The sequence below is a fragment of the Hirundo rustica genome, chromosome Z (genome assembly GCF_015227805.2).
Source record: "Hirundo rustica isolate bHirRus1 chromosome Z, bHirRus1.pri.v3, whole genome shotgun sequence".
NCBI classification, from domain to species: domain Eukaryota; kingdom Metazoa; phylum Chordata; class Aves; order Passeriformes; family Hirundinidae; genus Hirundo; species Hirundo rustica.
The window spans coordinates 82591918-82664006 of NC_053488.1; the positions used below are offsets into that span (position 1 = coordinate 82591918).

General features: G+C 44.1%; 1 protein-coding gene across 3 annotated transcripts; it reads right to left on the reverse strand.

The window, feature by feature from the left end:
• Positions 1 to 27166: 27166 nt before the first annotated feature.
• Positions 27167 to 50057, reverse strand: MELK (maternal embryonic leucine zipper kinase). Of its 3 annotated transcripts, none has more exons than XM_040090164.2 (17): positions 49900 to 50057; positions 49591 to 49692; positions 49216 to 49301; positions 48673 to 48789; positions 48001 to 48144; positions 46448 to 46516; positions 45256 to 45348; positions 44113 to 44211; positions 41122 to 41190; positions 40504 to 40602; positions 39478 to 39564; positions 38051 to 38179; positions 34511 to 34736; positions 32834 to 32927; positions 32231 to 32399; positions 28585 to 28688; positions 27167 to 27530 (listed from the first exon to the last, which is right to left on the reverse strand). In XM_040090164.2, exons 2-17 carry the CDS (start codon positions 49652 to 49654, stop codon positions 27353 to 27355), a joined length of 1827 nt encoding a protein of 608 aa, XP_039946098.1. In that variant the 5' UTR covers positions 49655 to 49692; positions 49900 to 50057; the 3' UTR covers positions 27167 to 27352. The 3 variants fall into 3 exon arrangements, with proteins under 3 accessions (XP_039946098.1, XP_039946099.1, XP_039946100.1); XM_040090165.2 differs by having other exon boundaries at positions 49785 to 50057; XM_040090166.2 differs by lacking the exon at positions 48001 to 48144 and having other exon boundaries at positions 27173 to 27530.
• Between the last annotated feature and the right edge of the window lie 22032 nt (positions 50058 to 72089).

Sequence of the window (72089 nt, forward strand, 5' to 3'; positions counted from 1 at the left end):
ATCTTGCTGTTGCCACTTCATTTAGTCCGAAGTACTGTTAAGCTGATATGTGATACTGTTTTACCAGATTTATATTGCTATATTAGTCAACTTCATTACTTAAACATGTACTCAAACGACCACCCAGTTCTAGTAAAGGATACCCTTGCATATAATACAGGGGATCGGAACAAGAACAAACCCGAATATGTTGCTTTCTATTTTTGCAGAGACTGTGACAAGCTTCTTTACAGCCATCAGACAGAAATGGCAGGCCACTCTGTTCTTGTCATCAGCCCACTGCATTGCATCACAAACCTCTGAAAAAGCCTGGTGATGTTGCTTTCCAGAGGAGTTCAAACAGAAAAATATTTTTGGTGTAAATGCAAATATTATGCAGTCACATTAAAAATTGTTTCCTTGATTAAAAGGTGGTTCTAGCCACTAGAAGAGAAAAGGACAATACCACTGCATGTTCCTGGCAGGTTCTGAAGCAGAGGAGTCATTAATCCTGTTTAAATTTGCTAGAATCATAAACACATACAGGCATAAAATATAATCACTTGTGTTTTCCTTTAAAGATCCAGGAACCAGTGTTGGAAATGATCATTCACAAATCACTGAGCAACCACTTTTAGCATATATAGGACTTCTGATCTTTTAAAAAATTAACAACATCAGACATTCCATTTATGATCAAACAGAAACTGTGTGAAATTATGTAGGTTTTGCATTTACTTTACAGAAAAATCAGGTTTCATTCTAAGGAAAACAATGTGGTTTTTTTTCCAAGCTATGTAGTATTTTCTAGACAAATGTGTAATTTTTTCTTAATTTTGCTCAGCTTGATGATTCTATTGAGTCTACAGCACTTGGACTGGCAAGAGGTCACCTCTTTTCATTCAAAGCTCACACCCCATCCTCTTTGCTGCTCAGAATGGGCCTCAGTTTGCTGCCCTGGCACTGCCCACCCTGCCCACCCAGCCTGCTCTTCCCACCCAGCACACTGTGTAGCGCGTGGTTTCGAGGTGCACAGCAAGCGACCGTGGTTGGCAGAAGAGAGGCTCAGGGAGCTTCTCTACCCCAAGACAGCCTGGTACTGGGTGTCCCAGAACCTGGGGGAGCTTTTTCACCTCAGTGCTCACATGCACCTGCTGTGCTGCAGTCTTCCACACCAGTAGGACCTCCCAGAGTCCTCATCCCGTGCCATGCAGAGCAGCCATACTGCAGTCATGCTAGCCACACAACACTCAGGCTATTTTAAACATATCTGTGTGCCCCCCACCAGGTTGTTGCAAGGTGAGAAGGCAAGAAAAAGAAACAAAATGTTTAACTGTGCCTCTACAAGGGCTTCCCAGGGAATCTGAGCATGGTCTAACCTGTACACCCCAGTGGTGTCTTTCACGCAGGAGGAAGGTTCCTAGTGTGGTTTTAACTGTGCTTTCTCCTCCACAAAGTGGGAATGCCCAGGATCCCTGGCCCCTAGCTGGGGTGGCAGCCAGTGTGAGGGGCCACAGCACAGTGCTCCCCAGAGGTGCTGCAGTCAGAAAGCACATACCAGTCCCCTCCGACAGGTAACTGATTGGATTAGGAGTCCTGTCTGACAGCTTGTCTGCTCAGCTGCACGGGCTCATCAACCTCTCTGTCCTGCCTGCTAATAAACTCAGCTCGTGGGACCATTCTGCTTGATGAGCTCTCCTTGGGGAGTTTTTAAGGCTTTGCTCTGTGAAAACTACTTGGAGTCTATTAAAATTGCAGCTCTGCTGTTGTCATGTTGTCCCAGAGAGTCATGGGAGGTGCCTGTCACCCAGGTGGAGGTGACTATTACATATTCAAGTGAAAAAACAACCCCTGCTTTGGGAAGAGAGGCATCCCCACCAGCAAACAGAATGAAAGGTGCTTATCTGACACTTTAGGGGTGAGCCTGAGGAAAGGAGACACAACAGTGTGTCACTGTACCCTCGCTCTGCTGCTGAAAACACCTGTGATGCCTTTGTTGAAGGGTTTAAACAAGGGGGCAACTGTTGTCCCTGGGCTCTAGGTCATCAGCCCAATGCTGCTGCTTCTGCTCCTCACCTGCGGGTGCTGCCAGCTGGCTCTCCGGGCTGCAGGAACTCAGTGACGGGCACCTGTTGGGGAAACTACCTACTCCACGACTTTGGAATTTATCCGTGATGGAGTTCTCCCTTTCAGGATGGGATTCTGCTTCAGTACATCTACATATACCAGCAATCATTTCATAAAGGACACTGCCTGAATAAATCAGAAGACAGCAACTGTGGGATCTATAATATCTATAGAGGACATATTAAAAAATCACAATTTAAATTCTCTTCTTGGATTCACCTTTAGAGAGCTAAGGGGAGGCAGCCTGAGAAGAGCTGAATGCAGAAAAACAAATTTGAGTCTTCCAGGCTGTAAATCTGCTGTGGGTTTTGCCTCAGCCATCACAATGAAAGGACCATAAACTCCAATATTCCTTATTGTTTAAGATAAAAAAAGCTAATGAATGCCGAGTCTCAGGCTTAGTTGATGCAAAATATTACAGTGAGATTTCAAGTTTTGTTTTCATTGGGCAGCCAGCAGGGGCTGAATCTGTGTTAGGCTTGGGACAACCTTTCAGCATCCTGGTATCAACAAGGCATCAGAAACTTTTTGGCTGTTAAAATGTCCCAAACATTCATGATGCACTTGAAAAAAACTCAAAAGGAATGAAATTAAGTTCAGAAGGAATGAATCTAATGCCAGATTAGATTAGATTATATAAATAATTTTAAATTATGGACAAGCAGTCTTGGCAGCTACAGAGATGTGCCCTTCCCTTTGCAAAGGCCTGTCTATTTCTTTCCTAACAGAGCCACACCAATAAAACTTTCCCCTAATGCATTCACATCTGGAGTGTTGGGTTCATGTCTGGAAGCTGTCCCTGTGTGTGCTCTCACCCACAGACCTTGCAGTTTTGTAGCGCTGTCTTGGAGTGATTCATAATGATAAGGTATCCCCCAAATCATCTGATTCCTGAAAATTGTTACTGTGCCTTGAAGACCCAGCAATTGGTAATCTTGGCAGGGGAAGGTGGCTTTCACTAACTTGGTGGTGTTTTTAAAAACCCATCCACCCAGGCTCTGCCTCCCTCATGGCTCAGGGCAGGGTGTATTGGTTTTGCTGGCAGTCTGCTTGGTGCACAAGCAAAGGGGTTTTTTGTTTGGTTGGTTTTGGGGGTGTTTGTTTGTTTGTTTGTTTTGGTTGGTTGGTTTTTTTGTGGGGGTGGTGGTTTTGCTTTGGTTCTGGTTTTGTATTTGGTTTTGTATTTGGATTTATTTGGTGGGTTTTTTTTGTCCATGGCTTGAAAAAAACTGTGGATCTTTGGGGGCTGCTCGAGGGAGACTTCTGCAGCTGCCTGTTCAGGAGGTGGCATCACCATTAAGTGCATTGAGCTGGGAGGAGGACACCAGGAGTGACCTCAGCATAGCTGCCCTGCTCTGACTACTGCTGCCAGGAATAAGACAGGGGGAAACAGAGAACAATAAATATAGGGCATTTTATCTGCTTACCACTTTGCAATTCTCCTCTTCAAATACTTCAGACACTTAGAGAAGAATACTTCTTCTCAGAGAAGAAATGCAAAAGCCAAGTACTGACTGTCATTGTATTATTCCAAGTTTTTACCAGTTCAGAGTGACAAACTCAGGTCTTGCAGCTCAGGAGCAAGGCCTCTGTGTACACTCTGCACAGCTCTGCCTAAATTTAAAATTCAGGATCCTTTGCTTCTTGGATCCTTTAGCTGCCTTTTTGCTGTGACAATTGTGACCATCAAGAGAATGTGCTACACCACTAATGTTATTTCAGCTTTAAAATTAACACGTCTGTTGTATAATTTCTACTCATCCTTACACATAGCTCTCTAAGGTAAATTTCAATGGGGAAAAATTGGAGTCTTCCCTTATTTCCCATGTGCCATATTTTCACACTGGCATAAGAAGAAAACATAATAGTGGAAGAGGTCATGCTTTAATTCAAAATCTTAAGTGAGGTGTAAATAAACTGTCCACAGTTTGGCCTGTTCTCTGCATTTACCTTATGTTCAATGTAAAACACATTTAAAAAACGAGTATGAATTTCCATCTTTTGGGATGTGGAAAACAGCATGATTCTCTAAGTCCACAGTACTTTGGCCATGAGGATATCTTGGTGGGACTGTGTCTCTCAAAGTGTACGTGCAGCAGTTTCAGCTGGTGAGCAGCAGTGGCCATTAAAATGATGGCATGTGCAAATTGATCACAATATTTAGAAAAGAGCATTCAGCTGATCAGTTGCAGCATTTTGATTTTGCTCTAATTGTCTTTCTAAGAAGATTGAAAGCGACTACAAAGTCAAATTACTGCATGGCAGTAGAGCTGGTTGTACCTGTACTGTTATGTTTTGATAACTCTTTCAAGGGAATTATCTCTTGGAGATTTCTGTTGTGACATACTAATTTCTTTGCTGTGGTACCTATCCATGGCAGAGGGGATTGGAGTAAGTGACATTTAAAGGTCCCTTCCAACCCAGGCCATTCTATGGTTCCACATACCACCCCTATTACTTGGTAGAAGGTCAATCCAGTTAGTATTCCACCCCCAGATCTCCTGTGAATTTTGGTAAAAAAGCAAAGCAAATCCAGATATTTTGTTACATTCCAGAATGAGTTTGGCATTGGGAAGGGTAACCTGGTGGCAGCAAAACCTGCACCAATACTGAGGTCTACTCATGGTCCAAGATCTGTTTTGGGATCAAAACAACCCTATACACCTCAGATCCATGAAGCCCTCCTAGCCTGGTACGGGAAAAAGTGTGCACCTGGAGTTGAGGTTCACAGGATACACTTTATGTTGACTCTCATTATTCAAAGGAGGGGAGGGGAGGGGAGGGGACAGCCCAAGTCACTGTTCAAGACATAGTTTCTGAGGTTAGTCCCTCAATATGAATAACCACAAGTGTTCCACCCCTTGATACGAAACTGATCATGAACAGCTCTTTAACCCTTTGCTGTTCACACACACCCTTTCATTCAGTCACCCAGCAAACAGCTCTTGGAGGGGCACCCCATCCTCTAGAATGCTCTGGAGCAAGTCCAGACTGGTCCTATAGCTGGGAAGAAGGTTCCTTGGTGCTCAGATTGTGTGCTCTGTTCATCTGTGGTGACAAATCCTTGTCCAGCCAGACTACTGTGACAGGAGTGAAGCTGATGGACGCGATCTGGGTGCACTGGGGAGACTGCAGTTAGTGCAGGTTGCTGCACTTGATCTCATGTGATGTTGATGGGCAAAAGTCTTGCAGTAGACATGGACACTGGGCAAATTGCTTCAAGGGAACAAAACCAGTGACTGGCACTGGGGCTGCCAGCCTCTCTCTGCTCTGGTTCCCAAGCAACCCTGTTCCCTATCCCCCTCCTGGTCCAGCTCCAGATCAGAGACAGTAGCAGTGAGCCACCCTCAACCTAACATATGAAGCAGGGATTCCAAGCATCTGAGGCTCATTCCAAGACTCCCAGAGCCTGGTGGAGTCCCTGCCTGGTTTTCTGGCAAGGACCCTCCATGCTGGGAAGCTGTCGGCCGCTGGGGAGCCACCTACCGCCTGCCGGCCTGGCATTTTTATCATGCACAGTAAGAGCAGACATAATCAATTCCCCAGTTGGCACTTTGCACTGAATACACGCTTTTTCAGTCTGATAGCAGGACTAAATTAGTTATTTAGCAATGAGACCCTAATTTAAAGTGAGCAACTGCCCTGACAAGGATCATTGTTCAAGGCTGTCCCCCCTTTGCTTTCCGATGAGAGGCCCACCAATGCATGGAAGGGGATAAATAGACAATTAGAAAATAGATACATTTTGTTAGTTCTACAAAGCTCCCTGGTGCTGTCAGGCTCACAATAAAGGGGGCTCTGGTAAATTGGTGGGCAATGAAAGCCAGCTGTACAGTCATCACTCCTATAGACACAAAGCCATATGTGGCCATTTAGAGAACATCCCTGAAAATAGATGGAGCCAATAAGACCAGGGAGAACTAAAAATACTTGACAAAGTTGCCTGCTCTTCATTTAACAAGAATAAAATATCTAATGGTGTGTAATAGAAGCCATCAATCACGCCTGGGTAAAGAACAGGTTTAATACTCTACTTTTAACTATTAAGTTTTTATTAATCTGTAATTAGTCAGCAATTAATATCTACTGTGTGCAGTATGGTGATGTTGTGCAAAGGCATGGGCCCAGCAGCACAGCTGCAAAGATATCCAGGCTCAAACACAGTAGGGGCAGGAGACACAGGCATGATAAAGAAGACTGAAGGTGAGAAACTGCCTCTTCAAAGATAATGAGATATCTGTGAGCACTTCCTAGCAAATATTTCATTTAGGCTTGCAAGCAAGATGACATTTCTTCTTTCTACTTATTTACTTTTATTCTTTCTAGGCAAGGACACATGAATAGGCATTCGGGAAAGTTCTTCAACTACCTGCTTACTACTGATAAATATTTGTAGTGCTTTTCCTGGAGATAAGGATTAAGAAGTTGAAAACTCCCGACAAGTCCTCAGCTCTGCAAAGTGGGACTGTGGTGTGGAGCTCAGCACTGAATCTGGGCAACAACACATGGAAGTCAGGCATGAGATAGAGCCAAGTCACACCACACATTTGCCTTCATGGCGCCTGTAGCACATGCACACCACTGCTGAGTTATCACAGCTGTTGTAAGAAACTACTTCATGTAAGCAATCAGCCAACCAAATGCCAAGTTTCATCAAAATAAACTCAAATGATTTTGCCTCGTGTTACCACTGCTATAAAACAGGACAAAGCTGCTTCAGTGCTTGGAAACTGGTATTTAATAATCATGGAGCCATGGCCCCCTCACGAGATAAAAACATGCATCAGCAAGTCAGATGGTACCGGCTGTGCACGAGTGCTCAGACTCCACCCTGTAGTGCTGGGGTCTTTGCCTGCACTTAGCGATGGCATGTGCTGCAAGGTAACTGTCTACTCTCCTGCCTATTTTTAGTTGCTTCCACGGGACAAGAATTGTAATTTATTTTGCAGAACAGCAAATGTCACATCCTATGAGTACGTTGTTGTACAAAATGCCATATAGTAACTGGAGAAAAGTGACCTTCCATAATGGAAGTGTCCTATAGAACTAATAGAAAATGATAACCAATAGCTTTTACCAGATAATTATATCCCTCTTCTAGAACAGTTTTAAAAGCCAAGGACATCTTTATCCATAACACTCACTATGCACTTCAGGCTTGTTAGGTGTGTGCTTTTTCTTTCTTTTCTCTCTCTTTTTTTTTTTTTTTTTTTGTCTTTCTATTCCATTCCATTAAAACCAAATTAATTTAATCTCTGTCTAAAAAAAATTCACGTCGATATTGTCAGGGATTCAGACACAAGTCTTAACCTTTTGACTATGATTGACCAGCTCCTCCTTTCTGCGTGTACCACAAGCTTAGAAGATTGCAGTCTTCCAAATCTAGCTTAATTGATCTTAAATCTATTATGTTTTATTTTCATGAGGATTGCTGACGGGGTAACAAATACAAAATTCTTTATATGAGTCTACAACCACGCATGAATGCAGATTTGATATGACCTCTACCAGTGTAAGTTGCCATCCTGAACTGAAGCCTCTTTTGTAAGGGCTTTTTGGTCTGCTTTTAAAAGATTTCAGCAGCTGCATGTGATAATGGTAACTGAAGTGCACACCTCCTGATGCATAGTTATCTGTGTCAAAGCAGAATCATCATTTAGTTTCTGGGAACCTACAGAATACTTCTAGGAAAAAATCCCCATGGCTTAGGACACATCCACCATTCAGTGCTAATACAGCTACCCGAAACAGGAAACAAGCCTCCATTTACCAGCAGAATGAGGACAGAAAAATGAGCAAATTCACAGTATTGGGAAGAAATGGGAATTCTTGTTTTCACAAGCTCAGCCAGAGGATAAAAACAATTTTACACCTAGACCTCCCTGAAAATGTTAGAACAACCTCCAAATATGGGTCAGAATAACTGTACACAATTGTACAGGTCAGCAGTCCCATTTTTCCAGTATAAATATCTATCTGCCCAGGAACACCAGACATGGAGCAGCATGGGTTCTGCTGCAGATTTTCATATTTTTCATGATACTTAGTAATACTTTGCTTTGAGAGGGAAAAAACACTGATTTCATAGAGCTACCAAATATTGCCCACATATACTTTCTGTCAGCAGACTCAGGTACCTACATCTGCATCAGGGTTTTTCCATCACCTTCGAAATTCCTCATGCTTTCTTCTCTGGTAGAAAATAGCTAAGGTTTCTATAAACTCATCTTTCCATAAAAATTTAGGACAGAATCCCAGAATGCTGGGAGTTGGAAAGGACACTGGAGATCATCCACTCCAACTACTTGCTCAAGCAGGACCACCAGGACTGTGCCCAGTTGGGTTTTAGACATCTCCAGAGATGGAGACTCCACTGGGATGATGCTCAGTCACCTTCACAGTGAAGGATTTGCTGATATTCAGAAGGAATCTCCTGTGCTTACATGAGTGCCCATGGTCTCTGTCGCTCTGTCACTAGGTGCCACTGAAGAGAGCCTGGCTTCCTCATCATCATTCCTTCCATCACTTAATTATGCACTGAGCCTGCTCCTCTGCAAGCTGAATAGACCCAACCCTCTAAGCTTGTCCTCATAGGAGAGATTCTTCAATCCCTTCATTGCCTTTGTGGCTGTGAGAGGCCCAGCACTGGACTCGACTCAGTACTCCAGATGTGTCTCAGCAGCACTGAGTTTAAAGGACGGCTCACCTCCCTCAGACTTCTGGAGACACTCTTGCCCTGGATGCTATTGCCTTCTTTGCTGATTCACGGTCAACTCTGTGTTCACCAGAACACCTAATGTTATTAGTGCCATCTGATTTCCAGCTGGGTTTTGGGGTCATCCCTCCCCATGGGCAGCACTTAGCTTTTCACTTTTTTAAACTTCATTAAGTTCTTCTCTGGCTTGCTAGTTCTAGTCAGAAAAAAACCAAAAAAAAAACCCCAAAACACCAACCAACCAAACAAACAAAAAAACCCAACACAACCTCCCAAGAGAAGGATTTCATTACTGGGGTTGCATTGCATTTGTAGTTGTCAGCTAAGCAGCGACACTCTTGGCTGAGGCGTCACGCTATGAGGATGGAACAAGAAGTCTCGATTTGCACACTCAGAAAAGCGTACTGAATGTGTCTGGACAGTGTACAGTCAGCAGTTCAATGCAGCCCCTTGCAGGGCTTGTTGTAATATACAGTCCATGTGTATGTGCCCTGTCCTCCATTGGTGCCAAACAATAACTGTAAGGGGAAGGAGCATTTTTCAATCCTAAGACACCCGGAAGGGTTCCAGATCTTTGTCTTTCCCAACAACTGACATGTCCGGAGAAGTGGGCTATCCCAAACAGAACTTATCTACCTATCAATAGATTGGACCTCAGATCCTCTCTGCCCTGCATGCACTTCCTAGAACCAAAAGACCTCTGCAAGCTATTTGCATGGGCACAAACAGCAACAACATCTCTCACACCTTGGAGGCAGTGTAAGTCAACTGGACAGGAGCAGACAGAGCATGCAAAGATGCTTGTTTTCTCTTGATAAATGTTCAAAACTTCAGGAAAAATGCGAATCACTCATAACTTCAAAAGTGACAACAGCCTGGCTGAGTCCCTTCAACAGAGGGCTCAATGCTGAGATTGTAGGAGCTGCCTCCAAAGTGATATCCAGAGCTCTGGTTGCAGAAAATAGAACACAGTGCTTGCAATCCATGGGGACAGCTTTGGCACACTGCTGGAAAATGGAGTTACATAATTATTTACACGGCATATCCTTAAAGATCCTTTCTATGATTAAATTAAATGTTTCATTACATGAAAATCAGCAAAGACGATGTATTTGCGAGAGTTTTTTTGTTTTGTTTACAATTGATAGGAGAAATAAAAAGCAATTGCTTTTCAGGATGAGCTTATGCTCATTTGTATGATTATGACTTTTTGATTAACCTTTTTTTTTTTCCTTTCTGTTCTGTACATAGTAAGCAGAATCATCTCCTCTTGTAACTTTATCATTTTAATAAACCTTGCCAGCAGCAACCCAGAACCATTGTGACCTGCCCATGACCACCTGAGCCCTACTTAATTGATTTAATGAATTTACCTTACACAATCCTTGAAAAGAAGTTTAATCAAATCTGTTTGATATACCAAAAACTCAATAGCCACTCTAGTTACATCTTGGTGGAGGAGGCGAGTGTGTGTTTGTGTGTGTGTCTGTGTGCGCATGTGTTGTAAAAGTTCTTGGGTTTGTCTTTTTAAGAAGAAATTATCTTTTTCTCTATAACCTGTGCTAAGTGAAACCATACACATGAAGAATAGATTAACGTCCCTCAGAAAACAGTAAGAGCAGCCATGCAAGCCTGATCAGTCTGTCTGATTGTGTTGGGATCATCCCAGTATGGAATGCCCATGGAGGAGTACAGTAAGATAACCATTATTTTATTAAGGTTTTAATAAAATACTCTTCCACTAAATAATGATTACAGTTCATGAGAGTCAGCACCTCAGTTTTAGCAAGATTTCCAACTCAGAAACATGAAAGAGGGGCAGTCCTTGAGTTCATAAAGTAGTTGGGGGGGGGGGGTGGGGGGGCGGGGAGGGGAAAAAAAAAAAAAAAAAACACCACCAGGAAAAGAGAAAGACTTGGCTATACAGTTTATAAACTGGTCAAAATTGCAAAGCCACAGCATATTGAAAAAAGCTACACACAGAGTGACACAGAACTTGAAAACAAGCCAAGTGACCAAGACACCATGCCCAGCAGGTTGTGATGTGTTGGTTCCTGTCACAGCAGCACCTCCAAGAAGGTGAACTGCTGCCCACTACATCCTCATCAAAGCCATCTCCAGAGCTGACACAGGTTGCAAGGCTCTCTGCTGCAGAGCAGGCATCCTTTAAATGTTATGGTGTTATTACTTTCTTTTTTTTTTTTCAATCACCCCCTGTAGTTACATTGAAATGACCTCTCTCCTCCTGCTACTGCACAAGCTCCTTTCTAAGGGAGATCTCTGGAAGTCAAGATATGTGTTTTGCTTCAGGTTGAACAAAGCATCTGCCCTGACCCTGAAAACAAAGTCATGGAGAATGATTTGTGGTGACTCTTGGCTGACTTTTCATGAGGAAAGGAGATCAACAAACTAAGCACCCAGATCAGGTGTACAGAGCATTACCTGGCCAGGGCAGGCTTGGTCCCTAAGAGTTCACAGGGAAAACCCTGCTGAGGAGTGAGTGCTTCACACCAGAGGAGTGCAGCAACCTGCACAGCCCTTTACCACAGCTTGCCATGTTGATTTGTCACTTCCCATTCCACTAGGGGCCCAGTGATGAGCATGCAGGTAATGCTTACTATTCCCTGACTCATCAAGGACAAGGGTAAATCAAAGTTAATCAGAGAATCACAGAATGGTTTATGTTGAAAAGAACATTAAAGATCATTTTGTTCCAATGTTTCCGTCTTGGGCAGGGACAACTTCTATTAGATCAACTTGCTCCTAGTTCCATGCAATCTGGTCTTGACTGCTTCTAGGGATGGGGCATCCATGAGCTTAAGCCCTGTTCCCAAAGCCTTATGGAAGTTCAACTGGTTGTAATCCATACTATCCATGTGGCTGGATGGCTGTGGACTCACAGTATTAGGACACAAGGATTCTAGCGTTTGGGGTACAGAAATACTCACTCTGCACCTTAAGTGTGTTTGCAGTTCTCCAGATTTGAAATTCACACATCCATAAAGCCCTTGCAATTTGGATGTGCTGCTTTGTGATGAGGTTGGCCCAAAGCGCTATCGCTGCCAGAGGGGTGGCTGGCCCCTTTGCAGTGCTCTGCTTCAGGCTCAGCTCCTTCTGCAGCTTCTCCTTAGCCTCAGGTACTTTCCTCACCAAGGCTCTCCCCAGCACAAGACTTTTCCTTGCAAGCTGGTGCCTGCCAAGGGGGAGAGCAGAGGGTTGTGCATGAACAGATAAACAGGAGCTTGCTCTCAGCTGCAGCACACTGCCTTCTTCTGCCTTTCCCAAAATGCTTTCCAGCCCCTGATGGGGGAGAAAGCCCCCAACACCTCTCTGTACCATGAGCTCCCAGCAGGACATGGGAGGAATGTCCCCCCTACCACCCCTGGGTTCTAGCATCCTACTCTGGACCTGTGCCTCACTGCTGCCCTTTGGAGCTCTGCATCTGAGATTGTTCATCTGACTCCTGTTCTGCAGCAGGTTGGGATCCTCAGTGTCTTGTCAGGTCCCCTCTTAGTGCAATGACCTTTCCTTTCTATCCATACACAACCCAAAATCACCTGTCACAGGACAATTTCTGTAAAACTGAGGATGTCTGTGTAGTGGTGCTGTGGCTGAGCAGCCGAGGGAAGGCTCTCAGCCATGCATGAGAAGTGGGACACAGTTAATTTTGGGATGATTATGATTAAATGTATTCCTAATATAGTATTTAAGTATTGCTGATATCTACATAAAACTATCTTAAAAAGTATCTAAATAACAACTCAATAATAACTCCTCTCTTGCAATGGATTACAGTATCATTGAGTCACAGTCTCTCCTGTTGAGTCACAAGCCTTGGTGAGACCCTTTCTTTGTCCGAACTTTCCATAAAAGACTAGGTCTACTTAGTCTCAGATCTGGTCATGGTCTGTGTCTAAGGGATTATAAGCAGGTTCAGCTAGAAACAGTTGGCCTTTCAGAATTCACACATCACAGGTGTACTGTCACCCTGGTTTTTCTGAGTTTTTTAAAGCCTTTTGATTGTTCATAAGATGGAGTCAGACCTTTTAGCTACTGTACAATATTAGGAGCAGTTTCTGCCTTTTCTCACACATGTAACATAAACAAATCCTTTGTTTTTCATTCTCTGTCCTTTGTTTGCTAACCTGAAAACAATTGTAACTGACAGCTGGTCTGGCCATTCGGCTGTGAGGTGATAACTCCAGAAGCCAATCCACAGCCAGACCACAAATGTATAAAAAGTAAGAAATAAACAGGCAGAGGGGCTCTCGGCCTTGGCTCAGCCTTGGGCTCTCTCGGAGGAACATCTCTGCCCTGCAAACCTCTCGTCTCCGTGTGATTGCTTTGCATATCCTGAGCACAGTGTACTGTTGGTTTTTCTTTACAGATTTTTTTCTGTAGGTATGTAGTGAATGGGATGTTATCTAAGCAGCCCAGATCCCAATGTTAAAACTCTCTTTTATCCCACAACTTAAATAAAATCAAAAATCTATTGCTATGCAATTAATTAAAAATAGATGAGTTCCTAACTGCTGATCTTTTATTTAAAAGAAAACCTGTATTATCCTGAACACTTGCATGAGGAGGCTGTAAAGAATTGCTGCATAGTAATATAGAGAGAGTTTAGAAGATGAGTGCAAATCTCCATGTTTCAAAATGAAGATGCTGCTACCAACAGCAGGAAGCCACTTTACTGTTTCCCACTTGGGAATTCTGTTTTATCCTGGCTAAATTTCCCTTTGCCAGCATTCGAGGTCAACACATCCAGCAACTCAGTTACATTTTCCCAGTTGGCTTGTGAAGCTGAAACCCTGCAAATAAACACTGGAGAAAGGCTGAATATGTTCCTCTGCTTCCTCCTTTCCCAGATAGCTTTGCGTTTTCAAAACAAATGTGTCTGATTTCAAATTGCAAATGAAAATTTGATTTTCACAATTTCTGGCACCATTTTATAAGGTAAATCTGAATCATTTCTCTTATTGGGAAAAAGTTTATTGCTTTTTCTTCTTAAGGTCAACTTTCCCTAATCATGTCAGTCTCTGTGCTTGCTTCCTGTACTGCTCCTCAGCCTCATGAAACCCCTGAAAAATTCCCTGGTGTTTCCTGAGCACCATGAGTGTACTGTCTTGTGGGGACCCTCTCTGAGTTCAAACATCGGGAATCCTTTCTCTGGCCAGATTTTTGCAGGAATATCCAGCTCCTGCACTCCAGGGAAAGGCCTGGTAGAGGTCAAGAGACGTTCCAGCCCTGGAGGTCCCAAACCTGCTACTGTACCTCAGCTTGTCAGTTCCACTGGCATTCATAAAATCACAGAATCACTGAACAGTTAAGGGATATTATAGGTCATTTTGTCCTAATCCCCTGAAATCAACATCTCTCCCACACATTTGAGTAAGATCCCTCCCGATGTGGAATAGACAGGGGTTCACACATAGTTTTGTAAGCATGGTGGCACATATCACAAAATAAAGCTTTTGAAGATGTCCTTGATCCTTGCAGGGACAATGGATTAGATGGTCATTAAAGGTCCCTTCCAATTTTTTTTTTTTTTTTTTTTTTTTAAATTCTATGAATATTGCTTGGCATCAGCAATGTGACATGGAAATTTTCTCCTGTAGGAGATCTTGGGGTATTTTTTTTTCTTTATAGAGTTTCTCATGACTCATAGTTCTTCCTTGGGATTGTGATGTATTCTGAAGGTTCAAACTCATCTTGCTGTTGAAGTCAACAGTTTGTCCAATACAGATTTTTCTCTTTTTACTAGCAGAAAAAGGGGGAATTTTGTCCTAGAAAGAATGGCCATTATCTCTCATTTTTTGTACTGTCTTCAGGAAAAGTGGCAATCACTTCAGAAGACTCAAGCCTGGACAAGGGGAGTGGACAGGAATGGGAGACTGAGAAAACTGAAATCTGTGAGAAGCAGCCAAGGACCCGGAGATATTTTGGGATGTAATGAGCACCTGGGGAAGGCAGGCCAAGAGCATCCTTCACAGGAAGGCTTTGAGTGAGAGACAAAGGGCTGTCACAAACTGAGGAGGTACAGGAGTTCTGGAAGAAAGGAGGAACTGGTGGAAAAGGCAGGGAGGAGGAGAAGGTGATACTGATAAGAAGAACCACAAGGCTGTCAGGCAGGCTATGAGGAAGGAAAATCTGCAATTGGAAAATAGTAATACTGAGAGTAGAGAAAGGCCTCAGTCTGCATCTCCAGGTCTGTGACCAATGACAACAGCTAACACCCCAAGAGCTAATGCTAAGGACAGGGATTGGCAGCTGTATGTCTTGGATGGGCTTTGAAAGATGAGGTAAGACTTCATGACAGCTTTACGGGAAGATCTTGGACTGGGACAGCTGCCAGCTCCCAGGAGCTAAGAGCTGCCCCTGGTTCTGTCCAGCCCAAAAGAAATAAGAATGTTGCTGATGCAACATACAAACTACCCCATTTCTTTTCAAGATGTTGGGTAAAGGGTTGTTTTATTGTGATTTTGACTCAAGGCAGTAGGAAGGGCTAAAGAAGCTTGTTATGATTATTGCTTCTGTGCTGCAGGAACACTATGAATTCTGCCCATTACTCCCAGTAGGATATTTTCCCTCTTCCCTTTCCTTCCTCATAGAGAGAGAAATTATTGTCATCTCAAGACACAAACACAGTTTATTTTCCCAACATTTGATTAGTCATATCATTTCCACCTTTTATATCTATCATTTAAGTTTAATCATGAAGTTGTTAACCATAAAAAAAAACTATTAAATGGATATAGTACATTCAAAAAAATTAGTATTTCAGAATGAGCACTTAAAAAGAAAATTTATGCATAGAAACAATGGAGAATTACAATTAAGAGCTCTAGGGATTGGAGAGTGATTTGTCCAGCCATTACACAGTCATTTCAATTTAAATTAAAATTGCAACTATTTTCTAGTCTACTAAAAATATGTGGTGTCACATTAAGAGTTTTAATGGAGCTTTCTCTAGGGAATGTAGCAAAGCTAGTTAGTAGCACATAAATAACTAAATATTGGAAACTGAATAAATTCTTTGACAAAACACTAATATGATAAAACCAAAAAACGGCAGTAGATGAGTTTATTTTCTCTAGTGAAGCATAGCCCTCATATTAAACAACAACAAAAAAAAAACAGTTCACAGGGTGTCTAAGTCTACATGGTTTAACCAGAGTTGACTGATAAAAATAAATAAATGTCTGCCAGATATATTTTTCTAATCTGACAAGTGCCTGTGTGAATGATGCTGCATACTTTGTTAACAAACTACAACAGTGCTACCAAAATGTACAGTCATCCCTCCTTCACCTAGAATATGCAAAATAAGTCAGTATGGTCTATCCAATATCCCTGATGTAGGGAAAGTTGGCTTACTCTCTAAGTTTTCAGATTTTAGCTTAGTGATTGAGCTTCAAGTTTAAACCACTGCAAAACATGTTTACAGAAACAGAGGTTTTTACTGAGTTGCTTTAATCAAGTCTACCTAAACACTAAGATCTGACTGATCAAAATGTACCATTCATCAAGTCAGACAGCCTTCAGGTGAGCCTGGATGGCTTTTACAATTCAGAAGGTACTCGGGATCTGGGAGCACCAGCTGCTGTGCTGGATATGCTAGGCAGTTTTCATAAAAAAAAGGAAAATGTGTTTTGCCTGCTTCGTTCACCAGCTCTGTACCTGGATTCCACAGGCACATTAAGAACTTGGAGCTCACCCATTCTGACTCCCAGTGCTGCAGGTAGGACATCAGCTGTGGGGGAAATGCTGTCCCTCAACTTGCTGCTCTGAGCACTGCAGCTACCTTCACTCCTAAAGGGAAGAATCTCCTTCCTGCTCCTGTGCTCAGAAATGTAAAGGAACACATCCTTTCTGTAAGTGCCTCTATACCTCTCAGCCCCAGCTTGAGACTTGGCAGTGGGGTGTTTCTTCTTGCACCAAAATTAACCGATCAGTTAACTGCTGTGCAGTTCCATGCACTGCCTGCACCTGCAGAAGGGTGGGATGTGCCATGTGGGATGGATGGCAACTGTCAGATGTGAATGTAAAGAGGTGTTCTGAGGCCATGGGAAACATCTCCCAAACATTAAGCAGACTTTAGGGCCAGGAGGGATTAATGCAAAACTTTTTTGAAGCCTATTTGCTATTACAGCTCTCAGACACCTGGAACTTAAAGTTCTAGAGGCCAGCAGCTACTACCAAATATATTATAATGAATACATAATATTCATTATATGTATGAATATATAATATAAAAACTAAAATTTTATCATCCACCTCTCCAAATAAAAATTGGCTGCATTTAGAAGAGCTGCATTGGAAGAGCTTTCCATATGGCATTCCCAGTTGTTTTTTCAACTTGCTGTTTTCATAAATCACATATGTATTGTATTTTCCTTAGTTATTAGTTAGTATTGTAATTCCCTTAGTTAGTATATTGACTTTAATTTAGTAAAACAAAAGGTAAGCAATCAGACTAATAGCCTCAACCCTGACCAAGCCTGGATAACCAAGAGTGGTTTTCCTTTGCATTGCATCTACACCAAAACTTGGTCTATGGGCTCAATGATTAGCTTATCTTCAATATGCAAATATATTTTGATTCTCCCTTCTCAAAATTTAATTCTGTTTTTGTCTACTCAAATTATGCAGATGTTTCCATCTTAAAGCAAACCAGCTGCAATTTCTCATTTGAGTTCCTCTGACCCTTGCACCTGAACTCTTCTGCAAAGCCACCCAGCTAGACAAGCTCTGAAGAAAAGATACAAAAAAAAGCAACAAGAGTGACAATCTCTATGAAATATATCTTTCTTGGTATAATTTAAAGCAGTCTTTAAAAAGGATCAGCGCATCAAGCTTTGAATAGAAAAATAATTTAAACATGGTGAGTTGTAGGGGTAAAGCAGGAAAGGTTCCCTGTTGTCTGCTCCTCAAAATAAAATCAACACGCCACACAGTTTGTTAGGATATCAAAATTACTCCAATCCTCCTTTGTGAACTGGTTTTCCTAGTAATCTGTAACAAAAAGGCAAAAGGTACTTCATACTGCAATAGATAGTAAATGTGATTTCCAGAAGAACAGAAGTTACTCCATAAATTACTGAGACAAGGGAGTAAAAAAGATGAAAGATTGTCTGCTGAAGAGGGTAGAACTTCTAGTACGTTCTTCAATAATTGGCCTGGGACTACTCTAATGTTGTTAATGGCCTAGACACAAACTGTAGAAGGCACTACAGAAAATTGCATAGTAAGTAAGAGATCACAGAATTACAGTATCATTAAGGTTAGAAAAGACCTCTAAGATCAAATAAATAAAAGGGTTAATGCAGCATCACTGTGTTTACCACTAAACCATGTCCCCCCAGTGCCATATCCACACACCTTTGGAACACTTCCAGGGATGGTGACTTCACAACTGTCCCAGACTACCTGTGCCAGGGCTTGACAACCCCATCAGTGAAGAAATCTTCTCTAATATCCATCCAAAATTCCTCTGTGGCCACCTGAGGCCATTTCCTCTGATCATGCACTTAGTTGACTGTGAGAATAGCCCAGCCCCCACCTTTCTATAACCTTCTGTCTGGGAGTTGTAGAAAACAAGAAGGTCCCCACAAAGCCTCTTTTTCTCCAGGCTGAACCCCTCCAGCTCCCTCAGCTGCTCCTCCTCAGATTTCTGCTCCAGACTTCTTCCCAGCTCCATCGCCCTTTTCTGGACACAATCCCACAGATCACAGAATATTCTAAGTTGGAAGGGATCCACTAACATGATCAAAGTCCAACTCCTGGTCCTGCACAGGACAGTCCCAAGAATCACACCATATGCCCCATAGCGTTGTCCGAATGCTTCTTGAACTCTGTCGGTTTTGGTGCTATGATCACTTTCCTGGGGAGCCTGTAAACTGAACCATCAGTAAACTTACTTTTGAGTCCTGCATCCAAGTTGTTTATGAAGATGTTGAAGAGAGCTGGGCCAAGGATGGAACCCTGCAGAGCCACCAGTGGCCGGTTGCCAGACTGAAGTTGTACCACTCACTTTGTGCCTGACCCACGTCAGTGCATGATATGTTTATCCAGCTGTGGGCTGAGTTGTCTAGGAGGACCCTGTGAGAGGCAGTACGTCACCACCTGATTATCAGAGAGAGATGCCTCTACCCAAATTAAGGTGCAAGCAACACCAGTCAATAGTATGGATTTTATTTAACTGTAAATGTGAGATAGAGTGAGAGATAAAAGAAAAAAAAATAGAAAAGAGAGCAGGAAGAAAGAGGGAGAGAAAGAGAGGGAGAGAAAGAGACAGATGAAGTACAAAGTTAGCCACCATCCCTCTAGATCCAGATGGCATCCCGTCAGTCCCCTTCACCCTGGGCTCTTAGTAGTAGGGGTCCTGAGGTTGCTGAAAACTTCTCACCATTTATACATTTTAGCAACAAAGAAATTAATGCTCATTGATTACACAGTTCTCTTATTCTATTGGTTAAATGATTCTTTCTCTTCTAATGCTAATTAGTTCCATGCTCAGTCTTTCTCTTCTTTTACTTCAGTGGGTTTCTTGTCTTTAATCAGTGGGCTATGGTATCCTTCTGCAAGACCTGTCAGAGCTGATTTACGCTGTGGCTGCTGAGTGCACTCTCCTTGTGGAAATAGTCTCCCAAAAACTTGTTTACCTTTCCTCACAGCTGAGATAAGTGGACAATAGTATCACCTTTGTCTTATCTCAAGTTCCCATTAGGTGGCTTAACTCACAGTCCAATTCCAGGAATCTAGGAGGCATATTCAGGGTGGGGTAGAAAGGTGGAGGGGGAATGGTGGGAAGGGGAATGGGGGGAGTGAGTTTTGGTGGTCACAGATGAGCAGCTGCACAGATCACTACATAGACAGAGTCTTCAGCGATTTTAGTGTTTGAGGAAATTGTGATCTTGAAGTCTCTTTATCCAGTATCAAAAGCTTTACTGGAATCCAAAAAGATTATTTCTACTGGCTTCCCTTGGTTATCTAGGTGGGTTACCTTGTAAAGGAAAGGAATCAGATTTAATCAGCAGAACTTAGCTCTCATGAAACCACGCTGGCTATGACTTATGCCCACATGTTTTTCAATACCTCCCAGAATAATCTTCTCCATAACCTTATCAGGCATGCAGGGTCATCCTTCTTGTGCTTTCTGACAGCTTCCACTCAGCTGGGACCTCTCCAGATTTCCAAGACTGTTCAGCTATCAAGAGAAGCCTCACAACGACATCAGCCAGCTCTTTGAGTATTCTCAGATGAATCCCACCAGGCCCCATAGATTTATAGGGATCCAGCTGGCGCAGCAGATCCCTGCAACTTCAGGATCAACCCTGAGTTTGTCATTCTCAAGCCACGGTCATTCAGCTCAGGGCACTGGGACTCCCTTAGCCCATGCTGAAGAGAGGTAAGGAAAACAATAAATGAAGGTCCCTGTCTTGTCAAACTCCCTATTTGTGAGGTGACCACCCTCATTCTGGAATGGGCCAATGTACTTTCTGTACTGTTTTTTGCTGATGTATTTTAAAACCCGTTTTTATCATCCACCACCGTTCTGGCAAGTTTCAACTCCAGTTAAGCTTTGGCTGCAAAAACTTTCTCCCTGAAGAGCACCATCTCTGTGTTCCTGCCATGTTCCACCCAACCTTCTCCAGCTGGGCATACACCTCATTTTTCTGCTTTACCTCCAAAGTAAGATCCCTGCTCAGCCAAGCCAGCCTTTCTGTCTCATCTGTTTGACTTTCAACATTTTGGAATTGCCTCTTCCTGTGCTCTTAGGAGGTGATGCCTAAAGGTGACACACCTAATGGATCCCAGCACCTTTGGAAGATTTATCCCAGGGATCTTGATCATTATTTCCCTGAGCAGTCTGTTCTACTCATGTCCAAAGGTGAGAATTTTCTGACGCTTTTCCTCCTAGCTGCAGAGATTTTAAACTGAATCACTTTGTATCTGCTGTAGCAAAGATAGCCACCAATCGTGTCATTCATGCAACCCTCTCTGTTAACAAGCAGCAAATCAAGGAGGGCATTTTCCCTAATCAGCTCTCCTAGTACTTGTATATGAAATTGTCATCCAGGTGTTTTAGTAATCTTCTGGCCTGGATTGTACCAAATGTGTGATGCTCTCAGTTGTTCTCTGACATGCTGAAGTATCCCAGAAAGACAAGAGCAGTTGTATAGACCCAACATTATTCTGATGACATCAGCCCCAAAGCCCAGTATTGATCTGATGGATCTGCCTGTTCCTTTGAATATTGTTTCTTTGAATATTATTCCTTGGTACTGGAAGGATTGCGGAAAACAGTGTCTGTGGTCCTGATCCTTCAATCAATCATCCCTAGGTCCTGAAATTCCTTTTACCCTCAGACTTCTCTTTATTGTCTCATCACTGCTGACTTGAAGAACCAGTAACAGATAATAATCAGAGAGCCTTAGTAGACTGGAGAGTTTTCCAGTAATGTCCCTTACTTGATCTCTGGTAAACAGTAGACTTATCTGTAAATTGAGTCTGGGCTCCATATTGAACCCTCTGGTCCCCTTAGAAGGGAATCATGAGGACTATTCTTTCCCTCTTAATGAATAAGGGTGTGATGCAGAGGTAGATTTTATTGCCATAGTTGGCCCCACTCCATCCCAGAAGTACCTCCATCCACCTCATCAGCTGACTGTCTTTCTGGTTCCAGGCCTTCCTACCTGTAGTAAAAAGTGCCAGTCCTACTGGTCATTATCATGTTTTCAGGATGAGAAGCTTTTCTCCTAGAACTGGTGGAGACCAGCTTCCAGCTCTCCTATTCAGTAGACTATTGACTAGCTATGTGACAGCATTCTGAATCCATCCGGCTCTCTACTACAACAAAGTTCAAGACTCTTTAGACTGTAGCACCTCTGAGAATTCATCAGTCTCCTGACATGCTCTTGAATACTGCGTATTCACTTCCCCTCGTTGTTTCTTCATTGGGTGATGCAGCACATGGACAACAGCTGAAAAAGGAATGATTGCTAGCCTCAGCCTCACAGAGAGGCATCCAGCACTCCTGATAACTCGAGATCTGGAGAGCTGTGTGTAGGCCTCTGACATGGCCAATGCAGTGACGTCAGCAGCTACAGGGGCATGCCAAAACTCCAGCAGCTCTGTGGCATGCCAAAACTATACCTGAGAGAGAATACACCATTAAGACTGGTGCTGAAAGTTTCTTTGTGTCCTTCACCAACTGCTCTGTCTGTTTTCTGCCTCTGTTGGCTGGTCCAAGAGAGCTGGAAAGCAGCCCTTCCAGCTTATCCCATCCATAGAGACAGACATGGTACGTCCCCCTTTGCTCACTCCTATTCTCGTGGTTCTGGGTCCTTTGCATTCCCTAGAGCTATTTAAATCTCCCTTGCTGCTTCTGGCACTGCCCCCTCCTTGCTGGCTGGCTGCCAAGGGCTTCCAGGTCTGGATGGGGCTGGTTGCTGCTTGGGTAGCCCCGAGCTCAGAAACCCCCCTGTACAGCTGAATCCAGCTCTCACACCTAGACTTACCTCAGTAGCCACTGATGCGGCCTCATCAATAGACAAGTATCCTTCTTGTCATGATGGACCCAAAATGGAAGATGATTGTATAAGAACAGAAAGGAGGAACTGAGAACATGTACAGTGGAAAGAACATGAATATCCATAGGACAAAGTACTAGGAGCAGTAGTTCTGGTAGAAGAAGAACAAAGAGTGTGGCTATTGCATGAAATCCATACAGGGACTTAGAAGATGAGGGACCACCTGCTTTTAAAAGAAGACAAACCAAGATGAACTGGGATGATAAAATGGAGAGTCAAGATAAGGTCGCAAAGTTTGGTGAATTCAGTCTTACAAATCATACATTGGTAAATTGTAATTACTCATATACTTGGATAAATGGTAGCATTTATCTATGAGCATAATGGTAACGTCAAGACAATGTTCATGGATAGTTGTCATGATTTCATCACAGCTGACAACTCAGCCCCACACAACCACTTGCTCACTTCATCTCAGTGAGATAGGGGAAAGAAATGGAAGGGTAAAAGTTAAAAGCCTTGGCTTGAGATCAAGACAGTTTAATAGGTAAAGAAAAAGCAGACAAGCCAAGTAAATCAAGGAATTAATTCCCCACTTTCCATAGGCAGGAAGGTGCTCAGCCAAACCCATGACAGCAAGACTCCTTCATGGTAACCATGACTCAAGATAACAATGCTGTCCCTTCCTTCTTCCTTCTTCCCTGTGCTGGTTTTGCATGGCCTGATCTTTGGTAGCAGGGGGTCCACAGAGGTGGCCTCTGTGAGAAGCTGCTAGAAACATCCACCATGTCTGGCAGAAACAATCCCTGATGGTTCTGAGGATGGACATGCTGCTGGCCAAGGCTGGGCTAATTATGTATGATGGTAATGCCTCTGATAACACAGAAGAAATAAAAAACAACGATGGTGGCACTGCATTAATTCCAGCTAGAGAAGAGATGAGAACACAAGAGAGAAATGACATGGAGACACCAAGGTCAGTGGAGGAGGGGGAGGAGGTACTCCAGGCACTGGAGCCAACATTCCTTTGCAGACCATGGTGATGACCGTGGTGAAGCAGCTGTGCCCCTACAGCCCATGAAGGATCCATGTGGGACGCAGAGATCCACCCACAGCCCATGGGGATCCACAGGGAATGTAGCGATCCACCCACATACCATGGGAATCCACGGGGGATGCAGAGATCCACCCACAGCCCATGGGGATCCACGGGGGATGCAGAGATCCACCCACAGCCCATGGGGATCCACGGGGGATGCAGAGATCCACCCACAGAACATGGGGATCCACAGGGGATCCAGAGATCCACCCACATACCATGGGGATCCATGGGGGATGCAGAGATCCACCCACAGAACATGGGGATCCACGGGGGATGCAGAGATCCACCCACAGCCCATGGGGATCCACGGGGGATGCAGAGATCCACCCACAGCCCATGGGGATCCATGGGGGATGCAGAGATCCACCCACAGCCCCTGGGGGAGGTGCCTGTGCCAGAGCAGGTAGATCCCCAGAGGAGGCTCTGATCCAGTGGGAGACCCAGTGGAGAGAGGGGGACCCTGCTTCCAAACTGGAGCAGCCTGTCCTTGGAGGACTGCATCCCATGGAAGTATCCCTCACCGCAGCAGTTTTGGGAGGACTGCTGCTTGTGAGATTGGAACCACAGTGGAGAAGTTCTCAGAGAATTGCTTCCCATGGGAAGGGACAGCATGGTCTCACAGGGGAATGACTTCTCTCCCTGAGTCAAGCAAAAGAAAACCTTGTGTGACAAACTGACCAAAACCCCCATCCCGTCTTCACTGTCCATGGGAAGGAGGGAAATGTTAGGGGGAAAAAGGTATTTTTAAGGGCTTATTTCATTTCTCATTTTCCTCCTCTGATTTTGTTAGTAATAAATTCACTTAATATTTCTAATAATTTAATAATATTCACTTAATATTTCTAAACTGAGCCTGTTTTGCCCTTGGAGTGTTTTCTCCTGGTCCTTATCCTAACTCATGAATCCTTCATTGAATTTTCTCTCCTCTGCCCAGCTGCAGCAGGGCAGGGTGAGTGAGTGGCTTTCATGGATGTCTGGCGTTTGGCCAGCGTTACACCACAACATCCCCACAGGGTTAAATGCTGATGATGGCACCCTGTGGCTGGAGACATCCCTTGGGTCAGCTGGGTCTGGCTATCCTGGCTGTGCCCCCTCCCAAATCCTTTTACCCCCTGGACTGCTCCCTGTCAGAGCACGAGAGGCTGAAAAGCCCTTAAGCAAACCCTTGACAATTAAGCACTGTCCAGAAACAGCTAAAATGTCTGTGTGTTGCCAGTACTATCCTCCTCCTAAACCCAAAGCATTGTACCAGCTCCTGGGAAGACATTAACTTGATCCACCCCAAACCAGGACAATAATGAACATAAATTGAGTCTAGATTCCAAAAGAAATTCCAGGGGATTGATGTTAGCACAGGTCCCTAGGAATTGCAAAGCAAGCATACTTTCAAGACTGACAGACACCCATGACCTTATACAACCTGGCTGAGTGAACACAGGCAAGCAAGAGAAACCTTCTGGCCCTGTGTCTGTCTGTGCAAAGGCTTCCACAAGCTCGGCACACAACTCATGTTTCTCGTCTACATAGCTCCTTTATCTGTTAATCCTTGTTTTCATCTTTGAGTTCCATCTGAGGTCAGGTAGAAATAGCTTCCCAGCAATGTTATTAAAAAAAATTAGTGATATAGTAGTAGCAGTTTGTTTTTTTTAAAAAAGGCATTCCTGTTTCTTGCCTCTTTTCTAATTCCTATCACCAAATGTTATGCATTACAGCAAGGACTAGTAAAAGAGTCAGGATTGTAGCCTATGAAGAAGAACCTTATTTCACACATCAGAGCTTGTAAGACAATGTGAATCAAAACATTGATCTTTAGCTTTAAAAGAATGAACAAGACATCCTAATTACTTCTTGTCTGTTCACAGTATCAGTTTTGTCACCATAGGGAGAAAGAATATAGTTAAACACAGAGCATGTGCTTTTAAGCAGTGTCAGTTTGGGTATTCCAGGATACTTCTGTAGTCATTCAAGAATTTAAAACTCAAGGAATGTAAAGGGAAGTAAATGTTTCAATTCTTCAGCCCCTGAGATTCAGGACTGTGACTTGTGATTTAAAACATGTCATGCTATTCCATTAGCGAAACTGTCATCAATATTCCTCCTTCTATCAATCCTTCCATCTTCTACCCTTACTTCATTCTGATCAAATTCCAGGCAGAAGCCAAATTCTTCAGGAGAAGTTTGTATTAAAACAAGAAAGCAAGGAAAACCAGAGATCACATGATACTGCAGCACTCCAGATACACATCAGCTACAACCCTTGGGTGCTCCACTGACTGTTTTAGCTGATTCCAACTGATATCTGATATTTAGCAGACTTAAATTTCAGCATGCAGAAAGCAAACAGGAGGTTTGTTTTGTTGTCTTTCTGTCACAGACTAGAATCGTAAAATGTGTCAAGTTGAAGAGAATCATAACCATCAAGTCCTACTCTTCTTGTAGGACTGTCTGTCAGATTTGCATCCCTTTATTTTAATTTCCGACTTTCCCACTTTTCCTTAGTATCCCATTTGACAAGGCCCTTGTGAACACAGTTTCTCACTAGAAACATTTCAAGGAGCAGCAGCTCCCTCTTTGCTCTCCTTCTTTCCCAATGTTTCTACTTTTTCTTGAAATACACTAAAAATATTCCTGTTCCTTTACCTGTCTACAAAGCACAACTGGACAACCCAGCATTGGAAACAAAATTGATGGATGCTTCTATCTTAATACAGACAAAATAACCCTCCAGTTCCTGAGGTAATGGTCACACAGAACAAGCAGACAGCTTTCACTAGCAGACAGATCTCATGTCTGTCACTTCCAACAAGCTTCCAGCAATGCTCAGCTCTCTCACCCACCCAACCCTGGGGCAGATGTGCCTCAGGCTTTAGTTAAGGGACAATAATGTGGGGCTTATTACATGCAGCATATGGCAGTCAACTCCTGTTTAAGAAAAAGCTTCAGCACACACTGTCAGCTTGTCTAGGTATTACTGAGTGTCATTGCATAGAGAAAGGCTTCAACGTGTGTCTTCCCACCACTGCTGATAGGGATTAGCCTGGTGTGGTTTTGGCTCCAGCACAACTAAAGGCAAACAAGCACTCCACACAACACCCAGCACAAGCATAGGGAGATATGCATCTGTTTTTAAGGTATGATAGCAACCTCCCAACCTACTCTTATATGTTCTTGCTTTGTTATGCATATTCCAAGTTTTATTTCTGGTGCTTCAGTTCTCTAAAAGATGTCACTGAATTCCTTGTTGACAGTTGGGTGACAAATGCCTTCTTTATTCAGAAGAGTTCAAAGGTGGTGGTGTTCTTCAGAGATTCTCCTATCATCACATTAACACAAGAGCATTGCAAAGTGCACAGGCTTGTTAAGCATCACTGAGGCTTCATAATGAGATAGCGCAATGCTTTATATGGGATCAGTTTAAATCCTAGCACTCTTGACTTCACATTTATTGAAGCCCATCCTATTTTGTAAAACACTGAGCATATAGTGTAACTCTGGGAACCACAGCTGTGACTTAGTTAATGATCTCAATAAATCCTACTTAAGCAGAGACAGGAAGAGAATTATGCAAATGACTATTACAGTGCACCGTGCACTTGATAACTGAAGACATCCCACAATAAGCTTTAGCACATAAAACCAGTACTTTTTAAACTCAGATATGTGAAAAGTATGTAAGTAAGGGAATGGCTTACAGAATTTCACTCCAGAAAAGTTGCAGTCGTACAACATTTATTACAAACCTAATATTAAAGGAAGCATACAGAAGGAATATGTACAAAGAGGGATGGTTAAAAACTCAAGATGACAGATTTTTCACATATAGCTGTGACTGTGAGAAAGAATTACTTCTCTGAAAAGACTTTTCTAAAACATCGTGATAAAAGACTCTGCCACTCACACTTGGCAGCTAGATAAGATGTCTTCTATCAGCCTCTTGTATACCCAGGCATCACCTTTAAGCCGTTGTCGCCGGATACCCAGTGCTTCAGGCTTAGTGAGCTGACATACTTCTAACTCAAACTCCATAGTTACTTTACCAAAATCTGACCGTGTTTGACATTTCAGGGTATAACTGTAAAATAGAAGGGAAAACAGAATAATTATTGAATTATTGAATTTTAAACAATGGAAGCGCTTTAAATAAAATATCCCATTGCTGTTCAGAACATTGCAAAACAGTCCACAATTTAGTCACCTGAGCTTTGTAAATACTGTCGTTTCTGGGCACCATATTATGCTCTAGGACCAACATGCAGCACCCTGCCACAAGAACCCCTGCTAGCCAAAGGCCCCCATCCTCAGAGCTGGAATGATGTTAAGTTCCTATTTTTTCCTATAAAAACACTCTCCTCTCTGTTGGTTGCAGCTCAGCTGGTGTGGAAATAGGAAAAACTGAATGCAGAGTTTGAATGATTACAATGGGAGCAGGTGCTGCTGTGCAATCCAGCATCCTTCCAGATCATGAGTTTGGAAATGCATCAGAGGCTGATGTATACTCTGATGTTCTACCAATACCCATCACTGGAATACTCAAGAATTTGAGAAAATGCATATTGAAAAGTGAGCACAATGGTTATTTCATGCATTGAGAGCTCAGGAAATAGTCTTCCAGTTTTGACCAAAGTAAGAACCACTCTAACCAATCAGTATCTTAGTGTAGCTAGTAAACAATACAAATTCAAATAATCCACAAAAAGGTGTGTGGCTTCTACACACTTTTTAAAGTATACTGACCTCTTGCCTAAAGGTTAACATCTTTTAACTGCCAAGAATGAGAGTTAAAAGGTATCCACATTATTTTCCAAAATTGTCCCATTTGGTCATATGACTATACATAAAACAACTTTTGATATTTAAAATTTCACATGAGACAGGCTGATGTGAATTTTTCCTAAGCGTTACCCTACTACTATTGGCTTATACCTGTTGGTGAAAAGAGCTCTGCTAGAACACACTTAACAATTTTACACTGTGTGGGCAGGTTTTATTGCACACATCCATTTAGTGCTTTGTACAATTTTTATAAAGATTATTTTACAATGGGGTCAAGAAACTAAGTTTAAATACTTGGCTTTTTAAGGACTGGGCTAGCAACCATTTAGATAAATACAAGTTGATACACTTACCCCTTCTGAACATATTCCACATGCTTCTTTGAAAGAACAATGATTATTTCATTCAACAGTTCATCTGGATTCAGCAGATGAGTGGTGGTAATATTACAGTGGGCCTGAAAGTAGTCAGCTTGTTAAAACAATTCAAGGAATAAAAAAATAAAATCCTCTCTCCTAAAACTGAAGGCACTGCAAAAAGTTTTCACTAAGGAAATTTCAGAACAGCTAATCATGGTGACAAATGCTTCAACATCCCAAAACTATCACCCTGCAGTATGGTCCAGAGCTGGGAAATGGCATAAAGCTGAGAGAGAGTCCTTCTGAAAACAAGGAACAGGCATAGTACCATGCAACTTTTCATGTATAAAGAAAAGAGGTTACTTACTACTTTTAAATTTACTGTTACAGGGGGTTTTAACCACATCTAGTACTTCATTTAACACTCTTGTGAACCAAATGACCTCTTGAACAACTAGCAGATGCACTGAAATCTTGGGAAGAAGCGTATGACTATTGTAACGTACCAACATGTCTTATCTGGCTTCTAAAGTCAGAAACAGCCAAGAGAAGAAAAGACTGAAAAAACACTTGAAAATTAAAATAGGAGGAGGATGCAAAATCAGTAGAAGAGTGCTTCTCGTGGTCTTTATATGGATTTAAATGTATGCAATTCTCTGACATAACTGCTGTAACACTGTCTTGCCATACTGTAACCTGCTGTCTCTAGACATTCCTCAGGAATTTCGCATCTACTATAGGCAAGAGAAACTGAGGCAGGAGGCTAAAGGCATGTAAAGAATATCTAGCTTCCAGTTGCTCAGGTTCCTGGACTATTTGCACAGTCTAGACTCCTGCCTGATCAGCTGGTCAGGTTTGTAGCCCAGCATCTTGTCATGAATGTGCATGACCTACAGACAGCTCTCAGCGTGTACTAGGTATCCCAGCAGCCAGTCAGCTCAAGGGACACATCACAGGCATCTACACAACTGCTTATGCCTCGGTAAAAAACATGCCCTCTTTTATGGCAATTGTATTTTTCAAACATGTTGTCTACAGATCCAATCACAAATTTTTTCTTTTATAACTTCCGAAGTATGTAAGTTGCATTTGAGTGATGTATACAGAATCACTTAGGGTTGAAAGGGACTCTGGAGATCGTGCAATCCAATCCCCTTGCCAAGGCAGGGTCCCCTAAAGCAGGTTTCACAGGAATGTCTCCAGAGACAGAAATTCCATGACCATCCTGGGCAGCCTGTGTCAGTGCACTGCCACCCTCAATGTAAAGTTCTTCCTCATGTTGAACTTGTGGTTTATTTTACGGCCACTGCTCCTCATCCTATCACTGGGCACCACTGAAGAGTCTGGCACCATCCTTTGACACCCCTTTGAGGTATTTATATGGATTGAAGAGATCCCCTCTCAGTCTTCTCTCCTTTAGACTAAACAGGCTCAGACCTCACCGTCTCCCCGTAAGAGATGCTCCAGCCTCTTAATCACCTTTATGGCTTCCCCTGGACCCTCTACAGCAACTCCTTGTCTTTCTTGAACTCTGGAGCCCAGAACTGAACACAGCATTCCAGATATGGCCTCACCTGGGCAGGGCAGAGGGGCAGGATCCCCTCCCTGACCTGTTGGCCATACCCTTCCTAATGGACTCCAGGATCCCAATAGGCCTCCTGGCCCTCAGGACAGTCTGTCAGTTCATAATCAACTTGTCATCCACCAGCATCCCTACGTCCTTCTCCACAGAGCTGGTCTCTTTTAGGTCACTCCTAATCTGTTCTGGTACTTGGGCTTATTCCTCCCCAGGTGCAGGACCTGTAGTTGACCTTGGTGAAGCTCCTTAGGTTTCTCTCTGCCCAACTTTCCAGCCTATCAAGTTCCCACATAAATAACTATCATAGCCTCCAAGTGGATCAGCCAGATCCCCAGCTTAAAGACAGAGGCAAAGAAGGCATTTGCTAAATCTGCCTTCTGTGTCTTTCATTACATCTGATTCAACAGCATCCTCATGTATTCCCTAATCTGATTTTTGCTGCTGAGGTACCTGTACAATACCTTCTTGTTTTTATTGATATCCCTTGCCAAGCTCAATTTCAAGTGGACCTTAACCTTTCTAGTTGCATTCCTCCATATTCTGACAATGTTCCTAGTCTTCCTACATGGCCTGTCATTTTTTTCCATATCTCCTAAAATTCTTTCTTACATTTGAGGTTTGCTAGAGGCTCCCTGCTCATTCACGCAGACTTCCTGTTCCCTGTGCCTAACTTGTTTATCACAGCGATATGCTGAATTTGAGCTTAAAGGAAGTGATGCCTGAATACTGCCCTCTTGCACTCCCTTCTCTTCTTGACCCCCATCCCATGGAATTCCTCTAAGAAGATCTTTGAAGAAGTTGAAGTTAACTCTCTAGAAGTTTAGGGTTCTAGTCCTGTTACCACTCTGCTTCGACTACACAGATCCCATGTTCCATTATCTCATGGTCACTAGGGGGCTGCCAAAGATTCTCTTGCCCGCTTTAGACAGGCAGATCTATCCCACCTCTGCTTAACAGGCTACAATCATTGAAGTACAACCTGTTGTTATAAAAGGCAAAACCTTCTCAATGGCACCAGCCAAGAACCCAGATGTTGACCTGCACTATACATTTGCTTCTGGTTGTCTCCTTTTCTCTAACTATGAGAAGATGACTTGGGTACCAATGTTTTTACCTGCCTCACCAGGTGTTAATACTCTTCCTTGATCCTGTCTGTTGTTTGGCTTACAGCATCATTTGTTACTCATATAGTAGCAGATAGCAGTAGGTAGCTGTCCAAGCTCTTGACAAGTTAGGGTACCCTCTCAGCAACACCATGGAACCCAGCTGGCAGGCAGCAAACTTCTTGTAACTCTTTATCAGGCCAGCAGATGGGTGTCTCTGTGCCCTTTATAACAGAGTCACCCACAGCAAGTACTCAATGTTTCTTTTTATGGTAACCTTGCCTGTGGACATGCAAAACCTTTAAAGCATCATAGATGTTTTTGGTCTGAATATTGGAGTGTGGAAGCTGAATTGGAGCACTGTGGGTCATGAGGGCTCAAGGTGTCTCCTGCTCAGTGGTATCCATTGTAGGTGGATGGTTCTGAAGCCACAAATACGTCCATTTCAGCCCCTCAGTTCAGCACAACCTGCTGTAATTCAGCCGCCTGTCACAACAGGCCATCAACCTGTGCACACTTTCTGCCTTTTCTCCAGCAGAAAGAAGTCAGGTTTTTAGTGAGGGATCTCTGTACAAATAACATGACTAAAAGCTGGCTAGTAGGGCTCCTTTAAAACCATGCTGCTTCCTCCACATTTGGTTTAGAGGGGCTATAAGCAGCAATGGCCAAACTCCTCCCTGGATCTGTCGCCTGAACCCAGACTAACAGATAACTGAATGTGGTAAGTGGAGCACTGTCTTGTTATCAGTGATATTTTAAGAGCACTTTCCTGTAGCATTCAAACAAGACAGGTCACAGAAGCTTTCACAAAACTTTCTGAAAATTTCACAAAATTTCTGAAGCTACTGGATATTTTCAATCATAATTACTGTAAGATAAAAATTAATACATAATTAAAATAATTACTTAATATTATAATAATACTTGTTCTTATGTAAGACTTTTGCAGCAACCATACCTTAAGTTTCCTTGGACAGTCTCTAGTGCATCGTTTTTTCTTGTTTGGTGTAAGCATTGTGATCACTTTATCTAGGCCTCTTTCAAGACTTCCAAATATTTTGGCTTTTCTCTTCTTTTGGCTGCTATCCACATGTGCAAGGTTGAGATCTAATTCCACTGACAGACACCTGTTACATGAACAAATTAATCTGTAATTTTTTCCTCAACGTTAAAAAACTAATTATTTCAAAGATGTCACTAAAATATTACAAGACATGACTGAAGGAAGAAAATTAAATCAAGCGCAATGTATTATAGGAGTTTCTGTTTGAAAGTTTGCTGAAGTTTAAATCCAGAGATGTATGTAGAAACTGCAGTCCTTTGGAGACCTGCAATAAGAAACACCTACATTACAAAAAATAGATGATATTGAGTTACATAGTTTTAAAACTTTTCTCTGACTTCATTGTTTTCTAATGACTGTAAAAAGAGGTTTTAGAAAGGTTTTTACCAAGAGAATAAGAACAGCAGCTTGCTGTTGTAACAGGGCTTCACAGGCACCACATGGATTAACGTAGTCCTGCCCTAAATCAGGAATGTACACAAATAACTGGACACTTACCTTCTTTCAGGAAGAATCTCAGCTGCTGCCAATTCATCTGCATTTGTTGCGTTAGTGGGTTTCTTCACTGGGGTGACTGCAGTGAACTGACTCTCTGAAAGAAAACGTCCAAGCCAAAACGGGTATGTCTTTGCATAAAAGGATTTTCTTTTCTTCAGTGATGACTTCTCATTATTAATAACTTAGTTCTAACACCAGACCCCCTCCTCAATCTCAGGTCTATATTTTGGGAATTATAAAATACCTTTTGAATACTACCTCTACTCTGCAAATTAAAACTGTGACTGATATCCCCAGGGCTCTACAAGTCAAACATTAAGAGTAACCATTGTAGTTCAGTACTAGAAATTTGAGGATTAGGATTGCTTTCTTGCTCTGCCACTGGTCCATGAATAAATACTGAGCAATCCACTGCATCGCGGAGTTGTATTCTTCAGTGATCCATTTCCCTTATATGAAGGGTGTAAGTTTATACAGTCATGCTTAATACACAATGTACATGCCACACAACAGTCTAAAAAGTCAGTGTCTGCCAGCTCTCTACAGAACTGCACCTGGCTCCAGACAAGTAACCTCAAAATTTCTGGTGGATACTTCCTTTCTATTTTTCCTATTTCAAATCAAAGATCTTTCAATGCATCAAAGAATTGGCTTTCTTTAATCTGCAGAAATGTCACTAAATAAATGAGCTAGAAGTATTTCTGCATTTCCCATTTTGGATAGTATCTCTGTTTTTACACATACACAGACAACAGATGTTACAAGTTACCATATACAATCTTAGTTGTTGTATTTTGTATTATTTTGTATTGCTATTCTTTATGAATGAGCTCATTAAATAGCAGTATGTTCAAAATCCCTTATTCTTCGAATCAGTCTGCAAAGACTTACTGTTCCTGAACAATTCTCCTTAGCACCTGAAATGAAAGAGTCTCCTATTGCAAGGAACCTTTGGCATTTGGAGGACAGAGTTCGCATTTACAGTATCAACACCAAAACTTTTATGGTAATCATTGAAAGAAATGGTAACATACATATGAGCTATGTACATTACTAGACAGGCTGATGACAGAAAATTCTGGTAACTCAGAAAAGCTGACATAATTTAGACAGATTTCTGTGGTCTAATGCATAGCTGCAAAACCTACATGCTGTTAACAGAAGCATTTTCACTGCCACACTGGACTGCCCCTGTGAAAAAGCTGATATGCAGCCATAAGAAATCCAAAAGTTAGATTTATCTTAGAAGCAGCAATTAAAGCAGATTTAACTAAAAGTATGCTTTTATTTTTATTCAAGGTAGTCACAAAGGAAAAACAGAGGGTTGAGGAAACTGCAATCTCAACCTTCATGGAAAAGTGGAACCAGGTACAAGCTTTAAAAACACAGTGCTTGGCTCCATTTTTGGGTGTACCAAAAAGGTCTCACACATGATAATTTTGAGCAGCAGCTACTCTTGTTAATAACACACAAGTAGCATGCCCTAATGGATGGTTAAAACTCTTGCAGCACTACATCAGAGGTACTAGAAGAACCTGGGTGGTGCACAGGGCAAAAAAATGTAAGCGTTCCAGAAACAGATGTATTGGATGAAGAAATACTGTGCTCATATTTGAGTTTCAGTGATTCCCAACCAACGTACATGTTCTAAGTTTTCATTAGTTACATTCTACATACCTTTGAAAGCAGGTGCCCTAAGGGGAACAGCTTGTTCCTGCGTCTCAATCTGACTCTTTGCAAAAGGAGTCATAGGAGCAGGAAGTGCAAAGGGTATTTCATCTCCTGAAGCTGACACTGTCTCAACATTCTCTTTGTTTTTATGCTTCTTTGATGCCACTTTTCTTGTCACTGGAGTTGACAATGTGAATTCTGTTTCCTCCAGTTGGGCATCAGGCCTCGAATGCTATAAGAGATGTAACGAAAAAAGTCATCCTTTGCTGTAATCAGATCATATTCAGGAACATTACAGACAAGGAAATTCTGAAGCAGGCTAAAAATCCCATACAATGCTTGAGTATCGATCAATAGTTAAAAACTCTTCAATACTTCTGATTCCCTCTACAACTTGCTCATAGTATTTGCAAGTAATTTGCCACTTCTTCCCCAGCTCTTCTTAATTCTTTAGCTTGCACATTTAAAGCTATTCCTCACCAGCTCACCTAATCAAAGCTAGGAATTTCCATTTGGCTTAATTGTAAAATTTTAATTGCATCATTTGATTTTCTTGTCCAATATAGAGAGGTTGCACTTCTTCAGAGACTTGTCCAGCTCTAGCCTAAGTCTGAGACCTTTTTTGTTGCATCTTTTTTTTTCCTGTTGGCTTTAAAATCCTTATTTACTCATTTTATAGATGATCAAAACTCAAATTTTAGTCAAATTACAGCTAGAGGAAGGCACAATGAATGTTCAGATATATATTAAAAACACTTCTTTACTCCATTTGTAACTCCGCTAGGCTAGGGTCTACCAAGCATTTACATATCAAATAATTTTTATGTACAATGAAAATAAGATCTTTTGGATTAAGAACACTGTATAAAACACCTGCTTTGTTCCATAACTATTTATACCATATTTTTCTAACAGAGATTCTTCAAACAGTAGAAGAATTTTTATTGTAAATTCCATGAATACAAATGCCCATGGCACTTCTCTGCACTCTGGCATATCTTCACACATCACAGTTTTTTCAGACTGGAAAGAAATATTCAGTTGAGATTCCACTGCACACTTAAAAATAAGATTTCATCAGAAAAGACTGCCATTAAAGTCAAAATCTAATTTTTTTCTAAGTTCCTAATAATGGAAGTTCCCATGACAGCAACCTGTGTTTTATAGTATGACTTTAATGTTGTTGTTGTAGATTTGTCATTTGTATCAAAAGCAGATGTGAAACTATTCTCAAAGCACCACTGCCAAATCATCTTTCTTGACTGGTGTCATGAAGAGAAGCAAAAATAGCCACCTTTGAAGTCAAGGCTTGGACCACAACCTCTTTTCACCAAAAGTCCTAGTAATAATCTGGAAAGAATCCAGGAGAATGAAGTAATGTTTAGAAGAGGGCTGGATAAAGGTAAACACATATATCCAAGCCATATGACTACTGAATCCACTAATCCACACTAATTGGAACTAGTATTTGGACCCCTTCTGCCCCGCCCCCCCCCAAGTAGTCAGTTATTAAATCAAGGCATTTGTAACTTCAGCCAAGGTTGCTCACCTTCATGGTTCACACCACACACCAGCAGACATATATCAAAGCATCCATAGTCTCTAACACCTTTTGTTACATTCAGGAAACCCTTTCCAAGGACTTATTTCATACCATTACAGTGAAACTGTACACAGTCATTTTAAATTGTCAGTCTTCGGCTGAAATGGACACCGTTTTAAAAAGCTGGAATGGATGACATTTCAGTAACCTATGTTCAGTTAAAGTTTCAGGTTAAGTTTCTGTTGCCCCATGATCAAAGATATCACAACGAGCAGATCTCTCATTACTACTGGAACGGAGAGCTGTCTGATAAGCTACAGGGCTTCTATGATACCTTACTCAAAAGCCCTTAACAGAGGGCTACTAACTACAAGATGCTAGGAGCCTGATATTGTAGTTGAAATCACATTCCATTAAACATGAATACATGATTAGGATACCTCAGCTACTGTGTTCTAGATGTAATTCATGGCAAGGTGAATATTTTCCAATATGCTTCTACATCAAACTGCTTGAAGTCAAGCAGCATTACATACAAGCTTGTGCCAACCAAATTCAGAAATGGCTAAGTAAAAGGTTCTGTTTGCTGGGTTGTCTTCACATTACACCAGATCCAGCTAGAGAGCTTTGCTAGCTGGGTGTTTCAGGAATTTCAGTTTCACCCAATAGCTACATGCAGGCAAGTCAAACGTGTTCTGAGCACTGCAGGAGGACTAACGGACTGCTGTATTTGAATTTCACCATCATCCAGGAAGGCATAATGCAGATGTTAATTAGCAGCATTTGCCAATTTATGGACTTCACTAGAGATGAAGTAGCTTCACAGTTCAGCACAAATGAACCTAGTGAACCTCCACCTTAATCATCAGAGTGTAGAAGGCTAACCCACCATGATCACAGAAATCACATTATGCATATTCAGGAACACTTACGACTCATGATCTGTTACTTTGAGATGAGAATCCTAGAATTCTATCTCAATAAAGCTGTATGGGTGAACTGAAACGATTTATGTGCAACTGAATCAGATACATAAAGATATTCATTCTGGGTGGTTGCCTCTAACACAGAAAGCAGCACAATCAGACCATTTCACAGATGTTTTGTCTCAAGGGGGAACAGCTCATACAAGTCTGCAACTCCACCAAATGCTTAAGAATTTATTGAATAGACTAGTATCACTGACGTCACATATATCTGCATATTATATACAACACTGCAAGGAGTTTAGAAGGGCCCTACCACTACCAAACTACAGGAATAGAAATTCCCCTAAAATATACAAAACTACTTCAGAATCCCAATTGTCACAAAAACAGCAGCAACACATTTCCTTTACTCAAAGTATGCAGCTTCCTCTCTAGGATTATTTTCTCAAGTGAAACAAATGAGAAAAGGAATAGTCCCTTTTATTTGATCACTAGTGCCCATAATGCCTACATCATCTCAGAGAACACTGCCCAGGTGAAAATCAAAAGATTTTCTTTACCAAATGCAACCCTCAAGGAAAAAAAAAAAACAGATAAAACCAGAGTGCAGTCAGTCATCACAGAACAAGATTTGGAATTACCCAGGCCAGAAAACAGGGGATTTGAGCCCATTAACAAGGAGAGATTCTGTGCAGCACTTGATGCATCAAATCCTCCCAGATGGTTATTCCAGTAAAGCCAATCCATAGAAGCAGCCATGCTTCCTAAATCATGTTAATTAGAAGAATGAACTCTTTAACAAGCAAGACTTTGGCTGAGTCTGTACTTCACCCAGAATATTCTGAGTTGGAAGGGCCCCTCAAAAATCACCAAGTCCAACTCTTAAGTGAATGGGCCATACGAGGATCAAAACCACCTCAGTGTTATTAGCACCATGCCCTAACCAACTGAGATAAATTCAGCCTCATGCTCTCTTCCTGATGTTTAGAGCAGCAGAATGTTTCTCCAGGCAGAGCTTTGTCAATGCAGAGCAGGATTTCAAGCAAGGTGCTGCCCTGCTGAACTCAAGTTTACCTCAAGGCCTGTCGACATCATGGTACTGGCATCCTCTGTTAGATGTGGAAACCTTAAACGAACACGCTTGCCACGAGCCTTCTTGGATAGAAGCAAGAGATATGTTGCTGACATGTGGTCATATTTCCACTGTGGGGTCAAGAAGAAAGAAAAAGTATTTTAATGTCCTCTTTGAAAACATTTCAAGTACAAGTCAAGCTCACCCTTCTAAGTATTTCTGTCTCTACAAGTTTTTCTACCTGATATGCAACCCTAATTGCACATAAGACTTTAAGTGATTTGCATTACATGAGATCAAGACAAAGGCACTGTTTTGGTTGCTCTTTGCAAGTAGCATGGAAATGCTGGAGTAAAGATCTGTCTACTGCAGTTTTTCCAATACTTCAGCCAGAGTATAAATTGTTTGGAAGTAACTTTTCCATTTTTTCCTAAAGGCCAACTTTTTGCATGATTTTCAGCAACTCTGCGTGTGTGAGGAACACAGACACCACTTTTGATGGGTTTGCAGCACAGTGCAGTTAGTTTGAATAATTTATAAGGGATTAGAAGTCTTCCAGTAAAGGACTATGCAAATGTCCCAAACTTATTTGGAAGGAACTTTGCCCTCTGCAGACAGGTTATTTTGATTATTTGCTATAGCTGAAGAACAAGGAGAATTAACTCCACAAATCTGCTGTAAGTACCACACATATTTTAACAGTCTGTTTCTGCTACAGTTATGTGGAAAACCCAAGTATTTTAAAAAATCCAGAACTACTGTCACTGCTAACAAGTACAAAGAAGCAAAAGATTCAGTTCTAATGAAAAGTTTTCAGATTCAGGTAAAAGCTGGAGTACACGTCATGCTTTAAGACTTTTCAACAGCCTGCAATGTTATTGCTAACATTTTGCACAATTCTTCTAGAAATATTCAGTTCTTTTGTCATTTGCAGTTAAAAAATGACTAAACTTACCAACTATTTTTAAAATCTGTGAAGAGTAACTCAAAAAGCCTCCGTATTTTGTAGATTGCCTGGGTGTTGTTCTGATATTTTCATCTTTTTTTCTTTTCCTACTCTATGGAACCATTTCAAAGCAAAGAGTTAACCTACCAAATTGTATCTGTTGTTCAACGATAAATTTCTACAAGTCTATTCTGACTTTCAGAGATTCAAGAGGATTTTACCATAGTGGGAAATAACAGTAAGATCTAGGAAACACGAAGATCACAATTAAAAGAGAAAAAGAAATAAATTAATTTGAGCTTCGGAACTAGTAGCTTGTAGTTACAAGCTACAGACAGATCCTAGGGTTCTGCAGAGGCTCCTTAAATCTGAAATGTATGTAAAATGTCATATTTTGGAATATATAAGTATTGGTCTGATAACACAGTAAATTTATTTATTACTGTATTTAATTACTGTAAATTACTGTAATAAACTTCTTACCTCTGTTATTAATTGCAATATAGTCTCCCTGCTCTGTTCATGAAACACAGAAAGCTCCGTTACACAGTCCTCATCAAGATGCCCCAGCTGCAAGAACACAATGGATATTGAAGTGTGAGGTTTTCAACTTGCCCCATAATCCATATCTGACAGTGACACTGTTGTGAAACCCAGTGGGCTGAGTCAACAGTCAATGGTTTTAGACCTTGTATTTCAAATGTTTAGCATTACAGCTAAACATTGTAGGAAACAGACTGAAAAAGTCATACAACTTCAACAACTTCACAGCCTGGATCCTCACAGGTGAGACCTTAAATATTCAAATAAGCCACCAAAAAGAAGGTAGGATTTTTACTAGAATGGAAGCAATGCCTTCATCTGCCTGTAAATATCCAAAGCCACGAGCCATGCTCATCTCTACCAGAGCCAGCTTGCACTGATGCTGCAAGCATAATCAAACTGTTCTTTACCTAGGGCAACAGTGGCATCTGGTGGCAATCGGACATACAGGAACTTCTCAGCACTTTCTGCTGACAGCCAGATTATTTTGGGTTTTTTCCTCTCCATTCTGCCTTCATCTCTCACACAAGTAAAACAAGTGACAGAGAGACAGGATGAATATTATTTCAATGCAATTTGAATTTTTATTTAAATTTTCATTGAGGACTACATATAAGATAAACCATAAGCACATCTAGCACATCCTTCAGAATATTTGTTTTGCACATTAAACAAAGCACTGATCAAAAAGCCTAGAGAAGGATCTGGTCATTAATATGTGGAAGTATTTCACTTTTTGATGAGAATTCAGTTATTCTGCATATTCAGCTGCAGAATATGATGAAACCTCACATGAAATTTCTTCTCAAGAGAAATCATGAGCAAGTAATAGTATTTTCACAGCTAAAAGAATCAGAAAAGAACCACAACCATCTAAATAATTTCATACCACACACTATGAGGATGGTAGTAAGCCAGCAAATATTACCTTAAATGCTTTAGTATCTATCTGACCAGAGTACTTACTGGGTATTTACTTTGCCACTGAACAGCATCAGAAAAACCTTGCATGAGCCAAGGGTGACTTAACAGGTGTTGCACTGTAATCCGCTTTTTTGGGTCAACCTGGTGGGCCATAAAAAATCAAAGTCATACTTAAATTGTGGAGAAAAAGTGAAGAAATAATCGATCTTCTACACAGAATGTTAGGGACAAAATCAGAAACCAATACTGTTTCAGAGCTTCACCAAAAGGATGCTCCCACTCAAAGATCTTAGCAGTGAAGAGCAGCTATAGAACCTACAGTTACAACAGATCTCCCACAGATATGCAGCATTGCCTAGATTCCTTAGGTGTAGCCTAAATGTATATTTAGACTACAAAATAGCTCTTGTTTTCATAGCAAATTAAGAACAACAAAATGCATGCTGTTCAAAGACTTTGTTAAATGATGTAAACTTTGCTAATTCTTTTTGTTTCCCAAAGATTGTTCAGCTGAAGGCAATGGCAATCTTTTCTTCAAAAATCTGTAAGAATTAAACTTCTTATTTAAACACAAATATTTTTGTATATTTCATTGATGTAATGTTTTGAACCAATTCAACAGTACTTTATACAACTATTGAACAGAAACGATACCTTTACCTGCAGCATTTGGTCAAGGAGCTGTGTACTGCTAGGAGAGAGCCAGCTTGGAGTACTGTATTTTCCTCTCTGTGAAAAACAAAGAGGATTTAGAACTAAAGCTGAACCTCAAAAGAAACTACTATAGTGACATCTGTACTTTGTATTAAAAAAAGAACAGCAGGAAGATGTGAACTTAGTCTAAAGAATGACTTGCATAAATGTCATGGCAATACTAAAACCCAGCAGCATTAGTAAAGAAAATGCTGTGTTTGAATCACCAGCTGTGGTTTTCATCCACTCTGCTTGTGTGGTACTTCCATCTCTGCCCACTTTTGCAGCTAACCTTCTCCTTTCTCCATTGCCTTGGTTCATCGTATCAACTTAGTACTGAAGTTCTGAAAGTGCAAACATACTGGATTATGAATGACTGATATTAGCACTTTGCAAAGTGAAGATTCCCTGAAATCACTACCTTTCAGACACTAAAAGTACACCATCCTCAGTATTAGGATATTCTTCTTTTAATAAGTTGCATCTAATGCTAAACTTTTAATCTCATACAGTAGAGAGGAAAAAGGTTACAGATCTAGCAAGTGAGATTTTTTTCCAAGATAATTATTTACTGCAGTTTTTCTTTAATTTTTGGTTAGAAGAAAATTGAAAGCAACTCCCAGATGTGAGGTGTAACAGTAGCGAGAAACCAAACCAAATTCACCATCAAGAATTATTTATTTATGAATGAAAATTGAGACAAAAATAAAAATCAGTAAAAAGTCATTGTCAAGTGATGTAACTATATTTTGTAATGGCACTTTTCTTTCTACAGAAATGTCTTAATAACAAAATTGTTGGTATTATATGCAGCTACATTTCTAAGCACAGTATGAAAATATGTATTCCGTTGACATCAGAGATTAAAGACTTTCAGGTACGTCTTTACAGACACTACTAGTAAGTTATTTAGGAATAGTTCTGTAGGCTGTTTTACAACACAGCTTTACTATGAAACTGAGTAAGAGGTAATCTACATTTTGTTTTTAGTATATTGCTATGGAATGGGACATAAAGAGCAATTCTCATCTATTGTACTGTGGGCAATACTGGATGGTAAACAGGTTGTGATATCTGATAGGTGCATAACGGCATACCAGAATTAATATATATTTTTTTTTACAGTAGTTATACCACAGCTTAATTTTTCAGTCAAAAAGTCAAGCCACTGATTCATAAATGAAGAGATGTGGAAGATTCCTGGGAATTAGCACTGCATGTAAGTCATATGATTTTAATTAGATTCAAGCAGCAGATTTGATTTGAAGCAACAGGTTTGAGATGAGATTACAATAAATTTCAGGATTTAAAATGCATGAAACTAAATTCCACAATAGTGGGTGTCCTCATTTGAAATAATTTTCAATTCACAACCACATAAAATTAAAATAAATTCAGACTGGAAATAGCAAGCAGGTGTCTTAACACCTGCAATATGACTGGTTTTTGACTCTTCCCAGATTAAGCTTTAAAACCATTTGTTGTTTCAGCTCACTTCAACACATTCCATAACTACATAGAATCATTTTTGATATTCTTAATTAAGATCTCCATTTTGCATCTGAGTTCTCTGCTCAGTGAATGCCTTAAACAGATCATTTACCAGGTTCTGCATCTCGGTGTAATGAGCCCCAAAAAGGGCTTTGTGATCCTATGACAGCATGCTGACAAGTGAACATGTTCTCAAGGTACACTGACCTTCTGGATAGACAACACAGTTCACACCCCACGCAGAGAGGGAAAAGCAGCTCAAGTTTATTGACAACCCAGCTGTTTCCACTTTATAGAAATTTTACTGAGAAAATGTAAGTGCTTGCTAGCATTATTTGGACTCCTAATTATATGGTTTAGTTTAAATAGTCTGGCAAAGAACAGGGAGTTGGACTTGATGATTCTTTTTGCTGTCTTCAACTCAAGATATTTTATGACTATATTATTTGGGAAAACATGTAATTTTAATGGTATCGCATCCGAACATTAGCACCTTTACACAATCTCTTTGGATTATATAGTCTCGGCTTACTTTTTCCTTTTTTTTTTATTTTTTTTATTTTTATTTTTTTAAGTTCTTTCCAACAACTCACACTAAGATTCCTAGAGAACTTCTGTCAAGGTACTCAAGCATACTTGAATTCCAGATTAGAAATCCACACTGCTTGACGAAATAATCTGGTGCTTTATAGAGCTCAGATTGTTACGCACCCTGAAAATATTTCCTGTGCAAACCATGGTCAGATGCCCCCTGCCAAAGTAGTCCTTGAATACTCTCAAGAAGGGTTTTTTGGTGTTTTTTTAGACATGTCAGACTCTTGGCAAGAGGAGAATGAGGTAGAGGAATACAAAGCCATTACTCTATACTGTTCATCGTCCCACTCAGAGGAAGCTTTATCAAGGCAGATTTTTATGGCAGCTCAGAAGTGGCTGGCAGAGGTGCATGTGTAATGAGGAAGAATAGCGGTTTAGCCACATCAAGAAGAGATTACAGGGAAAGAACCAATGACTTAATTAAACTATTTACTATTTATTCAACTTCTCTTGAATAAAGGAGGAGGAAAGTGTAATAGCAAATGCTGAATCCTGCTTTTCCAACTCATTCTGGAGCAGGAAAGTATAATAGCAGATGCAGAATCCTGCTTTTCCTAGACATGAGAATGGCTGACATTCAAGAAGAGTATTTTTAGTAATTTTTACGGACAACACAGATAAATACTCAGATACAGAAGCCCAGCCCAGTAGCAAGAAAATGCTTTTCCTGAAACTCACTTCTCTACTGCTTCATAGGACCAAGCTAGAGTACTGCACAGGCTGAGGGAAGAGAAATATCTACAAAATACTGATCAAGAGAGAAGCAAAGCATAACAAAATACAGGACATAAGCCTTTTTTGCTCAAATTAGAAAGCAAAAAACTCCCATAATGCTTAGTGATCCCTGTTCCTCATGTATTCATCAATACCTACCGTGATCTTCCTGTAGACAGCCATGACATTATCATCATCAAAGGGGAGAAAGCCACAGAGCAGAGCATACAGCAGTACTCCCATACTCCAAATATCTGCCTAAAAAATAAAAGTGAGACATCTGTCTAAAATGGCTTAGAGACTGATGACTGATCACATTGTCTCCTTTTGCCAAAACCCACGTGCAACTTGTGGAAAGTAAGTTCCTTAACTCTGGATAGAACTCTTATAGTCCAAGTGAAAGCACACAATTTTCAATTTACTGAAACTAGAGCACTGGTCAAACCATTACCCTTCTCCTTAGGTCGCCAAATTGCTGCATTATTTTCAACCTATAAGGATTTCACTGACAAAAAGGAAATCAAGGGAAGGGATTTTGTACTCAAAAGTTTACTGATTATGACAGCTGTCAGTACAGTTACAATCAGCTTTAAAGCCCCATTGTTTCTTCTCTGTACAGACGTGACAATGTGCCTCATATTGCAACTCCCACTTCAATCATTAAGATAAAGGAGGTTTGAGAAGCACTGACTTTGCGGAAAACAGAAAGAAAGGAAGACTTAGAGGTCAGGGTCAGTGGTGCAAAGGAGGTAAAGGAAAAAAGACTGACTCCATCCAACAGCACAGACATGAAGTTTGAAGAGATTGAAATTGCAGCATTTTGAATGGATTGACAAGGGCATGTAGCAGATCCCAATGTTCTATAAATAGAATCTAAGCTAGATAAATGCCACAGTTTTTGTTCTCTTTAATTTTACTACACTGCACAGTACAAAGAGAAAGTTTCCATAAAAGATTTCAAAGGCAAAGTACACAAGATACTGAGACTGCACATAAATTTGCAACAAGATTTGGGTAATTAACAGAACAAATTGCTGCTTGGAATAATGTGGTAGAAAGTAGTTACTTTTTATAGAGCAACACCTGGGAACAGTGAAGGATTAGTCAGAGATGAAGAAAACAGTGCGGAATCTGCGGTCAGGAGCTACTCCAGGCTGTGGCTGCTCAGTCACGCTGCTTCTGAGAGCCACTGAGGCAACATGACATTGAAGAAAGACACTGAAGGAGTATATCTGAATCCCACCTTTAAATACATAGTGCACAGGGAAAAAAAACACCCTAACCCACAACGGTATCACCTACCTCTGAGCCAATGTATGCTTTGCCCTGAATCAGCTCTGGTGCTGCATAAGCTGGGCTTCCACAGCAGGTGTTCAGATGGTAATCAAGGCCACCCTAGGACAAGACAAAACTGATGATAAAGAAGCATTGGCTCTAACACAAACGTTCTTCTAGTAACAACATATTAGGGGCCTCAGAAGCTTCATTTTCCAATGCTGTGTATAAACAGTCACCTAACATTTTGCTTTGGTACAATATACAGCTTCACCAGGCAAAACCTGTCTAAGACCAGGAGAACCATATAAATGTTCAGATCCCAAGCTGCTCCTTCGCATGTTATCCCAGCAGCCTTTTCTGCAACTCCTCCTGTGATAGAAATACTTCCCTTTGTGACCAGAAAGAAAACAGATGGAACTTGGGAATCAGTAGTCCAAGAGATACTGGGCATGAGGCTGGTAGGATATTTATATCAATAGCTAATATTTAATGCAATAACTTCATGAAAAGCCACTAAAATGCTTCTTTATTAAAAACATGTTGTTCCTTAGCCTAGGCTTTGTTCTAAGCAGATCACAGTGAGATGACATTGTACCACTAAGATGGTGGTCTAACACTCTCAATTTCCTCCAAGGTGCTCTAACTCTACTCAGCTAAAACAATCTGAGGACTTTGGATCAGTAAGATCTTCTTCCCATTAAATTCCTTCTTCCCAGCACCCATCTCATATGTGAAGATGACAAACAGAGCAGCAATGTAGAAACCGACTTTAAACTTGTTAAACAACTCAGTACAACCATGTGAATCCAGAGGCTTTGTACAGGTAAGGGGAATCTATTTGATTAGATCCACAATCTCCAAACATAGACAAATACTATGAACATGACACATGCCATTGAAAATTATTGAGGGCAAATGGACACCAACATAAGCATTACAGTAAAAGCCTTTGTGGGTGTAGAGACTCTACACACAAGGCAGCCTGTGCCTTATATTGGGATGAAAGGTGAAGTGTAAAAAGAGAAAAACTGATATTCTGCTCAGAAAATGTGAAAGTGTCTCACACTGTCAAGGCCCTACCAAGCAGTTAGCAGTGGGACAACTACACCAACAGCTCCAGTTCAGGGTAAGGCACTGCACTGCACCCTGAAGTCACACCTGCAATTTTTATGTGCACGCTGTAGCTGATTAAGCTGAGAGCAATTGATGCCCTTACCTTTGGCTTTGCACAAAGCCCAAAGTCTATCAGCTTCAGATTATGTTCCCCGTCAATCAGCAAATTTTCCTAGTAAAAGAGAAAGTGGAAATGAATTCTTACATAATACCAGGTATCCAAGAAAACACGTTTTCTTTCGTTCTTCTTTCCATCACCAACCATTACCTAAAGCTTTCCCCTGAGATTTTGGCCTGTTGCTAATGAATATATCCTATATTCCAGTAATGCAAGCTCCTACGTGCTCAGAAAAGCCTAGGGGGCTGCTAGACAGAAAGCAAAAACTGTGAGGCAGCAGTCTGCCCTGCCAGAAAAGACAGTCAGTGATATCTCAGATGGTGTGAAAAGAGGCAGAGATGGCAAAGTGGGGGAAGCCACTTGCCCTCTGTTCACCTCAGGGAGAACAGCACATTCAGTTTCTCCCCACCTGCTAGCACAGGAAAGACACCAAAGTGAGGTAAGCTCCGTGGATGGACACCAGCCTGTCCAGAGGACTGGAGCATTTTTTCCGTGAGGAGAGGCTGAGGAAGAGATGGTTTTTCAGCCTGTAGGCGACAAAGCTTCAATGGAGACCTTATGGCAGCCTTTTAATTCCTACAAAGGGGGCATAGAGACAGTGCCACCCCTCCACACAAGCACATGGTAGAATGATGACAGTCATCAAGCATCAGGAGACATTCAGACTGGTACTAAGAAAAAGCCTTTCTTATAAGAAAGGAAGTGAAGAACTTAACAGGTTTCCCAGCAACATTATGGTGCCACATACTAGGGAGAGGTCCAAGATGCGACTGGATGAAGAAGTTTGGTCTAACATGGTTTTAAACAGGAGAAAAAAGCAGAAGCCACTAGAAGGTAATTCCCAGCCAAGTTATCTCACAATCCTATGAATCCATCAGGTCTCCAGCTACAATCCAAATCCTTCCAAGAGGGACATAGAAGGCTTTGCTTGGAGAGAAGTTCTTTGGAGACAAGGATTTAATGAGCTGTCTAGTAAACTGCTTGTACCCTAAGAATTTGATTTCTCAGTTATCAGGGTCTCTGAACATGCAAAATTCTAAACCTTCTAGGAGAAATGGTCTCAACGCTTCCATTCCCAAGCCCATGCTTAACTCTTGTGGTGATGGCAAAGCCACAGGATCAGTCTTGTGGCACATTCCTCCCCCTGCCCAGTCCTCACTTGTTTACATTGTGGGAGTCATATTTTCCTTTGTCAGAACAGAACAGTTTGCACAATAGAGAGGAACCATAACTCTTCCTGGGTACAAGCTGGAATAAAGGGGATGGCAAGAATGCCTAACCAACAGTCAAAATCAAATCTGTGTCTGCTCCACTCTCAACTCGAGTGCACTGTTCTGTTTCTCTTCTTCAGACACAGCTACATCCAGCTCAGCTGAGGAACAGAGCAATAAACCAAAATAACACTCTTTCAGCAAATGTTAACTAAAGAGCTCTAAGCATAAGAGAACGGAGAAGACAATCCACACCGGTTCCATTCAGAGAAATAAAAGTGTATCTTCATTATTATTTGTGCAAATTCGACTACTGTTCAGACTTACTGGTTTAAGATCCCTGTGGGCATATCCCTGACTGTGCACATAAGCAATTGCTGAAACAATCTGCCGAAAAAATATGCGAGCTTCCTCCTCAGAAAGGTGGTCCTTAGAAATTATGTAATCAAACAGCTCTCCTCCAGGACAGTACTGCACAAAAGCAGGAAAAAAATATTTGGGATACAGTCATGAAATATAAACAGGAAAAAGGGAGGGCACTGAACAGCAAGAAGTCACTCTTCTCTTTCCTTCCCTCTGCTTAATCCCAGCAGCACCCAGACATGACCCTGGCCAGTGTGCAACAGATCCAGCAAGCCCACGAGCCCAGCTCTTGCCTAATGCTTGCCTCAGCCATATCACACTACCAGCACAGGTGACAGAAACTGCCCAAGCCGTGACAACTCGGTGGCACTTCCCAGGTCCCATGTATCCTGCTGCTGCTGGTTTTTTTGAGGTGTGAGGTGGGTATTAAAGTCAATTTGGTTATTGCAAACAGTAGGAAAGTGGCTTTTACAGTGAGATAGAACACATTGTCAGCTTCATTTTTAAACTACAGCACCTTGGACACACTCATCATTAAGATGATTTTCTAAGGACTGTTTCATTTAGACTCTGCTACCATCTACTGCTACAGCTAAACCCAGAGATCTTTGCAATAACAGAAACACCATTCCTTACCTCTAAAACCATGAATATTTTCTTGGGTGTCTCAATCACATGATACAACCGGCAAATATGCTGGTGACTCAAGTCCTTCAAGGCATCGATTTCTAATTTAACACGAGGCAAATCATCCTGAAAGATCACAACAGCGAGGTATGAAATTGCCAAGTAGTTTAACAGCCTGTACATCACAATAAGTCTGCACATCAGAACTACTCAAACTCAAACCAGTACCAGCTCTGTCACTGCTCACCTGCCCTCCTCACACTATGGTCAGTAAAATCCAAAGGGGCAGATGTACAATGCTACTCTTCTCATCAGCATTCTGTTTGACTTACAGTAGTTTATTTAGTTATTTAATATTTAAAGCTGTAACTGCCTCAGTTTTACAGTCAGAGAATGTTGCCCTCTCCACATGAGGGCGCAGGATTTGTGCCATCAAAATTCTTTCAAGTCCACAGCATCTACCACTAGCCCACGGTGACAGCTCACACCCCGTACTCCTGAGAACTCCACAGGAACAGCACATTACCAGCTATGAAGTATCTTTTGGATTACCTGTAAAGCAAGCTTGTCCATGATTTTTATTGCAACTTTTTCACCAGTGAGACGATGTCGTGCAAGTTTTACCTTTGCAAACCCACCTAGAATTTGAAACAGAGATGTATAAAGCTCTGCATGGTGACAAGCTTTCTCACCCTGATCTCAATCTCCCTGAAGCAAATACCACATGCACAGCATGTTAGTATCATAGCTAGAGGAAGAAGCAATTGCTGCCACCACCTTCCAGCTACACTTCCACAGCTGCACCCCGCAAGATACACCGATAAAACACGACCCACAGACTCTGAAGTAACAGTTAATCTCGCAAAAAAACATCGAGGTGAGTGGACACACCACACACACTTGTTTGCATTCACAGACTGAGCCCACCTGTACCGACTGTTCCGTGTAATTCATAGTACTTGAGAATTTCCTTATAGTCATCTCCGGCCATTCTGCAACACGCAGGACACTGACACCTCCTCTCAGCACCTGCAAGGGGAGACCGCAGAGTGCGCTCATGCCTTCGCGCACAGGAAGCGACCCAGCAGCAGCCCCCAGGGACCGGCTGCTGTTCCACGGACCGGTCACGGCAGCCCGGTGACAGGAGCGGGGGCCGAGTCGCAGCGGCCAGAAGACCCTCGAGTCCCACCCCGTTTCTTGGGGTGCTGCCGCCAGAAGCCCCCACCCGTGTGTTACCCCGTCCCGAGGAAGCGACCCCACAGCGAAGCAGCCCAGAGCGTCCGTTGCCGTTCAAATGCCTCGCTTCCGGCCGCCGGGATCGAAAAGCCAATCTCCGCTCGCCGCCAAACCGGAATGGGCGTGAAGGCACGGGCAGGCGGGGAGAGAGGAGGGCATGGAGTGAGCGCTGGCGGAGCGGGAAGGTCTCTGTTGCCGGCTGGCTGCTCTCGGGGGCGGCCTCAGCCGAGACCAGTCGCTGCGGAGGCAGAAGAGAGCGTCCTCTCCGAGAAAGCGCGTACCCGGGAGCGGCGGTCGGGACTGGAGCGGTCCTGCGCCGCAGGGGCTGCCTCCAGGCACAAGATGGCGGCCGAGACCGTTGCTCCGGGGAGGTGGTGCCTCCCGCCGCTCCCCGCGCGCTTTCCCGTCGAAGTCCCGGGCTGCTATTCCCAACACCGCTCCTGGGGCCGGCCTACCCAGGCACGGTGTCTCTCCGGGCCGGAGCAGCGCGAGGCAGGCGGGAGTCTCCATTGTGAGGCGTATTAGATGATCATTAATGGACAGTAGATTCATTAATGCAGTATTGCAGCCTCACTCTGTACACGCGAAGAAACACAATACAGTTCCGTACCCCCATCTGCTAGCTGTTCAAAGAGGCAGGAAGTGTGAGGGTGACAGGGTGGGAGTGTAATAAATAGGGCAGGAGACGATGTTAACTCCTTTAATGCCTTTATTATTTCAGCTCTTAATGACGAGGGTTGGCTCAGGGATGGGATGCCTACGCCACCGCTGCCCAGACCGGACACCGCTGAGGAGGAGGTCCAGACGACTTTGCCGCCGCGCAGCCGCAGAGTCGGGAGCCTTGCCTCGCAGGGAGTCCAATAGGTCTCAGTTAGGGCTCGCAGGTCTAGGGGGGTGTCTCCTGGCAAAAGTGTCCAAGGTCGTGGCGACTTTTCCTGGAATGGTTGGGAGGTGTTGATGGCTACCTTGGTCTCTTCCCCACTCAGCACTGCACTCTGTCTTTCCGGACCTTGATCGGGCTCGTTGCTATCAGGGGTTTTTAGGTGTTTAGTCCACTTCCGGCTGGCCTTATCTGCATAGGGGCGGTGCCGGGCTCAGGGCAGGCGAGAGGTGGGCGAGGTCTTTGAGTTGACGGGCAGGCTGGGAGAAAGTGGAGGCGGTGCCGATGAGGTGTTTCGTGGCAGGGCAGCGGTGACTTAGGCCTATACAGTGAGTGGGTATAGGGATTTTTCTGGGAAATAACTGGGGTAACACAGAACTGGGGTATATAGAACTGGGGTACAACGAACTGAGTAACTCATACAGATAACAAATGACCTTAATTCATATAACAGAGGAGGTAAACAATTAAATTTTGCTAATTATCAACTTAGATATTTAATAACTCTAGAGAGTAACATGTTAGAGTTCTTTTATTCTTCTCAATCCCCCCTCTTTTTCTTTGATCGAGCTTTAGCTCGCATCAATTTTTGGTTCGTTACAATACACTTCTTTAAGTTCTTGATACTGATGGTAAATTTGTTCCGCCATGCTTGGTTCTTTTTGGTTGGATGTTAATTTTAGTATACGGGTTGGTCTGTTGGAATTATTCGGCTCTTTGATGTTAATTTCGGAGACTTGAAGGCTAGCTTGCACTGCGGTGGTAATGACTCTAATTAGGCAAGGTAGCATGCAGGGAATGAAGAGTAGACTCGCAATCGCGCAAAGGGCAATCATTCCTACCTTCTTCCACCACGCTCCTTTTAGAGACCAAAAATTATCCCACCAGTCCAAATTAACTAAGGGAGTCCACTCTTGATTCCCTACATACGCTACTTTTCTAATTTCTTTAGAAATGTTCCTGATTACCTCGCTTTTGTCGTCGATTTCTAGACAACACTCTGAAGAATTGAATTTTCCGCATATGCCCCCTTCATCGGCTAGCAGGTAGTCCACGGCTAATCTTATTTGATAGACTACGGCTCTTGTCTGGGCTAGTTGGTAACTGATATGGTCTAGAGCCAGAGCGGTGTTATTTGAAATTACTTCAAGGACTGCCTGCAGCCTGATGATCCTATTTAGCATGTAAATTGGTGTCCGGTATCCCCACGACCCATCTTGGGCCCAAGTGGCCGGTCCGTAAGTATTTATGATCTTCTCTGGGGTCCAGACTTCACCTTTCCATGTTTGGGAGCTACCTATATCAACTATTGTTCTCTTCTTTCTGTTGTTCTTTTTCAAATTATCGTATAGCGGTACGCCCAGAGTGTTTCCCGACTCGCGAGGTAATAGGAAGAATGCCGGCTTTATAATCCCTACAGTGCAGCTACCCGCCCAGTCTCCGGGAAGATGTGTATAGGCTTTATCTCCGCAAATCCAAAATAAATGATTTGGGGCTTTCCAAGAGGTGTTCCGGGGGTCGAAGGGATGCCTCCAATATACGGAGATTTCTCTTAGCCCTGAAAAGGGATTAATTCCTTTTCCGGTACACTGGTGTAGTTGGTACCCTTCATGGTATATGCATCCTGTTTCTTTTTTTCCAACTGCCCAATATGTTACAGGCTCTCTAGGGATCCACCTCTGAGCGCGTTCCCGGATGACTAGGGACCTTTTACAAGCCATTTTTCCCACGAATGTTTTGTACCGCTTTCCCGTACGCCGTATACACTCTTCCCCAATGACTTTAGATTTCAAGTCCCACTGTTCTTTTTCTCTTCTTTCGATACGTGGGGGTTCCTGTTTCATCTTTTTCCACCTAAGAATGTCTAACGGTGACAGGCTTATCCCTTCCCATGGCCACACATCAGCCATCTGTGTACTCCCGCAAATCCAACAATTGGTTATATTCAATTCATGGCTGATTTTCTCGATCAAATCTATAAATAAGTTCTTATTTGGGGATTCACTCATTTTTGCCTTTCTGATGGTTAATGGTTTTTCCTTTACTAGATCTAATGCTCCTTTAATGTTATTAATCTCTTCCATACAAAACCATTCTCTCATAGGGCATTCCCCGGTCAGACGTTGCCTAAAAGTGGCTGCATTCTTCGCGATCCAATATTGCTTACCCTCCTCCTGGCAAGTGGTAAGCTGATTCACATTAAAACAGGCGGGGTTCACGTTAGTATGGACCCTCATTAAAGACTGTATGCTCTCTTCATCGTAAATGGGGGAATAGCACTTAGTACAGGCCCCTTCTGTATGCTTACTCATTGTTAGGACTATCACTAGTCCCACCCATTCCCCCAAGAGTCCAGTACGAATCCTTGCCATTTCTGATCTCGCCTGGGCTTGCCTCTTGGGTTCTGGGGCTCCCCCCCAATTTTGGTCTTCAGGGTCTACTATTTTCCGTTCCCCTCTCGCCTGGTTATTAACTTTTGATTGTCTTTCTAGGGCTTGCTCTAGGAGAGAAACTTATGACGGTGTTTAGACTCCTTTAACTAGTTGTTCAACAATCTGCAACACTTACTAAATCTTTACCTCAACAAAGTTAACAGTACTAACACAGCAATTTACAAACTTTAACAACTTTTAGCACTACTATAAATTAAAACTGTAACACTCACAACGTTTAAAAGCTCTCTAATAACTACAAACTTTAACAACTTTTAACACCAGCGCAAAATAACAACGCTTAAATGTCTCTGGTAGTTCTGGAAGTAGGATGGCTCTGGTCTTCTTATTGAGGAGTTGTTGGTTTTCTTTTAAAGATTAGTCTTAAGGAATCGGGCTGAGGTGTTACTGTCCACGTGGAAGAGTCGAGGGGATGGTCGGGGTCTGAGGATTCGTTTGGGGGTGGTACCGGTCCCTTGACGCGGGTGACGTGCGTCCAGCCTCTTTCTTTTGTCCGGATGGCTGTGTGTGTGGTCAGCAACACCTGAAAGGGACCTTCAAATTTAGGTGTCAATGGGGCAGCGTTCCAAGATTTAATGAGTACCCAGTCCCCGGGGTTAATTTGGTGGATGTTAGACTCAAGGGGGAGAGTTTGGGGAACATAACCCTTTTTCCTAAGGTCGTCTAATGTTCTGGTAATAGTTTGTAAATACTTCTGAGCTGCGGTCTCTCCTTCTATATACCTCCCTGTACTATATGTTGTTAAAAGGAAGGGGAGCCCAAACATCATTTCATAGGGGGAGACCCCTAGATCGGATCGGGGTCTGGTTCTAACTCTCAGGAGTGCGAGAGGTAGACATTTAAGCCAATTTAATTTAGTCTCATCAATTAATTTAGTTAACACAATTTTTAATGTCTTGTTCATCCTCTCAACTCTCCCTGAGCTCTGGGGATGCCAAGGGGTGTGCAACTTCCACTTTACTCCTAACTCTCTCATGGTGTTTTGCAGGATCTTAGCAGTGAAATGGGAGCCTCGATCTGAATCGATGTTATTTACTAGTCCATATCGGGGAATTATGTTTTCCAGGATCACTTTTACTACTACCTCTGCCGTTTCTTTCCTAGTTGGAAATGCCTCTACCCAGTGTGTGAGGTGGTCCACTAGTACTAAGAGGTGTTTATAGTTTTGCACTTGGGGCATTTCCGTGAAATCTACTTGTACACTTTGAAACGGTCTTAGAGCCAATTCTCTTCCTCCGGATGGGACTCTCCTGGCCATCCGCTGGTTAATTTTCTGGCAAATTGCACACCCTTGTATTATGGCCTTTGCTAGGCTGTACACCCCTACACAGAAATTTTCCCTCAAGAAGTGGTCACATACCCCTTGGGTTCCCCAATGTGTTTGCTCATGAATTTCGGTTAGGACTTTTCTGGCTAAGGGTTTATTTAAAAATCTCCTACCATCTGATGTTATCCATTCTCCATGTTCTCCTCTTCGCATGTTTAGTTCCTCAATGAGTTTTAGTTCGGTCTTATCGTATTTTGGTTCTCCCTGTTTCTCTTCTCCCTCTGGGGCTGCGCTCAATGTTAGTGCTTTCACCGGCTCTTTAGGGTTTAAGGCTGCCTGCTTGGCTTCCTGATCTGCTATTTGGTTCCCTCTTCCTTCAAAGGTGTTCCCTTTTTGATGTCCTTTCACATGGACGACAGCAATCTCAATCGGTTTTAATAGGGATGTTAATACTGACTTTATCATCTCTTTATGTGCTAGATCCTTTCCTTTTGAATTTAGGTATCCCCGTTCCTCCCAAATTTTCCCGAAAGTATGGATGATCCCGTAAGCATATCTTGAGTCTGTATAGATGGTGCCTCTGTCCCCTTCTAACAAGTCCAACCCCCTCTTCACGGCATAGATTTCACAAAGCTGTGCTGACCAACTTGACGGCAACTTTCCCTTTTCTAAAATTTTAATGCTTTCCTCGGTTAACCCTTCCACTATAGCATATCCCGAGACCCTTTTTCCTTCCAAGACTCTTGATGACCCGTCAGTAAATAATTTCCTCCCGTATGGTAAGGGTGTATTTTCTAAATCCTCTCTTACTTTTGTTTGGTAATTCATGAGCTCTAAACAATCATGCTCAAGTTCCTGAAGCGGTTCTCCAGAGAGGAACTGAGCGGGGTTTAAATTTTTGGATGTTACTAAACTCAAATTTTCGGTGTTCATCAGTGTAATTTCATACTTTAACATACGGGAATCTGTTAACCATCCCGGGGCTTTCTGACTCAAAATAGTTTTTAGGTCGTGTGGGGTGTGGACTTTTAATTTCCCATGAAGGGTTAATTTTTGGGACTCTTCTACTAACATAGCGGTGGCAGCTATGGCTTGGATGCAAGTAGGCCAACCTCTGGCTACGGGATCTAACAATTTAGAAAGGAAGGCTATAGGTTTTTTACAACCCCCCCATTCCTGGGCTAACACGCCGTAGGCTATTCCTCCTTCAGTGTTTACAAACAGGTCAAACTCTTGCTTCAAATTTGGAAGGCTCAAGACAGGTGCAGTAGATAATTTATCTTTCAGATTCTTTAATTGTCTCTCATCTTCCTGTGTCCAATTTATAGGTTCTGAATTGACCAATTTGTTATACAGAAATTTTACACTTTGGGTATATTCATCTATCCATAATTTACAATAACCAAAAAGGCCTAATAGTTTCCTTACATCCCTTTTGGTCTTTGGAGCTGGTATTGCTAGTATCCCTGCGATTCTTTCAGGGCTTAGTTTTTTATACCCTCTGCCAATCAAATGTCCTAAATAGGTTACCTCGGATTTAACGAACTGCAATTTCTTTTTAGATACTTTTAACCCTTTTTCCCCTAAAAAATTTAGGAGCTGGATACTGGCTGCTCTTACTTCGATTTCATTTTCCCCTGAGATCAATAAATCATCCACATATTGTAGTATCTGCACCTGTCCACTTGGGCGGAATTGCTCTAACAGCCCTTCTAGAGCTTGACCGAATAAGTTAGGTGATTCTGTAAATCCTTGGGGTAGGCGTGTCCATCTCAATTGCTGTCTCCTCCTAGTCTCCGGATGTTCCCATTCAAAGGCGAACCAGTCCCTGCTTTCTTCTGCCAATGGGCACGCCCAAAATGCATCCTTTAGGTCTATGATGGTAAACCAAGCGTGCTCGCAAGGGATCTGGCTTAGTAGGGTGTACGGATTGGGAACTACTGGATGTCTGGTGATCGTTACTTTATTGATTTCCCGTAGATCCTGCACTAACCGATACTTCCCTTCCGCCTTCTTTACGGCTAGGATAGGGGTGTTGTGTGGAGACATGCATGGTTCTAAAATGTTTTCTTTTAACAACTGTTCGATAATGGTTGCTAGCCCTCGCTTCCCTTCTGAGGATATGGGGTATTGCTTTACCCTTATGGGAGGAATCCCTGGCTGCATCTCTACCTTTATGGGTGTGATGTTAAGCAGACCAGTTTTTCCTCCTTCTGCCCATACCTCCGGGTGGATCTTATTTAAATCTTCAGCGGTTAACTTCATGATCTTGACTCTCATTCTTCCTCCCTCGGGAATTACCCCCACTCCTAGCTGAACTTGAAGATCCCTTCCTAATAAATTATTGTCCAGATCGGGTAGATAGATAAAATCTGCTATTACCAGCTTCGAGTTTCCCCTTATCTCTATCTTCTCTATAATCGGGGCTGTGAAAGGTTTTCCCTCCGCCCCCATTACTTCACATGTTCTTTCTCCGATAGTCACCCCTACAGGAAGTTTGTTGACGCTAGATCGGTCTGCTCCAGTATCTACCAAGAACTCAAATTCCTCATGGTGGGGACCCACTTCAAAGTTTACAATGGGCTCCTCTGGATGGTACAGTGGGTCCCCCAACTTATAGAGCCCATGACACCCCTAGTCTTCATCATTTTCTCCCTTCAACCTCCTTTCTAATTCGTCCTGTTCTCTCTTGATAGCTTCATCAAACGATAACTTCTGACAATCCCTTCTGATATGTCCAATCTCCCCACAATAAAAACACTTCCTATCTTCCCCTTGTCTTATAGATGTCTTCCATGGTGGTAGAGTCTTCCCCCTTCCCGACTTCACTTCCCTCCCGCTCATCGACCCCTGATTGGATGTAGCTCTTACACTTTCTTTAGCAACTGCTACCATTATTCTCGCCTTAGCTTTAGCTTTTTCTTCTTCCCTCCTTAAATAGACTTTTAGAGCCTCCCTTAACAACTCATTTATTCCTCTTTCTTGCCAGTCTTCTAACTTTTCTAATTTCCTCCTAATGTCTGGCCAGGACTTAGAGACAAATTGGGTCTTTAGTAACACCTGGCCCTCAGGGCTATCAGGATCTATATTAGAGTATAATTGGAAGTTCCTTTTTAGTCTATTCAACCATGCTGCAGGTGTTTCATCCTTCCCTTGCATATTATCAAAGGCTAATTTCGTGTTGTTACTGCGGGGAACTGACTCTCTTATCCCTTTTACCATTAAACTCCTATAATCATCCATCCGTCTCCGGTCTTCCTCTCTATTTGGGTTCCACCAAGGGTTTTCCATCGGTAATTTATACTCGCCTGGGGGACCTGTTCTATTCTCTTTCTCCCAAATTTTTATGCCTGCGGTCCTGATCATTCTAACTTCTTCCGGGCTAAACAGGATCTTTAAAATGGAGTTTAGCTCCTCCCAAGTATAGGTGTTAGGGCCTAGGAACTGATCTACTTGTTGTGACACCCCTACCGGATCCTCCACTAAGTTCCCCAATTCCTTCTTGAAATTCCTGACTTCAGATGCAGTCAGGGGAGCATTCACAAATCCAACTCCTCCGGCCACTCCACCCATTGGAACTTCCCTCAACGGGAAGAGTCTAGCCTTGGATCTGGTGTTGTAATTATGTCCTTCTGGATTTCCAGCTGTTCCTACCGGGGTAGTAACAAGGGGAGATTCTGCACCTGGGGTGGGAGGATTTAACTCCCAATTGGGAGGTGGAGAGGGAAGTGTAGACGGTGATGGTGAGCATATGGGATTAGGAAGGATTGGTGGGGTTGGAGGGAGAGTAGGAGAGGTAAGAGGGTTATAGAAGGGGTTATTGATGGAACGTGGTGTCGTGCTTGTTAAGGGTGTGTTTTCAGATGAAATTGTGGAACCTGTGAAAGGCCCGCTTGCAGAAACATTCGTTGTGGGACCCATTGGGGGTCCGCTTACAGAAACATTAGTTGTGGGACCCATTAGGGGTCCGCTTACAGAAACATTAGTTGTGGGACCCATTGGGGGTCCGCTTACAGAAACATTAGTCCCCAGTGGGGACTGACTCGCTGAAAAATTAGTAAGGGGAGAAGGACTGGGTAGAGGAGGAGGGATTGGCTGGGGAGAGGATATCGAGGACTGAGGGACATCGGGGTAAACAGGAGGAGGGGGTAAATGTTCAAGGGGGTCCCATGTGGGGTTGGTTTCCTCCTTCTCCTTTTCACTCCTTTTCTCTTTCTCTTGCAGCTTGCATATTTTTACTTTTTCACTTTCAGAATTTGGGACTACCCAGCAAGCCGCATATCTTATCTGCTCTGGGTCCACATTTCCTTGGGCTCTTAGGTATTGGTTCAATTGTGATGTCATCCAAGGGTCCGTGGTCCCGTACCATGGCCACTCACCAGGTATATCTATGAATGGCCAGACCTCCACGCAGAAATGTATCATTTTTATCTTATCTAAGTTCTTAGTTTGTTCCTTCTCGTCCCAGTGTTCTAACAGTTTTCCAAGGGGACTATCAGGGGGTATGTTGGTAACTCTCCCTTTCTTCTGCTTCTTGCCCTTTCGGGTCTTACTACCACACACACCCATTCTTACTCGGTCAACGAAAAGTCTTACTGTGCCCCTACCGCAACGGAAAACTTACAACAGGGCAACGCAAATCAAAATTACTTGACCTTTCCCTAAACTGAAATCTTATAATGTGCCCCTACTCGAACGGAAATTTAAAGACGGGCAACTGAAACTAAGAAACTCACCCACTCTTCGGACAGCCTGTTGACCTGCCCTCAAGGCCCAGCCACTGTCCCTCTTCCACCCCAAGGGGACCCGTAAGCAACCCTCTATTGCTACTTGCCAATCCCCAGACAGCCCGACAGCCCCCTTGACCCCGCACCCGGATGGGCTCACGTCCCCCGCCCAATGCAGGTCCCACACCCGGCTAATACACTCTCCTGGAGTGACCCCGACCGATGTGGGATACCGGGCCTCAGCCGCTGCCTCTCTTTCACTCCCGCCGTCAGGCAAACCCCCGTAGGCGGCCGGTCAACCGGGGCCCAAGGTTCCAGGCGCCACCTACAGCCGGGATTTGGACAGACGTCACGCGACTCACTCGCACACCTATGGTTGAGCCACTCGCGCGTCTTCTATGGCTCCCCTACTCACACGCACTCGCACCCGGGACAGCGTCCTGTCCACCCGCCGGTGCGCTGCCCCCGGACAGCGTAGGCACCCCCGACCAACGGTACCCCTCCGTGCCCGGTAGCGTGCCCCCTTGGCACCCCCGCCCAGCACGACACCCTCCCGTCCGGATAGCGTGCCTACCCCCGACCAAGGCAGGTCCCCTATACCCGGTAGCACGTCCCCCTCCTTGGAACGCCCCCGCCCAGTATAGAGCTTGCACTCCTGGCTCCCACTACACTACGCCGAACCAGCAGCGCACCCCCTCGTTGCCGGCCTGCAAGTCCACTCCTAGGACCCCAGCCACCGCGCTACGGGCTCCCTAACCCTTATGCTTCCCTACGGGATATGGGGGGGGATCCCCAGTGGGGCCTTCCTCAAACACCTTACCACTCTCACACGGGCCACACGCACCCTATTGTTCCTCCGCCCGTTCGGAGGGGGGCCCACTATACCCCTGGAGGCGCCTCACTCGCTCAGGCTTCACTCGCTTCCCCCTGTTCCCGGCCGGCCCCCTCGCGGGAGTCCCGGAACCGCGGTACTAAGGGGTCCACACTCGCTTCGGAGGTCCGAGCTGCCGGCCCCCGTCTCATTCACACCACACTCGCTCGCCTCCACTCCCGCCACCGGCTATACTCACCGGCGCTCCTCGGCGCTGTCCTTCTGCGGCGGTGTCCCTCGTCGCCGGGTCCGGAGCTCGCCAGCTATCCCAGGAGTCCCACGTCGGGCGGCGCCTTCCCTTCCTGGGTCCTCTTCTGGGCGTGGCAATCTCCCGGACGAGCTCCCAAATTGTAATAAATAGGGCAGGAGACGATGTTAACTCCTTTAATGCCTTTATTATTTCAGCTCTTAATGACGAGGGTTGGCTCAGGGATGGGATGCCTACACCACCGCTGCCCAGACCGGACACCGCTGAGGAGGAGGTCCAGACGACTTTGCCGCCGCGCAGCCGCAGAGTCGGGAGCCTTGCCTCGCAGGGAGTCCAATAGGTCTCAGTTAGGGCTCGCAGGTCTAGGGGGGTGTCTCCTGGCAAAAGTGTCCAAGGTCGTGGCGACTTTTCCTGGAATGGTTGGGAGGTGTTGATGGCTACCTTGGTCTCTTCCCCACTCAGCACTGCACTCTGTCTTTCCGGACCTTGATCGGGCTCGTTGCTATCAGGGGTTTTTAGGTGTTTAGTCCACTTCCGGCTGGCCTTATCTGCATAGGGGCGGTGCCGGGCTCAGGGCAGGCGAGAGGTGGGCGAGGTCTTTGAGTTGACGGGCAGGCTGGGAGAAAGTGGAGGCGGTGCCGATGAGGTGTTTCGTGGCAGGGCAGCGGTGACTTAGGCCTATACAGTGAGTGGGTATAGGGATTTTTCTGGGAAATAACTGGGGTAACACAAAACTGGGGTATATAGAACTGGGGTACAACGAACTGAGTAACTCATACAGATAACAAATGACCTTAATTCATATAACAGAGGAGGTAAACAATTAAATTTTGCTAATTATCAACTTAGATATTTAATAACTCTAGAGAGTAACATGTTAGAGTTCTTTTATTCTTCTCAGGAGGAAAACACGAGGGGAGAAAGAGGAGGAAACGAGGGGGAGAGAATGGGAAGCATGCATGGAATAAGGGCAGGAAATTGAGGGGGAAAATGTGAGAAACATGAGGGGGAAAGGGTGGGAAGCATGAGGGGAAAAATGAACAGGATCTCTGAGGAGAATAAAAGGTCAAGAAAACAGCGTGGGGAAAGTGCAAGGAGTGTGTGGGGGGAGGTGTGGCAAATATGAGGGGAGAAGGGCAGGAAACATGGGATTGTAAAATAGTAAAGTTTAATCAAATTTAGGAAACTGAGTTGCAAAATTACCAAGTTTTATCAAAATGTTCCCAGTGAAAGCAGCCTGCATTGCTCCCTCAGGACTCTGCACAGGCTCAGGGCCAGCCATATTTCCAGGGACTAGCCCGGCCCTGGCAGCTGAGTGCTAATCCTCTCTCCATCCCTCTGCAACCATGATTAGCCACCAAATAGCCTGTGCAGAGCCTGGAATGCCCTTCTGAAGTGGGATGGCCCTTGCTAGTAAAGAGCCCACTACTTGCAGAGGGCATAGGCTTCCAACTGGCAAGGCAGGGCTTGGACTCGTATGTAGCCGTGGCAAAAACGAGGCTAGCGACCTTTAAAAATAGTGAGCCTGTTTATTAAACTTAGAACAACTGGGGACAAGACCTCAAGATAAGCTTAAGGCCTACAGGGCAAGTCAGAGTAACAGTAACAGACTGTGCTTCTTTGGACACTACCTTCTGCTGAAGGACCCCGGGGCTGTGCACCTGAGGGTTTTAAAGTCTCTTAAAGCTGCCGGATTGGTGCGCTTTCAGTCATCTTGTTGATCGGTCCTTTTTCTGGGTGCTGGTTTGTCCATATCATGGTGCATTCTGACCAATCATTCTAGAATACTCCGATCTTACTGGCTGGTTCTCACCACCCCCTTCTAGTGGTTATCTACACTCATGCAACAGTACATTTAACTTAATACTTTATTGCCTCCAAACTTACTGTCGCAGTGTCCTGTGTGCACCCAGAAGCGCTGGCCCACGGGTTAGCTCAGAATTCCTCACCGTGGCTGACGTGCTCTGGGTCAGGGCAGCTAGCTGCACAAGCCACCTCCTCCCCGTGGGTACTTGGTTCCCCACACCCAGCGTAGGACAAGATGTTCTTGACGACCATGGCAATGGTAAGAAGGAGGACTCTCGAAGCAGGGTAAAAGGCTTTATTGTAGGGAAGAGCTGATGGGAGCTCCGAGCCTGATGGCTGCTGCTCCAGAGAGCCCTGAATAAAGGACGAACATGAGCTTATAAACGGGGGAGGACTGAGGGGAAGTAAGAAGGCAACAACCGATCAGCACAACCTGGGGTGGAACCAGGGGTGGAAGCATAAAACAGGGGAACCAGTCACAGGCGGGGAGTAGGGGATTCCCCAGGCACCAGCCTATCACTGGATGCCCTCCCTGGAGCTTCCCAGAACCCAGGGAAGGGCCCCAAAGTAACAGACAGGGTGCCCAAGGGGAGAGAGAGGGGATTGACATGAGCAGGTGTAGGGTAGGGTGATTGACAGTTAACAGACATAGGGAGAAACCATTGGGGAAAACAGGGTACATGGATCGAACCATTACAAAGAACGTCATAGAAAAATACAAAGCTGCTTACATAAAGTACTTAAATACTTAATAAAAGGACTCTTGCACCACCACATCTCCCCTTTTTTTTTTTGTTTTTTAAGAGAAGGAGAACTGGAACAGGGGAGGAAGGTACTCGGAATTTTTAGATACAGTTCGGTGAACCATTCCTGCTGGGTGGGCCACCCTCTTTGATGTTCTTCTTCATTTGGGTTCCTATCTTCCTCCGAGTCTTTCTCCAGCTCCATGCCCTCCTCCATATCTGGTGCTGATAGTACTACAACTCAGTTGGCAGTGGGGGAGTGAGTAATGCTTGAGATTAACTTAAAAAGCATTCTTTTAATAATACCAAAAGATATCGGGACCAACATGAGAATAAACAAAATCAATAGAACGGTTTTTAAAATCGATCCCACCCAGTCCGATATTCCCCAGTTGGAAAATAGTCTGCCCAGCCAGTCATTTGTTTCTTTTTCGATGCTCCCGACCATATCTCTGATCTTCTGGATGGCGTCATGTATGTTCTCGGCCTTAGATGACAGATTAAAGCAGCAGAGCCCCTCAAACTCCTCACACCGATGGCCATGGAGGAGTAGCAGATAATCTATGGCTGCACGGTTCTGCAGCGTGGCCTGCCTTGTTATTTCCTCGTCTGATAGGAGGCTGGCCAAGGCATTGGAGGTCAAATTTGCCTGTTTCGCCACCCAGCGCTCTAGATGTGCCAATTCACCTAGAGCCTTAGCGATTGATAGCCAGCGTAAAAAGACTGTGATTGCTACTCCTTTCGCTTTAGACCAATGAATAATTTTGGAATCACAGTCGGCATCAAACGCTAATAAGTCTCTCTTCTTAACAGCCAATTGTGTTGAATTTTTCCTCTGCCAATCCGTCAAGTGTTGTTTTGTTGGGTGAGCAGAGGCCCAACCGGCTGAAAGTCCAAGGGCCTCCTATAAGACGAGGGGGGATGCCTGCCCATGCCCTGTCCCCGCTAATTAAAAACACACCCTTAGTAAGGTCCAGGGGGTCTGCATCATGAGTGTTTGCCATCTTCACATGGGCAATTCGATCGTACCATGTTCCAGCGGTGTAAACACCCTTGGTTTGATACATGAACTGAAAGAACCTCTCCTGGCCTTTGGGGGTGGTAAACAAAAACTGCACACAAAAGGATGCGTTTGAAGAACCCAAAAGCTCAAGCTCGGTAGGGGGTGAACTTAAAGGGGAAAGGGTAGACACATACTTTCTCCATAAAATAAATGGATTCTTAACAGGAAGGTTGACCTTAATTTCAACAAAAGATTCAGGTGGGGATTGCCAGGACACGGACTGACCCTTCGAGGCACTTTCTTGATTGACTTGCTCCGTGATCTCCAGGAGTTCTGAAGGGAACTCCTTGGGTCCAAAAGGGATCCCCACAAGGCAGGTTGTGATGGGGGCTGTACACTGACGTGGCCGAGAGAAATATATGATATTGTCCCATGGCTCTCGCGAGGGTCGCCCACACGTTTGCCTTGGGCTGTGGGACAAGCCATCCGCTGGTCGGGAAGCACAGGCTGATCAGCAGGCAGGCTCCGAGGATGAGGTGGTGGTCCCTTGGAGATGGGGATCGAACTCAGACATGTTCCATGCAGAACTGAAAAAGACTAAAAATAAATACATTAAAACAGGCTCAGGGGGGTCAGAGGAAAAGGGAGCTCTTCCCACAAGTTGTTTTCCTTCCACTTCCGCCTCCATGCTGCCTGCGTGACCGGTGGTGTTTTCTTGGTTTGAGACCCCGAGACTTTCGGGACGTAGGGCCTCACCCATTTAGGTGGTAACCACTTTGGTCCCGTGGGGGTGGACACGCAAGCGTATCCCCGACCCCACGTGACCAGTTTGTGAGGCCCCTCCGCCTTTCCAGTCTCAGGGTTTCTGACCATGACCAGCGGCTTCTCCTTGATGTTGAACTGATGAGTGGCAACGAAGTGACGCACGACTGGGGGGTTCAAACCCTCAAGGGAGCAGTTTAAAAAATTGATGGTGAACAAGGCTCTGGCCAACCGGATCAAAGATGGTTATGTTTTTAATACTCTTTGTTGTTGATGGAGGACCGTCTTGATGTCTCGGTGGGTCCTCTCCACCACGGCTTGACCCATGGGGGAGTGGGGGATGCCAGTCTTGTGCTCCACTCCCCATTGCTGCAGGAAGCTGCAGAATTCCTTGGAGCGATACGCTGGGCCATTACTGGTTTTGAGCTCCCTCGGGATCCCCATGAAGGAGAAGGCCTGGACGAGGTATTTAATTGCATCCATGGACTTCTCCCCTGTGTAGGCGGAGGCGAAGACCACTCCAGAGAAGGTGTCCACTGATATATGGATATATTTGCGCAGCCAGATTCTGGGAAGTGAGTTACATCCATCTGTCACACCTCCACAGGGGGATTTTCCAATGGAGAAACATCAACAAGAAGAATAACTTACTCATAACTTACTACATTAATTAGGTCATATTAATCAACAATGCATAACAATTAATTATATTAAATTTAAAAGTCATAACCCCGCCTACAAAAGTCAGCTTTATAGCAGCTGTGCAGGCAAAAGGCCTGTGCCTCTCAAAGGGCAGGATCAGAGAGCCCCTTTTCTGTGGAAGTACATGATCTTGTTCTCCTGGGACAGCTTTTTTGTCACTTCCATCTTCCCCTTAGGACAGGCCCTGGACACTATAAGCTTCCTCTAGGGACAGATCTTAGTTGATGTAGACTTCCCACTCTTCCTTCTCCTTGGCAAAGGTTCCATCCTTGGTTTTTGGCACTAGCAGGACTGATAACCTCCAGCTGCTCCTGCCCACTGCCTGCTGTGGGCATGGGCTTCCAACAAGCAAGGTGAAGGACTGGGTTAGCAGCAGGGGCTGTGTGGTGCAGCTGTAACAAAGGAGCCAGTCACTGTAATTAGATTAACTGGTTTTATTAAAACAACAACTGGAAACAGGGACCTGAGGTAAGCCCAAGGTCCGCAGTGACAAGGCAGACTTGAATCAAAGAGTCAGCACACGTGCTGGGTGCTCCTTCGGTCACAAGTACCTCCGGAGGACACCGCCTCTCCCCAGGAGAGTCCTTTTATAGTCTCCAGGTGGATCTAAATCATCTCTCTTCTAATTGGCTCTTATCTAGGGGTCCTGATTGTCCAACTTGACGGTTCATTTATGTCCAATCTCTCTGCAACTCTGCCGAGTGATTGGCTGTTGTGGTGCACCAATCTAAGTCCTCCGTGATGTCACTCTTCTGGTGGAAGCTCCTTCTGCAGGGTTCCTGTCCTGGTATCCCCTCTCAGCTTCCCCTGGTGGTTATTCATTACAAAGCATCACACCTGTACATTCACACAACACAAACTCAGCCCAAACAACCCCACAGAACAGTAACCCACAACTGTCCTATTCAACTTAATTCACCCATAAGACAGCTGCCCAGCTCTCTGTCCCTACACTTGTTACTTGTGCACTGAAGGCTAGAAAAGCTGTTGTTATTGCCACCTCTTGTGCCTCTGCACCAGGAGGTGCATGGTGTTCCCCTTCATCAGGGGCTCCAGCCAGAGCTGGCTCAGAGGCAGCGGCACTCACTGGGGCAAGAGATGCTCGGGTCCTGCTACCACTGAGACAGTGGTAGCTGAGCTACCACTGAGACAGTGGTAGCTGAGACAGCTAGGCCTCCTCTTGGTAGCAGTGTGAGGGTCCTCGTTCACTGGGCGCAAGGAGTTGTCCCAGATTGTCATGTCTTGGCATGCTTTCTTGGTGTTAAAGCAGCGTGCTGGGAGAGCTCTGATGGTGTGAGCTCCCAACGGGAACACGACACTACGCCTAGTGCCCTGAGATTCCCAAGCAGTCACCTGAGGATCGGCACATTACAGGAACGGAGCGGACCTCACTTGCCAATCTGATAATTGTACCAGAAAACTTAAGACATAACCTGAACCAATGACAGAGGCGAGGACCCCTAACTGGGCCCATGCAGAGGGGTTTAAGGAAAGGGGACAGGGGAGGAGTCAGGCTCCAGGAGCCAATAACAAAATGGCTAAGGAGGGGTTTATGATGGGGTGACAGAACCTAAGCCAACCAGGGGACATGGTGGGTGGTTACAATTTTAACTTAACCAATGAGACACCTAATAATACAGAAGTTTCTAGACTCAGGGGTAGAACCAGGGAAGGATTGACAAGGAAGTGTAGGAGAGGAGAACAGGGGTCAATATAAAGAAAGGAAGGCTACAAAGCATATTATAAAGCAAATGAACATAGTAAGAAAACACGTCGCAACACCAGATGCCATAGCTGACATCATCTTCTGATTGGGACATCTCTTGGTCTTTCTTGTCTTGTCGCTGAGTGTCGCGGTGTCCCTCTCGTGCTTGGAAGCGCTGGCCCACGGGGTAGCTCAGATCACCGTGGCTCATGCGTTATGGGTCGGGGTTGCTAGTCGCACTAGCTCCCTCCTCCCCATGCGTACTTGGTTCCCCACACCCAGTGTAGGACTTGGTGTTGCTGTGACCACGGCGACAGATAGAAGAGTGACTCTCCGAGCAGGGTTGAAAAGGCTTTATTTAGGGGGAGACCCAACGGGAGCTCCGCACCTGATGGCTGCTGCTCGGGACAGCCCCAAACAAAGGGTGTGCATGACCTTTGAAATGGGAGGACCAAGGGGTGGTAACAGTACAACAACCAATAGGGAAAACTCTGAGTGTAACCAGGGGAGTAACCATAGAACAGGGGAGCCAGTCACCGATGGGGAGAAGGGGATTTCCCAGGCAGCAGCCTATCGCTCGACACCCTCCCTGGAGCTTTCCAGAATCCAGGGAAGGGCCCCAAAATGACAGACAGGGCTCCTGAGGGGAGAGAGAGAGAGAGAGGATTGACAACAGTAGGTGAGGGGTAGGGTGATTGACGCATAACTGAATGGTTATATAACAAGCATAGGGGGAAAAACCATTGAGGAAAACAGGGAGTACATGGAAAAAAACATTACAAACAACTTCTTATAAAAATACAAACTGCTTATTTAAAACAATATAAATCAAATGAATCAACTCTCACACCACCACAGTCCTGTCCCATGGCTCTTGCAAAGGTCACTGGTGTGTTGGCCTTGGGCTGTCCATCCGCTGGTTGGGACGCAGAGGCTGATTAGCAGACAGACTACGAGGGTAAGATGGTGGTTCCTCGGAGATGGGGCTCAGACTTGGACGGGTGCCATATTGAACTGAAAAAGACTAAATATAAACATATTAAAACAGGCTCAGGGGGGTCAGAGGAAAAGGGAGCTCTTCCCACAAGTTGTTCTCCTTCCCTTCTGCCTCCATGCTGCCTGCATGACCTGTGGTGTTCCTTTTTCCTTTGACCCCAAGACTTTAGGGGCATAGGGCCTCACCCATTTTGATGACAACCACTTTGGTCCCGTGGGGGTGGACACGCAAGCGTATCCATGACCCCATGTTACCAGTTCATAAGGCCCCTCCATCTTTCCGGTCTCAGGGTTTCTGACCATGACCGGCGGCTTCTCCTTGATGGTGAATTGGTGACTTGCACCGAAGTGACGCACAACTGGGGGGTTCAAACCCTCAAAGGAACAGTTTAAAAAATTGACCGTGAAAAGGGCTCTGGCTAACCGGATCGAAGGTGGTTCTGTCTTTAATTCTCTGTTGTTGATAGAGGACCCTTTTGATGTCCTAGTTGGTCCTCTCCACCACGGCTTGACCTGTAGGGGAGTGGGGGATGCTGGTCTTATGTAACACTCCCCATTGTTGCAGGAAGCTGCAGAACTCCCCGGGGCGTACGCTGGGCCATTATCAGTTTTCAGCTCCCTCCAGATGCCCATGATGGAGAAAGCCTGGATGAGGTGTTTTAATGGCATCCAAGGTTTTCTCCCCTGCATGACCGCTCCAGAAAAGGTGTCCACCGACATGTGCACATACTCAAGACGGCCAAATTGTGGGATATGTGTCACGTCTGTTTGCCACACCTCACAGCTCTTTAGTCCTCGGGGGTTTACTCCCGCACTTAGGGTGCAGAGTGCATGCTGATTGCATGAAGGACATGAGGCCATAATCACCCTGGCCTGTTCCCGCGTGATGTGGAATCAGCGAACAAGGCCAGGTACGTTCTGGTGGAACAACTGATGGCTGAGTTTTACGTGCTCAAAAATGCTAGGCAATGGGGCCATTGCTGCAGGAGCAGCAAGAGTATCAGCTCTTCTGTTTCCCTCAGTGACGAACCCTGGCAAATCAGTATGCAACCTTGTGTGCATCACAAAAAAGGGTTGCTCTCGGTGGGAGACAAGTCTAACAAGCTTCGAGAGCAACTCCAACAGCGTGGTGTTCGTCACTTCTTGCAGTATCGCCTGCTCTGCCCTGGACACCACCCCCACCACATAGGCAGAGTCTAACTAAATTGAATGGTTCGGAGAACCTTTCGAAAGCCCTGACGACAGTGGCCAACTCGGCAACTTGAGGTGACCCTTCCACCCCAGCAACATCTGCCTCCTATTGCTGAGTCAGAGTCCTTCCGAGTCGTAACTGACTTGTGGGACCTTCCGGACGCGTCAGTAAAAACGGTCAAGGCCTCCAAAGGTTTCCTGCTCCAAATGGTCCTTAAGTTCCATGTGAATTTGGTGTCCTGATTAAAAATTTTGTGGGCTGGCCTATGAATAGAAATTTGTCCCGTAAAGGAATCCAGGGCAAACTGCAATGCTTTGTTCTCCTGAAGTAAGTGTTCTAACATCGCCTTAGTAATTTGGCCCGATCTTAACCCAATTTAATGTGTATGCACTCAAAGTCACATCCGGCCAACTCTCTGATTGGGACTCTTGCCTTCCGGACTCTTGCCACCAGTTCCTGTGGTCATGTCATCCTTTTGGACCATTGGTGGCTAAGGATGACCCACTCTATCAATGGCGGATCTCCCCCGCCTTGGTCCTTCTTGGTATTGTGTTTCCACTGAAAAATGACCCCATGCAGGCGTGGCAGCCTCCCCATGACAATAAATTTGAAAGGCAGATCTGGATCACACTGGTGGGCCTGCCTGGTGGACATGTGTTGTTGTACCTTTTCCAAAGCTTTCCTTGCCTCCGGGGTGAGAACCCTAGGAGAACTCCGCTCCTCTCCCCCTTTCAATAAGTTGAAAAAGAGGTGTAGGTCTTCGGTGGTCAGACCTAACTAGGGCCTCACCCAATTCAAAGCCCCACAGAGCTGATGGACATCTGCGAGGGTTCTGATTTTTGCCTTTATTTCCAATTTTTCGGCACAATGGTCCGCTTACCGATTTCAAGCCCAAGGTACCTCCAAGGCAGCATCCGTTGAACCTTGTCCTCCTGCAGCTCAAACCCTGCAACAACCAATGCATTGATTGTCAGATCAAGCGTGTGGGACAAAACGTCATCACTGGGGGCACACACAAGTAAATCATCCATATAGTGGTGGATGATGGCCTTTTCCGTGGCTGCGAGGACTGGGGACAACAAGGAAGCCACATACCATTGGAGATAACAGGAGAGTTCTTCATCCCTTGTGTGAAAACTCGCCAATGGTAGTGTTTCCTCAAGGCCTCTAGGTTGATGGTGTGAACCAAGAACGCGAAACACGGGGCTTTGTCAGGGTGTAAGGGAATTTGAAAGAAACAATCATTGATGTCTATCACAGCCAATTTCCAGTTTCATGGGAGCATGGTTGGGGAAGGCATCCCAGGTTGAAGTTAGCTCATGTCTACTATCACGTTGTTAATTTGTCGGAGTACCTGGAGGAGCCACCACTTGTCCTTCCCCAGCTTCTGGATGATGAAAACCAGGGAGTTCCAAGGGCTGGTCATCTCTACTATGTGGCCTTTGGCCAACTGCTCCTCCATGAGCTCCTCAAGTGCCTTCAGTTTTTGTTTTGGAAGCAGCCACTGCTCTACCCACACTGGCGAATCTGTTCTCCAATTCACCTGGTGGGTAGGGCGCTCCTCAGCGGCTGCTGCCCGAAAATCCTGTGAGGGGTCCGGAATATCAATTGTGACCCCCCCCCCCCATTGGGCCATCAGGTCTCTCCCCAACAAGGGTTCCTTATAATCCAAGACAAAAGGGCATAGACTGGCCAATTGCCCTTTTGGCCCCTTAATTTACACCATGCTCTTAGATTGCTTTGCCAGTTGCATTCCCCCTATACCCTGCACCTGTCGAACCACATTTTGCAGGGCCCAGTTGTGGTGGTGTGCGGTTCGTTTTATTTGTTTTGTGTAAATTTATATAGATTTCTGTATTGGTTCATTCTATGTACCCCCCTATTTCTATATTGGTTCAGACTTGTTTACTAGAAAGTGCCCCCAGTTCGTTAAATGTCAATCATCCCTTCCCCCTATACCCAGGTTGTCAATCCCCTCTCTCCCTCCTTGGGTGCCCTGTCTATCACTCCAGGACCCTTCCCTGGCTTCTGGAAAGCTCCAGGGAGGGCGTCGAGTGATAGGCTGGGGCCCTGGAAATCCCCTCCCAGCGTTTTGTGGTTGGTCCCCTGTTCCATGGTTTACACCCCCAGTTACACCCCCAAGTTCTGTGATTTGCTGACCAGTTGTAGCCACACCTGTTTCCACCCCTCCTTATAAGCTTCTGCACACCTGCTCTCAGTGCTCTTCTGGGCAGCAGGTCTGAGAGTGCAGAGCTCCGTGCTCCCTCTCCCCTCAATAAACCCTTGTTGTACCCTGCTCAGGAGAGTCGCCTTTCATTCAGCTGCCGTGGTCGTCTTTTCCATCTGTTGCCTGTCGCTGGCATGGGGGAAACAAGGCCCCACAGGGAGGAGGTGGCTTGCTTAGCCTGCCACCCCGCCCTACTTACGTTGGAGCGGTGCGCGGAACTGAGCTAGCCCGTGGCCGCGCTAACCAGCGCGAAGGACAGCACCGCGACACCCAATGTGACAGCCAATATTTTGTAGGTACGATAGTCACATCTGCCCCCATGTCTAGGAGGCGAGTGATGTTGACGGCCTCCCCACCCATACTCATCTCACGTGCCACCTGGGACTTAGCCTCTGTGATGATGTGGATGAGACAGACTGTAGGAATGTTGTCTCCTTCCAGGCGCTCTCAGGCGGGTGTGATCTGTGCAAGTATTTGTCCCTTCGGTAGGAAGGTTGGTGGGTGGGTGCAGCGCAGCCAGAGAATGAATCTCCCGAGACTATTGTCAACTGTTCCCCGAAGGACTTAGATCTCTTGCGGGGTCTGTTTGCAATCCCCCTCAACGATGAGCTTACCTTGGATCCGTGACCAGGTACCCTGCTCATCACT

Excerpts from the sequence above, each read along its gene's own strand:
- MELK (XM_040090164.2), bottom strand. The coding sequence starts at position 49,654 with ATGGCCGGAGATGACTATAAGGAAATTCTCAAGTACTATGAATTACAC. Across the intron at positions 45,349-46,447 it reads GGCTTTGTGCAAAGCCAAAG|GGTGGCCTTGATTACCATCT; the intron begins GTAAGGGCATCA and ends GTCTTGTCCTAG. Across the intron at positions 28,689-32,230 it reads ACTGTCCAAGGAAACTTAAG|GCCCACTGTAATATTACCAC; the intron begins GTATGGTTGCTG and ends GACTACTTTCAG.